Source organism: Galendromus occidentalis, unplaced genomic scaffold (genome assembly GCF_000255335.2).
Source record: "Galendromus occidentalis unplaced genomic scaffold, Mocc_1.1 scf7180000076694, whole genome shotgun sequence".
NCBI lineage: Eukaryota > Metazoa > Arthropoda > Arachnida > Mesostigmata > Phytoseiidae > Galendromus > Galendromus occidentalis.
The window spans coordinates 448,106-512,019 of record NW_003804683.1 but is presented as its reverse complement, the minus strand read 5'-3'; the positions used below and the strand labels follow the sequence as shown (position 1 = coordinate 512,019).

Below are 63,914 nucleotides of genomic sequence, written 5' to 3'. Positions count from 1 at the left end.
TGTACTTTGACTGAGGTCAGCCGACCCGGCTGACGCCCTCCTGTTTCTGCCAGCGGCTAGACTCTCCCTTGTAATGACAAAACTTCTTTCCTTTCTCTTCTCCGATCCCCCGTCGTTTACTACTTCATCCAGGACCTTGATCTCGACTTGAGGAGAATTGAAGAGAAATCATTAGCATAAACCTGAATAATCACGATTCCCGCAACTTGCAAGAGATCAGGATCGGGAGAGTCCTATCCCAAAATGAGCATGATCATCCGCGTGAACTCACTCGAATCGATCTCCCATTCGCTCCCAGCAGATTCAGGCGTCTGACTCAGGTGCACGAAGAAAGAAGCTGCAATTGATTCGATGGTGAGGATGACCACCAATTTCAGGAACCGGGATAGAGTCCCGTTCCGGAGGTTCTGATCGGGCCCCTTCGGGACCGTAGGTCGACTTACCGGGAAGCTGCCTGAATCGATCTGAAAAGAGAATGTGTGAAACGGAAACCTGATAGTGTGTCACCCCTGAGAGGAATGCGCATGCTTGTCGTTGTGTGAAATGAACTTTTCGGCTCACCGATCAATTTTCCCGCTTGTCCCGATTTCTTGCTTTTCCGAATTTGAACCCGGTGAGGACGATATTCGATCCAAGATCCCGTGCGACTTCCGCGGGACTCATCTTCTGAAACATTGAACGAGAGGGGTTGCCGTGCCTTCGAATGTCTAGTCCGTGTCCTCGAAAACATGTTCGCCACCTACGATTCTTCAGATCCTTCCAGGTGACGAACTTCCTCGCTTTCTTGACCGATGATCGCGAGTCCGCTGCGGAAGCTTTGAGGCTCACGGATCGAGGCCTGTCTGCGGGTGGAATCCCATAAAAAAATTACCTCAGCAGTATCCAACAGTTCTCTCGGCCCACTTGAATGCTCCACGTTTTCCCTTTGTGCGATCAGATGTCAAGCTCCCTCTTCCATAGGACCGAGATACGAGAGGAATATACGGTGTTCACCATGGAAAGCTCACGAAAATAAGCGATGGCAAGGATAATCTCTACAAGTCGGAAGAATCTCTAGGAATGGATGATGGGTGGACCTACCGCTGCCGCTCGAGTCCTCGTCATGACGACGTTTACGGTAAACTGGTCCCGAGCAAAAAGACATACCGGCGGTCTACGAATCTGACATGGGAGAGAGAAATCATCAGTTGAATCTTAATGCGGGATTGGCGAGCATCGGGAGAGATATCGGGTGGCCTGGTGATGTTCTGAAGGGGAGAAAAGGGAAGGATTCCTAACTTTTTTTGGGTAGCACAAGGGAGCGGCAAATCCGAGATCACGATTGAAAAGGACGCACAACGTTTTGCCCGATACGCGCGTGAATGTCAGCTCGATCGTAAATTGTCCGAACCTGCATCTGCGTACGAGTCGTCGGGGGAACATTCCCTACGGGAGATGGCCAACAGCTCAAGATCTCTTTCAATAATATTCCGAATGTCGAAGACCCTCTACGAGACCAAAGATTTTTTTCTTACGCGGAACTCTCTGCGAGGCGGGGGGATTCGATCCACTATCCTTAAGTGCTTCGAGAAGAATGAAATCGCTGCATTGCCGCGAGCAGGGGCCTGATGTTACAGAAGGAATATGAAGCATTCGAAAAACGCGTTCGTGTTCCCGGCATTCTGCAGCTCAAGTTCATCCGAAATCGCCTAATACAAGTATGCTGTGGATATCGTATCCTCTCATTTTTGAAGAGCAGTCTCTGATGGAGTAGTAGTGTGGCACGTTTTGGGGGCTTGTAATACATAAAGGTGCAGTCGCGAACTTACGAGCGGTCTCAAATAAATAGGCACCTCCTCGAGCCGGAACATTGGTATCCCTCTTCGGAACACTGATGAGAAAGATCCCCGAGGACGGTATCGATGGACTATTCCGTCTGTTCGACGAATCCCGAGGCATGAGCATTCAGGAAAAAACTCGCTCTGTCCTCATCTTGGAGAGACAAAATCTAGAAAAGTAGTCTCGATCACACGAGCAGTCTCTAGCGAAGGGAAAACCTATAGGGACTCGAAAAATAGACGGGCCTGCTCATCAATTCTCAATATTCACGGTACTCATGATGATTCTCATGAGCAGAGCTGGGCTTTTGAGGCAAAATGCCTGAAATGCCCGAAAATGCCTTTCCTCTCCGAGATTCCTCCTTAGTGCCTATAATCAATTTTCGAAAGGCATTTTGCCCAAGTTGCTTCTTTCTCGTCTCATTGCCGTCCCTCCGATGGCCTCTGGGTGCAACCATATATGAAAAAAGCAGGAGACGGCTTGAAAGTTGAAAGCAATCTTTCAAAGAATGGTACATGTAACCTGTTTGGCACATGCCATACACCGAGTCTGTGAAGAGATGCGGGTCTCGTTCGCCGAGGTCGACTCTTTGATATTTAGCGTGAAAAAAGTTTTTTCAAAAGCTCCATCTCGAGTTGAAGTCTTTCGAGAAACAGCTCCAGCTTTAGCGCTTCCCCCTGCGCCAGTAATTACCCGTTGGGGCACATGACTGAGTGCAGCCATTTATTATTCGATCAATCTGAATAGTATCGTCAACGTGCTGGATGAGCTCGACAGCAGCGAAGCGGCTGCGATGCGGAAGGCAAAAGAAATCGCCGCCAACTCCGATGTCAGATCTAGCCTCGCATTCATTGCCTCAAACTTTCGTCAGCTCCCGGGGAGCATTACAAAACTAGAATGCACCACTCAGCGTCTTTCGTCAACCCTCGACATCATTTGAGATATCAGGCTGACTCTAGCATCAAGCGTCGGCCAGAAATGCTGAGCTTATAAGGTCCAAATCCGAGAAAGTTTTGGAAAAAAATACCGGATTGAGGACGATTTGTATGGTGCGACGAGCCATGGTCGGCGAAGGAGTCTGTCATGAAGTTTCCGATTTCGATGTCTCGGAAATCGCCGCGTTCACGTATGCTCCTCTCGATAGCGTTGGTGTCGAGAGATCGTTCTCTCAGCATAGGAATCTTCGATTTCCGCTACGAGTTCCGTTACGACGCTTCTATTATCGAATAAAACATGATACCAGAGAATTTCTTTGTGATTAACACATCTGTTCCATCACTGTTTCCAATAGGTTTTCGATGCTCGACGAGATGTAGCAATCCCATGCGCTCGCGCATTCCGGACTCAGCTCGGCGCTTCTCTAATTCCCCGCCTTGGTCGATATTGCCTATTTTACCGACTTCCAGTGCCTAATTTGCCACTTTTCAGTGCCAATTTGCCTGCCGATTAGGCGACTTTTTATTGCCTGAAACGCCTAGCTCTACATGAGGTATGTTTCCTGACGATTTCCGAGATCCTCCGACGCGCTACGCACCGGGACTCATGCTCGATGATCGAGATCATACCTGGAATGCCAGGGAAGTAGGCCCGGACGAGCTGCATGATCCGTCGGAAAAAGCTGTTCAAGATGAGACGGTAGCGCGAACGACGCCGCACTCGACCACTGCGAACGTCGATAGAAGCGTTCTCTTTGAAGCAACGGGGTCGAACTCTCGGTATAGGTCCTGCATTTCTCCCGAGAACTCCGTACCATGATGGGAATTCTCGGATTTCGCTGCTTCCAATTCCAAAGGATCGGCGCTGCGGTTGCACCAAGCTACGAACAGCTCCTCCACGAGTCTGCTGCATCCAGAGCTCCGTATGCGATGCTCTCAGGGTCAGGTGTCAAGATAAGCTTGCCTTCGACGAGAGCTCGGCTCGGCGGTAGAGTCGGCGCGATTAATTATTGTGACGATCTGACTTCAGTCGGTTAAGAGCTCGAGTGGAAGTTCTCGGAAACGTGATCCGGACCGGGGACTATCGATGCTAGCTCCAGATCATAGGGCTGGGAACCATCGATCCTAGGACATAGGATTAAGACTCTCGACTCCCGGCTGATCGGTCAGTCCACGATCTCTGTCGAAGGGGTGCCTCTGGGATGGAGCCTGTGTCAAAATGTGCGGTCTGATAGGGGTCGATGTTCCCGACTTTAAATCAGGTCAAAAGTTCTGACGCCGGACTCACCATCTGAAACGCGATAGTTCACCAATCTAACCTCACGCGAGCTCCGTCCGGCGGAATGAGTATTGGACTTTCACGGGCATTGTAGACTCCTCCGTCCGGAACTCTCTATCCCCCGGTCTCACAAGAATATCCCCTCGGATCGGAACGAGACAGCCGGGGCTGATCGGGGAGCGCCTATGCTGACGATGTTTTGCGGTACTCCGACAGTATCAGGAAATACACTCTCGAAAATTTCCATGGCTCATTGGACGTCAGGAAAACACTTGTGGCGATTTCAATTGCTTGTTATTCTAGCTCCGCGTAGCGATCCCTCCGTCAGAGCCGAACTAAAATCAGCGATCATCCGAGCTTAAGTATCCGGACAGGCCGAGCTTGCTTACGATGAGAGTCACATGCACAAGCGGCTCTGATTGACATCTGCTCGCCTTGCCGAGGTGAAGCATCCCTTTAGCCGATGATGGTATGATCGGATTCATGAGCGTATCTGCATCGGATCATCAGGTTTCTCTCGTGGACCGATCCGCGGAAGGGAATGAACACCGCGTTCTACAAGATCTCCGGGAGGATTGCATTGCTTGCGATTGACACATGTATCAGCTCAGATCTAGTGAAACGAAATACTCGAGACACACAGCACGAAACGTGTCCGTCAGTCCAACTAGATCGATAGAACGAGCCTTCGGTGTATCACCCGCAACGGACGGTATTTCGTGGGGCTCGGGATAAAATGAGAACGAAAAGCGTACCACATGTGATCCGCAATCGAACGCCTGAATGGTAAATTGGAAAAATCGTTTGCCCGAGTATGTAGTTCGAATCTCTCCAGCGTGGAAAGCGTGACGGACTCTCTCCAATGCGGCTTTGCGATGTTGATAGACTCTTTTCGTCGTGGCTGGAAGCGCGGAACGAGCGAGTGGCGACGGTCGTGCGACATGAATACCAAGAAAGCCCCCATATCGGTGGGCTTGATATTGACTATTTTGTGCGCTGGTTTACTCCTCCAGGGAGCCGGCGATTCGCACATGGCGTCGTTCCTCTCGGAACACGCGCAACGTGTCGGTATGTCCACGATGCAGTACGGAATAATTATGGGCACGAACAGTGTCGTTGCCATCACAGTGCTTCCGTTGATACCCAAATTCACGATGTTGAACATCATCAGCGACAAGTGTTTCCTCATCATCGGCTACCTCATTGACGCAACGGCGATGCTCGCGATCACATCAGTCGACTTCCTCGGTCTGACGGGATCGAGTTTTTTCTTCGCGCTCCTCGCTCTCCGGATCGTACAATCCGTCGGCGCCTCAATAGGTTTCACTCTCGTTTATTCCGTGAGCGGAGTCGAACTACCCGATCATTCGCATCTGACCGTCCCCTTCCTGGAAACAATGTACGGCACGGGCCTGACCTTGGGCCCCGCGATCTCGGGGGCGCTCTACGACCTCGGCGGTTTCCCGCTCCCGTTCACCTACCACAGCGCGATGCTGTTCGGTTTGGCTTTCGTCGCCGGCCGATTTCTCCCGCAACATGCGCCAGCGGATAGCGAAGAAGAGCGCGGGCTGTCATTGAAGAAAATGTTGCGTCCGACGATCTTGATCTGCATGCTCATGGTCGCCACGTCGAACATCGTGGACACTTTCAACGATTCGACGCTGGCGATGCTGCTCCATCGATTCTCGCTCCCCACTACCCTCGTCGGGCTGTCGTTTTTCCTGTCGGCGGGTTCCTACACCGCCTCCAGCCTGGTCTCGGGTCTCCTCTCGGATGGACCCCATAGACAGCTCGTGCTTCTGATCTGCCCGCTGATCACGATAATCTCGTTAATTTTCCTCGCGCCTCTAGTCCCAATGGCCGAGCACCCGTTGTGGCTCGTGTATATTTGTCAACTGCTCCTCGGACTGTCGGTCGGTCCGATGTATGTGTATTGTTATTTGCTGACAGTCGCTGACCTTACCTCGATCAGCGATAATAAGACCGCTCATACGGCGACCGCGGCGGTCACGAACTGGTCGGCTTTCGTAGGTTGTTTCATTGGTCCCGTCATGGGGAACTTCATCATCGAGAATCGGTCTTACCATGACGCAACCCTAGTCGTCACACTGATCACTGCCGGATCGACTCTAATATATTCCGTTTACTTAGCGCGAAGGTCATGCCTGCGGAAACCGGTTCAACAGATGGTCTGAGCTGACCGGTTCCGGCAGTGATTCGGAGCACAAGGAACCTGTTTCCAATATCAGTGGTAACCAATAATTATCGGAGCGCTCATGCGGTATCTTTGCTCCTTGAACGACAAGTTGAACGGTCATTGAACCCAGCGCTTTTTCGAGGACCTGTCTCTCTGTGAGATGGGTTTGAGCAGAGTGAGAAAGAATTTTCTGCTATATATTTATTAAGTTCGTTTGTGGCTAATTACGGGGAACGCACTCGATGTTTATTTTTCCGACTTCCATCGAGAGCGTCCTCTTGTAGATATTCTCAAACGGCACATTATGTGAAAATGTATCTATACGGAGGACTCGACAATCATGCTGATAGACATGATTGTTAAGACCTTCGAAGAAATCCCAAGATATGTGGGTCCAAAGTTGGATGTATTGTAAAGCATGGACGATTGCTGAGATGCATGTTAGAGAGATCGACTGGATGCGTGTCTGACCACGGAAATTACTGAGCTTTCCGTGAATAAAGTTGTTGCTCAGTTTCCGATCTGATATTTCTTTCTCAATGCTTATATGGAGTAGCTCTCCGTATTACGAACGGTGGGACCATTCTTTACAGTTTTGTTCGAGGAAGCGCGGGAGAATGTCTAGCATTGCGGTCGTATCATGCAAGTGTTGGTTTACTCTCCCTCCCTTCTCCAAACTAGGAGTTTCTTCCTCTAGAGAACGATTGCGATTAGCGATAAGATAATCAGCGCTTATTCTAAGGTGGATTTGTCGCTCTTATGGTCAACGCTGTCGTCTCTACAGCGCCGATGCGGGAGCACTCATTAAATGACCGATCAGCATATGGTGTGTGTGTTATGTCAGGGGTCATGACGGCAAGCTACATCTCTCTCACTCAAAGGCGCTTTCCCGAACACAAACGGATCTGCACACATCGATGTGACGTCATCTGGTGGAGTGGACGGCGAATCCGATGGCGAGCGACTCTGTTCCGACTCCTCGCGGTCTAGGTATCTCTCCGATCAGGCCCGGGATAGATGCGTCGGAGTTCCGTGATGCGCGTGGAGGCTGAGGTGAAACCGAATCTCATCGCCGCGATCGGAGCGTCTCCGCATCGAATGGGGAGCGGATTGTCACTTCGCAGAATGAATCCGATCCCGGTCCAATAAAGAGTATCTGTCGCTCCATATTGTGTAAATTCATATATTTATTCCCTCATTCGCCTTCCATATATTTCTTCGTGACACGAAATCATTTACACGATCTGCTCCATCTCACGGGCGTAATCAATCGTCTTCGATGCAAAAGTGTCAGCCGGTATAAAGGTTTCTTCTGTTTTACAGTCCTTCGGCGAGCTCAACACGAAGACGTTCCCTTGCAATTTCCAGCCCCGAACTGCCAGGTAATTGCCGGCGGATTTCACCGAATCAAAATATAACATCCGACTGATTTCGGGCAGCTGCAAGAAGAGAGATGACCACGTCAGTAGCCCGAAACTTTCTGCATGACATCCGCTGAGTCTCCGATTAGGCAATCGGAGCCCAGGAGCTACTCCGGTACAGGAGCTCCCTCCAAGGAAGTTCGTGAATTTCCTTGGATCCGGAACTCTTTCGATCGACTTCCACCGATTATTTAATCAAGACCTGCGATCGTCATTCCTTACCGAAATTCTCTCGTAGGTCTTCTCTGCACAGCTGCAAATCTCTCCACGGACGGTATCCAGAAGTATGTCCATGAAAAAAGTGTAACTCGCAGCGGGGACATTGTCTTTCGAGAGGAAGATCTTGTTATAGCTCCCCTCCATCAGGAACTGTTCCATTGAGACTGGATGGGAAATGTGGACATTGGTTTGAATTTCTTTCGGTGGAAGCAATTCCAGCTCTGTGTGAAACTCGGCCACCCGATTCTGCGCCAGGAGACACAACAAGTTCAAACCCAAGAGCTGGTATTTGTAGGAGGATTCCGGCAGATCGTTCCTGGAATCGAATCATCCTCAATTAGTTGGAGCGGGAACGACTCTATTTTTTCCTCAAGAACCGGCTCAGACCGCTTTGAGGAACCATTGGCTCTATCCATGACACCAGATCCCTCCCTCGCACACCCCATGACGGAGCATCAGTCAGCTTTTGGCTGAAGGGACCGACTCGATCTTCTCTATTGCGCAAAGCGCCACGACCCCGGGAAGCTCGTTCGATACTTTGGGGAATTTCAAGAGACGGCATGACTTCAATGAGATGCGAGGGCTTCTAGACAGATGAATAGAGAAACTGTTAACCAATCTTACTTGTAATCCATGTAGTACGTTTTTAGCATCGAAAGGTATCTCTCAAAAGAAGGTATATCTCGCGCGGCGCAGCTCCATTGTGCTCCAATTTCGAGGATATCGCGGGCCACCAAGAGTTCCTTCTTATTTTCGCATTCAGCCGTCGGAAGAAAGGCGCAGTGAGTTAATCCGACCTGAAATCTCAATCCTATCAGCCTCTCTGCGTAGATCTCGCACGCCTAGGTCCGAGCCTGCTACCGACTAGGAATCTGCCGTCGGAACAGGACCTCGCTAGTCTGTCAAGTACTCCGAGTCACCAAATCCATATATAACATACTGAGTGAGCAGAGACACAGAAGTAGTTTCGCAGCTAAGAATATATTCGAAACGAAAGAGCTCGTTGGGGAACTGCGGAGCTCCAGCTCCGGTAGATCTCTCCGCCGTCCAATCATGAGGATCAACGATCGGCTAGTCGCCAAGGAAGAATGTCGGGAAGTGCATCCTATTCAGGAGTCGGAATTAATCAGAGACCGGCGAACTTCGACGACATAGGTGGATGCAGGGGAAGCAAATGGATTTGTCTCATTCTCGCCTATTCATATCTTCGAATTCTCCGAATACATCAGGCACGCAGGAATTCCTCCAATTAGGGGAATCCAGAGTTTCGATCAATTCATACCGGCGAATCGTAGCACTGCGGGGGATGCAGAATCAGCCTGCAGACCACAGAAATGGGACGAGCATTCCCCTTCCCCCTATACTCATGGAGTTACAAGTTGAGGAAAACGCGGCAGGACGAGGACCAACCGACGAGCTCCCCGAAACTCGGACACACGGACCGCCAAGAGGAGGCTCGATGGTATACGATTACATCTGAGATGTCGGCACAGCGCTTGAAAATCTCACGATCCCTCATCTCTCGGACAGTGATGGTGATCTCTCAGAGAGAATGATCCAGACCAGGAGCTCACGCAGATTTTGACCCTTCCGTAAGATGAAAACACACAGATGATTCAAATCGACGGATTCTTTGGCGAATGAGTCCAAGTAGTTATCCTACCTTCAGTTTTGCGAGATGCTGTCCACATTTCTCGATGTAGTTCGGTCTCTTCGAATTCCATTCTTTCATGAGCTGCTGGTAACAAGACACCACCTGGTCAAGATCCATGTCAGAAGTCCGCAAGGTAACGCAATATAAACCTGATATCTCCCAACTTCAGCGCTTCTATTGGAATTTTCGCCGACTCAGTGTTTATTGCTAAGCCAAAGCCGTCCCTAATGTCATGTCGCGAAAGGCGCGAGAATTCAAAAAAGCTCCCTGCCAGGCCTCTCTTCCCTCTCACGGTCACGAATGGGGACGAGAAGAGGTGCGCTGCGTTCTTGGGAGCTCAGACGCTCTCTAAGGATGACCTTCTCTCTGGCGGCCGCCGATTTATCGGCCGAGCTGATCACCGGAGCAGTGTTTTCTGTGCTCTGACAGTTGTTCTAGGCGGCGCCAAATTTCGAATCCACGCGGGACGATTGAAGACCTCTTTCCGGAGAGCTGACCGCACTCGCCGCGTGAAGGGATCCGTCACCAGTTAATTCACTGAAGACGATTCGGCGAATTCTCTCATTGTTTCGAGTCTGAGTGGTCAAATTGAGAGGTTGGGAGCTTCTCTCGACATTCAAGCAATTGTTCTCCCACCCTGAATGGATGCTGACCACGACGGGTCAAAATATTATTTCTCCTATGGAGAAGGATTGCGACATGCCCGACTTTCGGAGCCGGGACAGGGACGAGTCCTGCATAGGTAAAAGGAGTGGTTTATTCCTTTCTCAGCGCCTTTCAGCCTCGTTGTGCCCGACGATGTGACTGGGCTCACCTTCATCCGGTGGCCCGCGAATCAGCTCATTCGAGTCGACTCACTTCTTTACACGGATCTTCTACATTTAGAGACGCGTAGCTTCAATCATTCCATAATTCACTCGATACCGGTATACGCAGATGTTGCAAGACTTATTCGTTGCGGTGATCACTCCAAGCGCTTCCCGGGGTTTTTCTTTACAACAATCGATTTTCCCCTATAGGCTTCCCTAAGATCAGCTTTCGCCGGAAGAAAATTCACGAAAGACTGTATGTACAAGGTTGACATTTGAAAATAAGCTTATTTTACACTGCTTGGTTTGATGCAGCTTGCGGTTGACCCTCAACGATTCCATGAGCCATGCGCTCGATGTCGTCCAGATTTAAGGACTGTAGTCCACCTTCGAGATCCTGCGGAGCAGAAAAATCATGGGATTCCCGGACTTCGCCATGTTTCATGCAGCCCTTTCCAATTTTCGATAGCATAAAAGATCACCGCAACTCACCGCTCGGTACTCCTTGATAATTTTTTCCACGTCTTCTGGAGCGAAATGCTTAGACAGAAGTTCATTAAGGATCGCCCAGAATTCCGGCTCGTGAGTTGTGCTTGATGCATTATTACTAGATGCCGAAGACGATCCGGCGACTGGTGCCTTACTGACAACCAGATGAACCTTCGCTCCTGAAAAACGAAATCATCTCCAGGAACCGGAATACCGAAGGACGGAAAACGATGCCTTTCCTGCCTCTCCAATAGCCATGGCACAGCAATCGCTCCCTTGAAGCATACCTGGTATGAGCCTGGTCCATGACATCTCAAGAACTATGGATTACGAAGCGAGCTCACAAAGAAAGAACTTACCCTCTTCAAGAGTGTGTTCCCCCACTTTGGAAGCGTCCAGCATCGTTTTTCCTTTGAATACGAGCTTCTGACTCTCCACCGGTATATTCATTCGCACCGAAAGTTCTTTCTTCAAATCCGTTATCAGCATGGATGATGTCACCTGAATCGTCGGATGGATATCCGGATCAGATATCGCGAATGAAACAATGTCTCGAGTTCGATGACACAAGCGAGGCGAGCAAAATTCTAGAACATTCTATTCCCGCGAGGGCATGACGCTCGAGAATGGCTCAACCAACCGTAGCCATCGCAAAACGATGGACAGTGGGTCAGTCGGCAGGAGAACTGAGGCTCATGACTCGAACTGAGAAATTTACAACGCTGACCACGGATCCGAAATCAATCGTAAAACTCACCTCCAGAGAACATTCCTGACCACCGAGGATTTTCACAGTGATCTGCATGGCTTCGAGCGCTAGTACAGACTCACTCCACGCGACTTATGCCCACATTCGGGTCTCTCTCGAACTTCTCGAAGCCAATGTGTCTCCGCCTGTGTGAAACTGTTGGCTGCAGGAGCAGCAATGTTGCTCTGTGTTCTGTGTCTAGCCGTGACGGCTTAATAGACATGAAATTCGGTCTGTACGGTTCTACGCTTTGTACGGCGTACCTTCGTACGGTTGTACGTATGCTTAAGATCGCGTACAATTGTACGTACGTTAAGTCTATAGGAAAAGCGTACAAAAAGAACGGGGGGTAAAGTTGCACCGATTTGGTATATCTGACGATGGGAGAGTGCAGAGGATGATGATGATGATCTCGAACAGAATTTCGGGCATAATCGGGCGGCTGCCTCGGCACTTTTTCTATGCTGATTTTTTGATCATATGGATCACACCGGAATCACGGAGGATTACACCGAGATGACGGAGGGCCACACCGGGATCATGGGGGACCACACCGGGATCACGGGGGACCACACCGCTCTCCCTCTTCATCGCACTGACTCGATGGAATTGCGTAGCGGCGAACGCTTATCCTCTAAAATTAAGTCTTGGATGTTTTCTTCAGTGCGAGGCGAAAGAGACCCGTCTCGCCGGATGACGATTCTTTGTTGACAAACCAAAAAGTTTCCAGAAAAAGGAGGTACCGTCCGATTTGTGCGGTGGTGAAGCCGTCAATCCGGAAAACGATGGAGATTCGAGTGATAATGCTCCCGCGGCTCCTGTCTACTCTTTTTCCTTTCCTAACTAGAAAAAACATGCTTCTATTCGGGACTTGGATGGGATGCGGCGGACTCCTTCGAGTGTGAGGAATGTAATCTATATATTCACTGAGCTCACAAACAATTTTCATATAAGAAGCTTCGTTCGAACAAGGAAGCCTTCGGATATACCCCGAAGCGTTCAAACGAGTTGCATTTCTCGTGAGCTTCCCGGTGCTCTCCGGTTCATTCGATCCAGCTTTCATCGCTGGAGAGAGAAACCTCAGAGCTGGAAGATGACGAAGATGGGTTTCGGAGCATTGGACCTGTCGAACCCTGAATGTCCGGTGCCCGACTCGAACCGGGAACCTGTCCGCGGCTCCCGCAGAGAAGCTTCACGGCTCCCGAGGGAGCCGGGGAACCGTCCTTTGGAGTCGCTGGCATAAAACATTGAGGCCTACGATTTCGCTCATGGAACTTCCCTCCGTATCTCCGGTCGCTCTTGAGATAATCGGGGATGACATCCTCGAACGAGATTCCTTCGAATACGAGCTCTATTTGAGCTCTGAGACTCTTCTTTACCTCTCTCCAACTGGCTATCATTGAGCAGAACCATCAAAATGATAATCGACATCGGTATGCGGGAAATCGAAATGAGATTGCGGAGGAGGAGGGTTTTAGACTTTACCACGACTTGATGTCTCTCGAGACCGTACGATAAATTTCGTATGGGCGACTCATTAACAGACTGAAATATTTTTCTCCGAGCTCGTAATACACGAAGATTACTGATTTCGGCCTGTGGATCCCAAACGATCCGCAAGAACACACATTCAGATCTCCGATGGGTTCGTCAACCTTAGACTTATTCGCTACGAACCTCTCCAGAGAGGAGGTTTCCTACAAAAGAAGTAGGAACAGCCTCTGGGAAGGCGGCCTGCTCACGAATCATGTGCCAGTGAGCATAGGGATCCGTCTAACTCATCCTATACGAATAGAACCAAGGAAGCACCCGCGCTCTCGCCGACTGAACACCGCAAAGCTCCTCGCGGTGGCGGCTACCGTGGCTCCGATAGGTACCCACGAGAACGTGTCCATCTACACCGACCGGCTCACTGATATGGTCAGAGAGTGCGCCGAGCCCCCACCCCCGCCGAAGACCACCTCGCCCGTGGTGGAGCCCACTCTGCTCGGAGATGAATAATAAACTGATACAAATATCGATATTGACTGCAGAGAAGCCGTATATGAGATCTCTCCTGGGAAAGTCGAGGTCGGCTTACCGATCGGACCTGAGGTCAGCGAAGGCAGACTACAGGTCACGGGAGGAGCTGAGGCTCATCCAGCTTGCCGAAAAACGCCCATACGTGTGGCTCCAGGGGTCGAGAACTCCAAGGACGGCGTGTCCCGTCAATCAAGAGACTCTCCCGACCCACTTCCTAAAGATCCTCGCCGACTCGAACACGATCCCGACAAGCATGCCGGTGGTCAGCGCAGTGTGGCAGGATTGGATACTCAATTGGAGAACGGAGCTCGAAGCCTAGTTCTCGACGGCTGAGGTCTACGAGGCTGCCACCAGACTCCCTCGGGGCAAGGCATGTGGAATGGACGAGATCTACAATGAGTTCATCAGCAGGGCGATAGAGCTCATCCCCCTCTGGACTGGCCTGTTCAACGAATGTCTCAGAAGAGGAGTGATTCCGGAAAAGTGGCGGAACGCCCTCCTAGTCCTCATCCGAAAGGGCAAGGGGTGCCCTACCGACCCTAAATCCTGGCGCGGAATAGCTAAGAAGTCATGCGTCTACAAACTTCTGTCAACTCTCTTGACTCGCCGTCTCACGCCGTTCCTCGAGGCCTGCGGCGCGATTCCCACCGAACAGCACGGTTTCAGAGCAGGGAGATCCACGCTGACGGCCTGTAAGATCCTCAAGGATAAGATCGAGAAGCGACTTGGATGCCCGCGGCGACCGCTCTACACGCTGTTCGTTGATTCCAGGAGCGCCTTCGATGCAGGCTCGAGATCGACTGTGATCGAAAAGCTGGCCATGAGCGGCGTCCCGACGAAGATCCTCTACCTCATCAGCGCAATACTGCAGAGGAACCTGCTCCTGATCGATGACCGAGTTGCTGTAAGAGAACCAATCGATCTGCCATCGTCAATCTCCACGAGGCATCCGCTCGTCGAGACTTTGATGTACGCTGACGATGTCTGCGCGTTCAGCCCCAGATATTTTTCTCGGATTTTGATGGAAATGTTTTTTTTCCCAGGTCCCGAAGCCCGGAAAGACCCATTCCCACTGATATCCGAGCAAAATATCCCGGACTTCGATGAAAATAGTGTTTTTTTCCGGATTTCGGAGCCTGCAGAGAAGGGGTAGGGAATGCAGGACAGCAGAGAAAAACGACTCGGGGTTGCTCCGGGGCTCGGAAACTTTCAGAAAAGCATGTCAAACCAGGTGATTGTCATTTTCAAAAAAGAATGCTTACTTGTGAGTGGGATACTCTCCTGTCAGCGGAGGTTGTGACCCGCCCCGGTGCTTCCTGTGGCCTCAACAAAGATCATGATCCCCCACTTGTAGTATTTATATCCATCGTTTTCTGTCTGCTCCTCAGTTTCAGAAATCGCGCTCCTTTAGAACGGGTTTCCTGTCAGACTGTCCAGTGACACCTGGAATTCGTTCGAGGTGTCTCCGTCACAGTTCTCGCGAACTTCAATTTAGGTGGGTGCTGAAGAAATGTATCGGGAGGAGTCTGATGGACTCACGTAGTTGAATCGCAACCCCCGCGGATCCCATCAGGAAATCCCATTCAAACGTCGTTACCGGAGCGAGCCCCCGAGTTTTTTCTCTAAACTCCTCCTGTCACGGGAATCGGTGCGGGGGACGGATTGCAGTGCGCGGCCAGGTCACGTTCTAACCATTTCGAAGTCAATCACGCGTAGGAGCAGTGATCCGCGAGGGAGTGAGGGAGTGTCGATTGGGTTCCGTGTATGCGACCAGTCGCCTGGGCGCGAAGTGCCTGGTTTCCTGCGTTCGACGTTTTCGAACGTACTCCGTGCATCTTCTGACTTTGCTCTTACAGGACGATGCTCGAGTGTTGACCGACTGAACATGGATAACGGAGACTCGTCGTTGACAGATGTCGGCATGGACACTGAAAGGGTGAGTTGTTTGATCATTACCCAATGCGCGGTATCCGACCGGGCCGCTTGGCGCACAAGCGATCTGGGCCTCAGTGTTCATACCTAGGTGATCACTCAGTCATGCCATTCGGGCTCGGGGTTCCCAAGCTCAATTGGGATGGGTTATCCGGGAAGTTAGAATGCCTCCGATCGATCTGACCAGCTGGACCAGCCCCAGCGAACTCCTCGATGAGTACGTGGTCGAAATGACCGTGGGCTGGAAAGTGACAATTCCGTGCGCAAACTTGCTGACACGGGCTCAATTAGACTGTTTTCGGGGGAACCGCGGTGTCTATTGAATATTGTGAATCCATCGGGAGGGTCCGACGTGAAGTCCTGTCTACAGCTGGCAGTCTCCACGTCCGTCAGTTTCCGAGATCCTACGTTCTCGCTCAGTCGAGTATGGCCCATGCGGGGCAACAATTAGCCGGAAGAAAATCTCATGAGCGACCTTTGGCTTCCAGTCGACGCCGGAGATGCCTCTCTGGGACCGAATAGAAACGGATTTCTCCCAAGAGACCCAGAAGTTTTCAGTGCAAGGACTTCACCGAGCCGAAACTCTCTTCTCCGTTCATCCTTCGGCCACTGCACCTCATGTGCCAGACGTTAGTATCACAGATGCATTTATTTATTTCTGGATTGAGGGATCCGAGCTTGGATATCAGAGACGTTCGTTCACTCGATCATTCTCTTTGGTTTCTAGATCGAAGCTGCTCATCACGGGAATCTGATCGCCTTGAGCATCGACAAATTGCTTCACATCTTCCGAGATGGCGAACATTGCGCCGCAGTGGAACTCGATTCGACGCCGGATTGCATATCAATCACGGATATGGATTTCCGACTGATCCTTGTCGCCAAACGAGACGGCGAGCTCGAAGTATTGGACGTCGAGGGAAATTCTTTGTTCAGCCAACGCCTCCTTCAGCCTGGGACGGAAAGCGGAGAGTCATTCTTGTTTCTCGAATGTTCCTCCAAGACAGTCTGTCTGCTGACCTGTGACTTGAAAGTCCACTGGTTCCGAAAAAACGAGAAACCCAATGGACGACAGGCAGCTGAAGTCGGGGACGATTCAATCGAGGAGGATGTCAACGGCCTTCAGGAGGACCAAGCGGACACCGAAAATGCCTTGCAAAACTTTCTCGACATATCGTCGATTGATCTCTCGGAAAACGACATAAGCGACGTATCCAGCATAGCCCTCGTCGACGACGTCCTCATCTTTTCGTGCGGTGCAGAAGGATCTCTGTATCGACTTGACGGTCAAAACCTGATCAGAGTCTGGACCGCTTTCCCAGGAGGCAGGATCCGGAAGCTTCTGGTCGGAGGGGGGAAACGATATCTTATCGCCTTGAGCGAGGAAGGATGCGTGGCGACAATCTGCTTGAGGTCATTCATTCTGATTGACTACATCATGAATTTCACCTTCGATGATATATCCCTTTCCCAAACAACGGAAAACGATCAAGTCCTGAAAGTTCAACTGATCGGACTTCACGAGTCCGACTCCAGGAAAAGCATATCCGTCTATAGTTTGCCTTCGATGAAGCTCGAATATTCCGTCGATGTTGAGGGACAGACTCAATTGGCGAAACACACGAAATCCGCGGAGGAGGTCGTCCTCGTGATTTTGAACGAGGAGCTGAACGCCATCACTGTGAAATCTGTGAACGAGAGCTCACCGGAGAATAAGCTGGAAATCCTACTGCTGAAGAAACGCTTCCAAGAAGCCGAAGATCTCGCCATAATGTTCAAGTTACCGGTTCAGGATGTGTACCTCGAAGAGCTCTATGAAGTTCTCAACAAGCTCGGTCCCAACGTAGATACCACCGACAACGAGCGTCAGATCAAATCTGTCGAAGCCGCTTTCGAACGATTGTTGGAGCTCTACGTGAAAATCGCCTCTCCCATGGATGTTTATCAAGCGGTGATCAGATCGCTCCCGGCCAAGCTGGAGCAAACGGCCCGTATCCTCGATCTTCTTGCGAGGGATCTGAGTCGCATCCACAACGGTAATGGGAACAGCAGCCAATTGGCAGACGTCGTTCTCTCGCAGTACAAATTGGCAACGTTCAAGGTCATCAAAGAACACGATAGTTTCGAGACTTGGAGACGCTTCCTGAAGACCCCAACTCTGACCCTGATCACAGAATACCTCAATAACGAACAGGCATCTTCAGCCCTGACGATTTGGCTCCGACACAGGGATATGATCAGCGGAGCGGCGTCTTCGGTGTCCGTTGTGGAATTCCTCGGCTCACTCCCGTCCACGATCGACAACCTGAAGAAGTGGCTCGTCGACGGAAAACTCTTCACGTTCGTCATCAGAGATTTCCCCGAGTGTCTCGACGATCTCGTCCTGAAGATCGTCGATGCGACAACGTTGGCCGAAACGCGAGATCCCGCTACGTTCCCGCAAGCTCCGCTGGCACTACTAGGTGTCCTGCAGCGAGAATTCGATTCTGCATTGAGCCTGGACTCCGAAGAAACTGCTTCTCTGCCGATCGTCATCAACGCCATGAAAATGTTCCAGGGTCTCAAGAATGAAGGATCTCCCGTGTACAGAATGGCTGCGCTTCGACGGGACTTGGAATTCATCCAGACCTTGATTCAGAAGTATCACGTCCACCTTTCCTTAGCTGAGCTCTCGAGTATGCCCGAAAAAGAACTCATGTTCTACATCATGAATCGACTTGAGAGCGAGGTGGAGTTGCGCAACTTCATCCACGGGACCTTGAAGGACACCTGCATCAGGATCAAGATCGACCTGAACGACATGCTCTTGGAGTACATCGACTATTTGAGGACTCGATCCGATGCGGCGGAAGGGGGCGATTGGGAACCGAAGGCTTGTAAACTCTTCAAACTTCTGTCGAATCCTGATTTCATGTCGAAAGCCGCTCTGTCGATGATTGAAGCCGCCTCGATACCGTGGAAGCAGTGCGTCAACGAAGTTTTCGACATCGCCATCGGTATGGACTTTGTTCATAAAGAGAAGCTCGAATCCGTAAAGCGAGACATTCCCCTGAAAATGATGCTGAAGAAACACGCGGTACCGTACGCCGATCTCGACGAAGAGGACACGATCGCGTTATTGATCGGCGCTGGGGAAACTCTGGATGAGCTGTTGGGCATGGCTTCGAAAGTCGGCTGGTCGAGAGCGGAAATCCTCGTGGAATTCCTCGTGAAACAGTGCGAGGATGGTGACTCCGAAAAAGTCGAGGAGATCCTCCGTGATTATCAGGAAGAACTCTCAGACACGACCGTATGGTCACGTCTGCAATGCGTATTCGACAACGGGTCCCTGAAAGGATTACCCGCCGCTCTGATCAAACATTGCTTGGTGTCTTGTTCGCGAGGCGAGTTCGCACCGTTGCGTAGTCCTTTGGAGCCAATGGCGGAAATCTTGGGCAACATCAGAGGCGACTCGGACGAAGAGGTTTTCTGCGAGCTCTATCTGTACAGCAAGGAGCGTGGATGTTTCATACAGGACATCCTCTACGACATTCTCGTTCACGCTGTGCAGAGCTCAAGTCCCAGAGTCCCGCAAATTGCGTCCTGTTTCCTCCGACAGGACGTTCACCAACGCGAATGCCTTCTAGCCGTTCAGTATCTTCTAGCTAATTACACGGCGGTCCAGATGAGTGATATATTGTCAACTATGATCGCAAGATGCAATCTCCACGACTCCAGGTACAGTCTCTGCTTGATGTGGACGACGATTTTGAGCCACTTCAATCGAACGTCCAGCGTCGATCCTTTCGTCTGCTGGAAGTTCTCCTCCGATTATTCGGCTCGTAGGTTCCTGATGCCAGCTACGGTCGTCTCGAGCGTGAACAAGCTGGTGAATATCGCGTTCGATGACAGCACTCGAGAGATGTCAACAGAAGTGTGGTTGGAAAAGATCCTGGGGGCCAGCAAGCAGTGCTCCGACGAGCTGCAACGGATCTCCGCCGTCGACCTCACGTGTGAACTCCTGGAGTGCGTGAGAGTAGTCTTGAGTCACTACGAGATCGACGAACCACCTCAGATCACGAAAATGATCACCGACTGTACCAGAACATTCATCAGAGAACACATATCCTCAAAATACACGGATCTCTTTCTGACGGCGCACGTTTTAGCTTCGCTGGGATCGGAGTTGCTGGTTCCGTACTTCCAGTCGATACTCGCTCAGTCGTTATCCAGCACCGTCATGGTCAACAAGCTCGCATCGGTCGGACTCTTGGTCAGCGACATGCTGCAGCTGCCCGGGAAAGCTCATCTCGCTGCGACGTTGAAAGCTAGCGAATGGTGTCTGAAGGTGTCTGAGTACGGGGTCGATGCGAAGAGAATTTTGAAGGAGGGCTTCAACAAGAAGAACGCCGACGACGTCGCTGAAAAACTCACCCAGAGCCACGTGATGAACATCGATCTACTGCGCCAGTTCGCGCAGGAATTCTCGCTTGGGTCTCTGAATGCGCACGCGTCGAAACTCTTCCAAAGCCTCGTCGTTTCAGCGGCCGAGCGCGTACACAACGGGAAAGTTCAGCAGGTCTATTTGGAAGTGCTCCCGAAAGCCGACAGCATTTTATCCCTGCTGACGGCAGACGAGACGCGGGACACCCTGCAGGAAACATTGACTCAGGTCGACGACTACTGTTACGAGGTCCTGCAGTACCTCTACGAGAAACTCGTGGCCTTGAATTCGAATCATCAGCGGGAGCTGCATCTCCTGCTTTTCCTAAAGGGTTACAACCGTAAGGGTAAGATCTCCGCGAAAGAAAACCGTCAGTGGACACTCCTGCATCCAGACCTTTGTCTCATGCCTGACGTGGCTTCCCGACGGATCCCGCTCAGGGTCATCATGAATAAACCTCAATTGGTTCTCGAAAGCGAGCTCGGTGGGAACAATATCGACGATTGGGTTCCGGTGTCTCATTTGATAAATCTCGCACCCGACGACATGCGGATCCTCGCCCTCTCGAATCTCGTGAAGAAATATCAGCAGCGAGCTAGTTTCTTTACGTGCGACGATAGTTTCGTGAAATTGTTCATGAAGCTCGTCGATGACATGACCGACGAGAAAAAAGCTCTAAGCAGTGCCTTGCACATGTTCAATGAATTACCCCGCGGGAAGACCAAGGTCCAAATTGCCCATGCGCTCTGGCGGTATGCCGAGGATTGTAACGGCGTTTCGAAACTCGCGCAAACGTTCCAGTCCCAATTCCGAGCTCTAGGGTGTGAACTCGTACTGAGGGAGAACAGTTTCGAAGATAATTCCTATCTAAGACGATGCACAGATCCGAACGACTTGGTGAACACGATCCTCGAGCAGAAGCTCAACACCGCGCTCAGCCTCGAGGCAGCGAGGGTTCTTCCTGTCATCGAACAAACGGCGAGCCTCTCGAACGTGAAGACCAAGGAGCTCCTGGCCCGATTTCTGCACAAATGGATCATGAAAGCGCGTTTGCCAGATCACCATGCTGAAGTAACGGCGACCTTCAACTTCAATCAGATCATGAACGGAGCTTCGAAAGCGAGTATCATGGACTTCGAAGAAGTCATCAAGATCATCCGTCTACTGGTCGTTCTGCCTGACGACACCGGAGTCCAGTTGATGAATCAATTTCTAGCCTTCCAAAATACGACCTCGTATGGCGTTGATCAGCAGCTCCGATCTACTCTGGCGGTGCTATGCGCCTTCGACGAGCCCACGGCGGGTTCGCTGCTGGGTGATTCGCCCAAATCGCTTTCGCTTCAATGTAATCAGCTGTTGTATACGATGAAAGTCCGAAAGCAAGGTCTCAATCTTAACTCCTTCCTCACGTCCGAGGAATTGGTCTGCCAAGTGATCGAGCATCTTCTTCAGAGAAAACAAAGAGATTCTCTTATCCTGGCATTCCAGCTTTGTAGGGATTTCTGTCTCCAAGACGAGGCCACTCTCTGCGCGTTAGTGGAAGCTATAGCGGGACGACCAGACATTCTCGAGGATGCGGTCCTATATCTCCAGAGATTCAAATCAGTTTTCGGTCTTCCTGATTATGTTCAATGTTGGCATCGCGTTAAATCGCTATGAGCTGTACGTTCTCTGGCCCTGGTCTGAACATATATATATTTTCTCCTCGGAATGCGACAGTGCGATATATTCTTCTGAATGATTCATCGTCTGAATGTATGTAGTGAGATGACAAGCTTGAAGTCATACCGACTCCGCCTTGCCCTTTGTCAGTCGAACATTCCTGTCGACGAGTTCCGATTCCCTAAACCTCAAGGTATCCCCCAACGGGTGACTGTACATTCATGTATATTGATTCTGGAGTATGATAAATGGACATGGTGAAGAAGAGAGCAACGGCACATTCATTGTTTTTCTTGTTTCGTATCCATCGCAATTTGAAGCAGGATATGCGTGGAAAAGTGTTCCCGGGGGACTTCCTCAGTCAGCCTCAAGCGAGAATCCGTGATCGAATTTCATGGTAATTCCGGGAATGACCGCCTCCGAATTGAAGAGAAGGGACGTAAATTACGTCCAGTCGTTTATTACTGTTCACATCCCGATATTCCACGCGTAACATTTGCTGTATGGAAGGGGGAGGTGCGTGTTCCAGATTCTCGGAGCAGAGTAGAATTGTCATGTATTGTGCCGGTATATTAGCTATATTCCGGTGAGGGATTTAAGAGAGTATATATACAAAGATGAATCGGCGAGGAAATCCTGCACGGAGGCGCGAGCACCCTCGGCGCCGCTGGTCATTGTTGCGATATATTTTTACAATAGGTCGTCTCCTACTACCAATTCGGTGGGGGAAGCTCTCTGACGCCAGCTCGACCATGCTGATAACGCCTCATATTGTTCATTTGTTGCTATTGAGCTGCTGGGTTGTTCGAAATGGTGGCAAGTCCTATTCCACACAGTGTGTTGCTATAAATGTGCATCATGCTCGTTGTCACGTTCGAGTGCCCCTGTCGCTCGGCTTCATCGGGACGAAGAAATCATGTCGATGAGCTTCCAGGTCCTGGACGCCTAAGAAACCCACGAAGGATTTCCGTGTTCGCGAATCCGGAGAAGTTGAAGATGAGATGGATCTATTTTCCACGTTCGGCTCAAACTTCGCAATGATTGACAAGAAAATGGTAGAGGAATACAGATCTCATACGCTCCTTGCTGGGGGTCATCTGACCGTCCTGAGGAGGACGTATCATTACGGCGCTAAAGATCGTGGCTGAAACGAAAACAATGGCATTCTGATTAGCCGAGGCAGCTCAAAGCCGCACCGCCAGCAAGGCGAGCAATCCGCTCACCGAAGGAATGCAAAATCGTCCTTCGTCGACTCACCGAGAATGTTAACTTCCAGTCTTTTAGACTTTTGCAACAGCTCTTGTAGAAATAGCACCAAGTAACGGAATGTATCTCGGTGGACTTTCGGTAGTTCTTGGATCACACTCTTCGCTTGAGTGTAGGTCACCGATGAATCTAAACATTTTTTGAAGAAACAGTAGGGAATAACTGGTTCCCGTAGGGCGCTCAGGAACAGGAGGAGACATTCGGCAACCGCATGGACGCTCACTGCAACGATACCAGTGTCAGTCAACGGGTCGACCGTCATTTGGGGCAATTTTCTCGCCTACCGCGTGATGCTTTTCTTAGAGCGAGAAATACCAAATTCATCTCGAGACAATTACCATCGAGCTGTCCATCGGGCCTCTTTGTGTCCAGGGCCTCGCGAACAGTCTGAATCTCGACTTGACTTCCAGATTTCCCGAAGATATTCCCACCACTGAGACCTTTCCGTTGAAGTGCATCCATGATAATCCAGAGCTCAGTCGGGGTTTCGAACGGTACACCAAGCTCGGCGTTCTTCACAGGGTCCGTTTCCTACAATGACGGTTGAGGAGTGATAACGCCTCATCTCTGCTTCCCGCTCTAGCTCAGGCATTGGTTCCACGCTTCTTTTGGGAACGGTTGATTCCAGGTCTGATCTGTCATGCTCGCACGCATCCATTATCCGCTTCTGTTCGTCGTTCAGTCACCATCGAGAATCTTGGAGTACTCACGAGAGCTATCAAAGTTTCTTGCGGCAGCAGTCCTATGGGTGTCATGTGGCGAACGAGTGCTTCCAGGGAACAGCCGAAACAGCTGTGTTGATATTCCATGTCGACCGATATAAATATGTCTTTGCCATCGACCAGATGAAGAACCAAAACTTCACTCATTTTCTCCTCGCCCATATTGAGTTTCGAAGCCGACGCTGGGTCGACTAGGATTTCCAGGGTGATGTCACACTGCGGAAACGGAATTGAGAATTTTTGGAATTGTCCGCTTCGGAATCTAGGCACCCGGGAGACAGGTGACGAATGCCATTCCACGGAGGAGCGCGAGACATTTGAACTGTGCTCTTTTTTCATGCTCACCGATTCGCCTTTCTTCAGTGTGCCGTTGTGAGGATCCGCTTTGAGCCAATCTTTAGCGTAGCGCCTACCCTTGGGTTGTTCTTTGAATAAGAATCTCACGATTACTGGACCGGTATTTGTTATTTTAAACGACCTCTGAACCCGTTCGTAGAAATGCACTCGTCCGAAGTTGAGGTAGTGTTCGTCGACAGTGACTTGAGGCATGAAATCGTTCTCCTCCTTATCCAGTTGTTTCATAAGCTCCTGGTAGATTTCTTTGCGCTTGACTGCGTCGACGACTCGGATCCCTACGGGCAAGGTTCGGTGAACAATTCTCCTAAACAGATCCTTCCGACCGAGAACATGCGGAAGACTCTCAATAATTCCCTACGATGTATTCGAATAGCGTAACGCCTTCGATTTCCTCCATACGATCTATTCTCTTGACTGACCTGAACTGAATTCGGCAAGAACGGGCTTATGGTCGGAGATCACGAAATTATCATGACTCTTGTAGCAGAGTTGCCGAATGTTGTTCCCGCGCCAGAGAACTCTATCGCAGTAGGCAGGTACGCGAGCTTTCTCACTTGTGTCCCATTGGTTCGTTCCCACGTCGTATTTGTACGTTGGCTTGAAGTTGAGCGGGCCTTCCTCGAAACCGATGAAGATGATTCGTTTCGCTTGCTGGTCTCGCAGCTGATCCCTTTCCCAGAGACTGCTGAAGTCGTTGTTGGCGCAAGCTTGCTCGACGTGCTGTTTCGTCGTGTCTTGCAAGCGGTAGTTCATATCCCCCATCCAATAGATTTGGTCGTGCTCGCTGACAGACTTCGCGGGACGCATCTGATTGAACGAGAGTTTGTTCCGGATATCGTTGAAATCCTGGTTTCGTCGTTCGCGCTCCTCCGCATGAGCTGCCAGGTGGCAATTCACGAAGCAGATCGACGTCGAATGCAGGTCTAGCCGTACACCCACGCCACCTTTGTTGCCCATCATGCCTAAGATTCCAGTGCCCAGAGAATTGCAGTCGACGTTGGCAACGAACGGTGCGTGCTTCTCTTCCACGAATACCGACAGCATCATTCCGATGAGTCGTACTGTTTTGATTTCTTTATAGCGACCTTTCGGATGCAAGCTCTCCTTCACTTTGAGCAGCCACTCTTTTTCCCGGGGCGAGTCCGCGAAAACAAATGCTTCTTTCGACAGGTCCAGCTCTTGGAAACCGATCGCGTAAACGTCCGGTGGCTCGTTCGGCGCGGAACTCGCGAGCCATTCCGATAGGGACTCCGGAGGCGCCATTCCGTTGACGTTCCAGGTCCCAGTGAAAATCCTGAAATGATCCGAATGGAGAAAAATTGTATTAATGGTTTGGTCATCGACGAAGGAACGCGGGACGTGGTGAACGATCGCAGAGCCTCACTTTCGACCGCGGGGCTCTTCCGCAATCCGAGTGACGCATCAAACTAAAATGTATCACACATGCTTCGAATTCGGTGGAAGCCTGGTCATCGCTCTCACCTAAATTCGTTAAGCACAGTGAACTCATCCTCTCGTTCCTGCATGAGACACTTGACCATGCATTCCCTGGAGGCCTTGTTCTCCTCGCCGAGATCGTCCTCGTCCTCGGGATTGACGTCGAGGAAAAATCTGGAAATAGCTCCGTGGTGAATTTGTTCGATTCTCTGTTCCTACAACGATCCTTCTCGAGCGTCACTCATGAATGCTACTGCGGCGGCACAAAAGCTACTGAATCACTCCGATTGAGTCAACTCACTTGCTGTTGTTCTTATAGACTTCCACCCAGAGGTAGTCCGAGGCCGGCGTATTTCTGTATTTCGAGTTCTCGAAAGCTTTGCTGATCTCTTTGACGAAACGGTCGGCGGTATCGTCGTAGTCGGCCTCGAAGATGAGTTTCTTCCGCTTATACGAAAGGTTCGCTGTGATGACTCGGGAACCTCCCACCGTGCTGACTGGTTCTAAAATAATGAAGAAAACGCGTCTCAGCCTCCGAAGGGGAACAATTCCAGAAGATTTGGCAGACAGGGATCTCAGACGCCGTTTTCCTCGCAACAGGAGAGAGAGAGGGATCTGTCTCCCATCCGGATTCGAGTACACGAATTTCTGACTCGACGATGAGAATTTAGTCGATGGGAGGAGATGAAGCGTCCAGCTACTCACCTATGTCAATTCTGAAATCTACGTTGATCGGAAAGCGCGAGTCCGACTTGAGGGTTGCGTTCGGGAGGGCTCCCTCTTCCGCGCATATCAGGACGCAATGCTCTTGCATATGTTCCACGAGCACGCAAACTTGCGGTGTCCGTTTCCGGCCCCTCGAGATCATGCATCGGACGCATCCAACGGCCCGATGATCCGGCGGCACGAGTCGTCGGAGAGCCGGGATGTATCTCGCGTCCATCTGAAAAAGATTCAAGCAGAATTAGACCTCACTTTCGGCGACGACAGAGGACCATTCTCTCAATCGGAGAGTGTAGCAGCAAAACACCACAACTATCATCAATTCCAAGAAAGCAGCATATTGACGACGACGTCGTCGTCGTCGACGAACGCGGCTTGCCCGTCCTCCCAGCCTGCTTGGCAGCGACGATCGAGTAGGCAGACAGTCTGGTAGCCGGGTAGGCAGGCAGCCAGTTGGGTAGGTGGGTAGGAAGAGACGTCCAGCGATATCTAGTGCAGCGACACGGCACGAGGTGTTGACAACTACCCAAGCGTCGAGCGACGGAGATCGAACATCGTAGGCGAATCCTCTTGGAGGAGTTCGGAGCATTTGTTGGTCCTCGACACCGGACGCGATCGTAATTGGCCGAGAAAGCTAGGCTAGCGCAAAAGGCAAGATATCGTCAGGTCGGTCTAATACGGCGGCAACAGAAATCGTGACCGCCACCCACTCGCCACACTCAGCTCAACCACCTTACCACAAGTCCACTACATCAATCGAGAACGCAACGATAAATTCTGGTTAGACGTCAGAGCTATACACGAGAATGACGTATGTTACGGAAGACAAGACTGACAAGCTATTCTATCGAAGTGGTCGCGCCGGGCTTTGTGCGGTGTACACCCGAGCACACGTACTCTCACGTCAAGAACCTCACATGCGGTGGCAATGGTGAGAGTGATAGTGCCGGCGGCCTCGGCGGCCGTTGGAGAAACTCATCGAGCAGCGACCCTCGTCCTTCGCATACGCAACAGAAGATTCACAACACCGCCGCCAGACTCTCAGGACGGAGCGCCAAGAACGTCACTTTGAAGTACAACGGGAAAGGGGAGCAGTGACGAAGACAACAGAACCATCGACAGCTCCGATGAGGTGAGTTGGAGTTCCGTTGCGACTCCGGAGTCACGGGGCCGACCGCGCTCAGTCGTCGACAGGTGAACTCGCTCAACGTCGACACTGGTTCTCCGATCGAGAGAAATTTGTGCACGGTGAACTCGGTGCCGACACTGAAACTCTCCTGACTCAGTCGTTGCTGTCGGTGGCGTCGTCCTCACCGCTTCTCTCGCTTCGGCAGGGTTCGCCAGCACGATCGTTGGTGTTTGAAGCGAGGAATAAACACTCAATACTCATCCCCACCGACATTCCATTCCAGACCCGGCCGCAGTCATGTCTGTGCTGGTTTCCCTCGCTGTCTAAACTGGAACTACTCGACGCCGACTCCATGGCTCGACTCCGCTGCTCAGCTGTCTCTCGACTGCGGATAGGTCTGTAGAGGCTTATTGCGGAGCAATGTTTAGATTGTGGGATGATTCGTTCTTTAATTCGATCGTATTCGTCGTCCGCTCGGTCGGTCAGTCAGTCTCAGCCTCGCCAGGCCGCTTGCTCGTTCTCTCCTGTGTCAAAGACGCCGCCGCCGCGCCGCCAACATCCCCATGGCCTGCCGGTGAATTCAGTGAATGCACTCATGGGACATTCGGGTTTTAATCCCACCGGTTCGACGGCTGACCTAATCCTTCAAGGAACTGTCAATCGGATGTCAGGTGACCGGGGACGAATGGCGGCTCGTGGAACCTTCCGCGGTCCAATTCGGTGCGCTAATCGTCACCTCCTTCTTGGGGCACTCGAGTGTCAAATGGTGTCACACCAACATTCTGGAGCCTCTCGTTGGCGTCGCTCGAGATTGTAGTGGAGGACCCTTCTTTATTTGCTGCTGCGGGAGCCACAGGAACGTTCCACGTGAGAGCGTCTTTATTCTTCCCACAATCACGCACAAGCAATCCGTGGTTTTCGCCTTCTATGTTCTCCTGATGGTCAACGACGATTACATGAGCGCCTCATTGCAGTACTCTCCATTCTCTCGACCCTATTTACCTGGACTGTTTCTCCGCGCTTGCAGAAGTTTCCCTCAGAGCTCCCCGATCCCCCTCGCCCCTCTTCCCCCGATTCTCGTCAGGGCTCTGCAAGTGATGCTCGAGTACTCGATTGGACTTTCTTTGTCCTTTGTAGCGCAGAGGCGTGATAACAACATTCGGCTTATCGGCGAAATAGAGGCACCTCATGCGAGGCTCCCTTCGACCATCTCTGATTTCAAACGGTTTCGAGCTCACTCCATTAGCCCCATGTACGAGATCCAGATTTCGGGGCGATAGGATAGCTTGCAAGACACATAAGTTCTAGACTCGAGACGAAGTGTTCCCGCAGTACTCGAGCCGTGAAAACTATCAACTTACTGCGCTAAGATCCGGATTCGAAAAGGCCACCGGACCGGTCAGGGGAGCAACTTGTTGCGAGAGAAGTTCATGGGTCACCTTGGACCTTGGAGCGCTTGGACTCTCGGAGTGGAGCAGCTGTCCAGACTCAGAAAATAGATGGAAAAACTTTCGCGATGTTTGGAACGCGGAGCCACTGTAATGGACAACAACACCAACATCGCTTATGACAGCGGAGCTGCCGATGCGGCTCGCGACAGGAGGAGCAGAGACTCAGAGTAGGAATATTCGTTCAAATCATGCTCATTCATAAGCGGCATGTCCCGCTGTGACCTTTGGAGATCTGATTTCGTCAGGTGGTTTGGTGAATCCCGAGAGAGGCTTTATGCTCAGTGTCCTGTGCAAACCTCACGGCACGCAAGCGTCCGCCTGAACAGGCCTAATCGAATTCGTGATCGTGAGATCAGGCAAACCGCGACTGTAGCGGAAATCACTCTCTGACCCTCAATCAATGGTTCCAAATAAAAGAAACTTGGAGCTTCAGAGCCGAACGAAGGAGTAGGTGGGGGACGACGGTTGCTGACCAAGGTCTCCGTTCACTTTTCTTTTGAGCGCATGTGCACTTGTTGGAATGCCTTTCCACCCCTAGGATTCCGATTTTCCGGAAGAATCGATCGCATCGGAGCTGCAGAAGATGATTCCACATAGCTCTCCTCGGAATATTCGCAGAGTATGGATGCGTTGCGGTCGAGTGAAGGACGTGGAGGAGGCACTATGAAGGCTTGCGATAGGAGGGGGCCCGATCAACGAAATTCGGAATGCTGTGGCGTGAGAGGAACTCGGTAGACGGATGGGAGATCCAGATTGGAGCGACATTATGTCGAGGCGCATAGAAGATAAATTCTGTCGCAATGAAAGACGCCAACTTCGCGCGCTTTATTCGTTTCATTGAGGATCAGTCCGAGGCCTCATGGAAATATAATTATTAAAAAACGTGCGGTACTTCAAAGTTCATCGTGCTCAGTCCCCGAAGCGGCGCCGCTGCCCTGCGGCGCGATCGGCATACCGGCGACGCAGGCCGCTGGGGTCGCGAATTCAAATTGGTATTCACAACGAGAAGGCTCCGTCGCTGAGACCAACTGGTTGCTCAGCCCGCACTGAAGGAGGACTACGGTGGAACGCGACGGACCATTCCAGCAGCCAGTTCCTGTTCAGGACGGAAACGAACGCAATTAAAGGACTGGAAACACGACGATGCGTGACGCCCTCGGAGGGAACTCGATTCTCGGATCAGTATTCTTGACTGCGCGACAAGGATGGAAATCGAACTCACCTCCTTCGAATTTCATCGCCGCGTATCTGTTCCCGTCGCGTTGCTCCCATCGTACCCATCGGCCCAAGCTTGTCTCGGAACCGCCATCTTTTGACCGCTGTGAACTCTTGTCGAAAGGACACATTTTGTAGATGTACTCCTTCTCCGCGAATTCGAAGCATTCGCCACGGAGGGGAACGAACTCCGACTCCTCTCCGAAATCTCCGCTGACAATTTGCTCGAATTTCTCGAGCTCCTGTTCGATTTCTTTATGCTTCCGTTCGGCATCGTGGTAAGCGAGTCGAGCCCTGTCCGCGGCTTCCACCGCGGCCTTCACCGCAGGATCCCGTTCAGCATCAGCTGAGGCTGCTGGCGATGGTGCTTCGGGCTCGTCGACTTCCTCGTAGTCTTCGTCCTGGGGGGGGTTTTCGCCGTCGTGGGTTTCGGTTTCTCCGTCGGCTTCTCCATCGGCTTCTGCTCCGGCTCCTCCCTCGGCTTCCGATGGGTCTTGGAAGGGAGCCGTTTTGTGCAACAGCCACGCGGGTTTGATCAGGGGCCAGGCTGTGCCGGAGAATTCTTCCGAATCCACTTCCTCTCGATAGGCCAAGAAGAACTGAAACAGTCCAGAGGAATCTCAGTTAGTCGAGCTCCGAAGAAAGTGTCCGCATTGCCTCTTATAAACTGTGATGATTATTCATTATCATTAATATCATTATTTAAAAATTATAAAATTGGATCCGTTAGGTTGGATCATTTTCTCCCCAGGGAGCTTAACAATCGAGATCAGCCCACGAACCTTTGCTTCGTCCTCGGAGACGGTGCCGTCTTTGTTCTGGTCGAACTGGAGGTAATTCATGACCTCGCTATAGGTTACGAGTCCATCTTCGTTTGTGTCGAGGTCGTGGAATGCTTCTTCCGCTTGGAGTTTGTCCTCTTCCACATATTTGTTCACTCGTTCTTTATCTTGAACCAGCGAAAATATCGGGATCAAATGACCATACTTCGCTTTTTTCTGGGACAGGTGATTTCCGGAATGCCAAGATAATTATTAACGCTCCGCACTCCTCGTCCGGATAGAATTCGGAAAGTCACCTTGTTCGTCCTGCGCTTTGTTCTGATCTTCGGCTTCTCGTCTGGATTTGGCTTCCTCGTCGAGCAGAACCCGTTCCTTTTCTTCGGCCTCTTTCCTGAGCGCGTCCCTTTCGTCCTTGGTTGCCTTTGCCTTCTCGACTTCGGTCTTCAGCTCGTCGATTTTTTGCTTCGCTTCGTTCACCTGCACGGGAGAAAACATTACCACGAGCGGCAAAATCACTCCGGCAAACCCTGTCTATATTTTGACGCAGCAATGAACCGGTGCAGTAAGTTGGGGAGGCACCTTCTGTTTTCCGTCGTCTACCAGGGCACGGCGGAGTTTTCCTCCTTGACTGATAAGTTCTTCCCTGCGCTTAGCTTCCTCGCGAGCTGCCCGTCCGAGTTCATCGCAGGTATTCGGACAAGAAACGCCGGAATCGTATTCGTCACTTCCGTCGCAGCAGTCTGTCCTCGGAAAACACGAATCAGTTATGGACTGCATTTCAACGTGGACTAGCCAGCACGGCCATTATATCGATCCAATCACTGGCTCTGACGATGAACGTACCGCAGAGTCCGTCATTAACTCTGGATGATGGGATGTCCAAGGGGGAATGCATCAAATTCACGCAATGGAATTTCCCTCTGGGACAAGCCGAAGTTCCTGGCTCATCAGAACCGTCAGGGCAGTCGCAATAGTCGTCGTTCACGTACGAGAAGGGCAACCTCATCGATCCATCGAGGCATTGGAAGTCTTTGAGAGGGTCGTAGAAGGCTTTCACTGTGGAAGAAACTCGACTCAACACGCGTCCGCCTTATTCTCATGCTACGTGATTCATGTCCGCGCGAGTCCTCAGAGTCGTCCCGGAGAGCTCCAAGCGAAGCGGAAGGTTATCTGACCGGGGCGAATTCGATCGGTGGCCCATCATTGGGGACTACTCACTCTGTAGAGATATACCCCTCACGCGAGAGATCTGCCGATGTTCATCGCTGCCCAGAGTTCCTCGAGACACAGTGCTCACAATGGCCACGAGGGCCAGAATTCCCTCCGAGGAAATCATTTACAGTTCGATTCTTCCCCGTGCCGGTCACACGTCAGCAGCACGCACTCAATGTTATAGTTGGACCTCTGTATCCTACCCCTCTATCAAACTTTTCTCCGAAAAAATTAACTCGCGCAGAGTAATATATAAATACGGCGTGCTCTAGGTACAAAACTTCTTGATTGCGCGAATTATTGCACACGTTCGAACCCCTAAAAGATTCCCCGAAAAAAATACCGGGGAACTGCTATGGATTCGATGCAAGGGAGAGTGTGGATATGATGGTGTCAATGATCTTTGCTGAAAGTGCGCGGATTCGGGGGCGTTGGAGAGCTCGATCATTCAAGCATCAGCACTTAAGCGGCGAACGTCATTCTAGAAAGAACATTCCGAATGTTTCACGCGCTGACCGGAGGCTCCGTCTACCGCCACCCTTTGAACTCGCGGTCTCACTGATGAACGATTGTCGGAGCTCATGCTGTACTTTGCTTTCCGGTTTGGCTCTCCTGTCCGAAGCCATCCAAATCGTCAGTCGCCTCTTGCTGGGGCCGTGTATCGGAAAACCTACCGTTATCGATCCGAGGTCGTATGTGCACCTCTTCTGTAGATTACTTAGATCGGGGTGACTTCACGTGCAACAGCCTGATTCCAATCGTTGAGCAGGCGAAAATCATCGACATCATTGTCTACGACTGCGCCGCACCTCTCTGCATGTGCTTAGTTAGATACTATCGGTTCCATTTCTACCGAATTCGAGTAATCATTCCCGTGGGAGCTCCTCCCGTGTTAGGTGAAGCCGTCAGTATTCAAGCTTCCGACCCGGATTTCACATTTGCTCAGACTCGGGAATATCCCTCAGGCCGGCAGGAGCTCCGGTATTTGTTGACAAAAAGAACGAGCACTTCCGGTGGCTCAATGTTTTCATGTTGGCGGATACCCGCGTCGTCGCTCGTGAAACAACAAACTTTCAACCTTGTCAGGTATCCATACACCGCTAGCTCAACAATTGTTCTGAATCTTTAGCCCGAATTTGTTCAGACAGAACACTTGTCGCTACCTTCCCTCGCTCTCCGTGCCCAGCATCTCCGTGACTTGACGCTCGTCGACGGCACTTGGGACGTGTCGGGAAACTTCGCCGCGGATAACACGCTGAGCTACTTGTAGAAAGCCTGTTGATAGGTCTCTGACAGCTTCGCCGAGCGGAATCGGCACCGGAGAGTGTAGGCGAAGGTGAGTTCGCCTCTTAAAATTGGAGATTAGCGGGGCCCGGAGAATTTTCCCCCGATAAACCTCCTCGATGTCCCTGCAAGCATTGGCCGGCTACGCTTCTTCCTCCGACGAGAGCGATGACGAGCGCAAAGAGGAACAGTCTTCGAATGAAGTCCCACAGCGACAAGAACCTGCGCGGGAGCAGGCGCAAGGGAATCTGGCGTCCGGGATAGATTCCATCGTAGACGACGATGATGACTTCGGCTTCCCCGAGGTGCCGAGCTCCACAGATAATGCGGGACCTGCTCTGTTTCTGTTTTCCTCACTGCCGGCTCCGAAGAGGGAAGACCCGGCTGAAATAATTCCTGAACTTGAGGATAAGGTCGAAACGGTTTCGAAGCCCTCGAAACGACAGATTTTCATCCCGAAGCTGTCAGAGCTCGACAAGGATGACGACGATGAGCCGTTGGCCAAGAAACGCGTCGTGAAAAGTTCCGCTGGTTCAAGTCTTTTGAAAATGTTGCCGCCCCCGTCTTCGGCACCGATCGCGAAGGGCTCGGTGACAAAGCTCACCCAATTGACACCTCATAGTCTGGGCAAGAAACCGCTTCCCCCAAAACCGAAGCCCAAACCGAAAGCTCCTCTGCAAGCTGCAGCGCCGGGCCCTGAAGTCGATGATGACGACGGCGACGCACCGTCGACTTTCTTCAGCTTCGAGGAACCAAAATTATCCGAAGAGCAACTGAAGAAGCTCATTACCGCGGAGGATATCAAACCTCGAGAGAAGCGACCCCCAAGTCCAGAAGTGGGCCCGGTGCTTCCAACCTATCTCGAACCGGCCGCCGAGCCCGAGCCCTTACCGGCTGTGAGCGCCTCCGGCTCGCAGGATATCCCCGAGGAAGCTCTGCAGAAACTTCGAGGACGAAGGCAGGAGAAGATTGAGATTTTCTCCATCGACGCTGCCGATTTCACCGCCGAAGCTCGGTCGAATCTTTCCAAAAATCTCACCGTGGAAGATTCTCGACCATCGCTCAAAGAGGGTCCCGAGCTGAGTCGATTACACAAATCAAAGCATCACATAACGCATCTGGCATTCCAAGCGAAAGCTCGAGAGAACGAGCTGAAAAATCAATGGGCCACAAATCGCATGACGAAGAGGGAGACGCAGAAAAAATACGGATTTTGAAAACTGTGGAGGATTCTGAGTGCGCTCCTCCTTGTCGACCTGTTATCACTGAATAAAAACCTGTAAATATAGGGGTTACATTCATCGCAGAAATATCGTTTTCACTGCGTATCGCGCTCCGGCGGTACGGAATTCGAGTCCGGAAATTCGAGATAGAGCTCAAAGGAACTGAGCGATCGTGGTGCACATTCTCATTTTTTCTTAAAACTGTTATTTTTTGCTTGGGATTCCCAGCGGAAATCGTTCTCGCTCGGGAACGTCCTTCTCGCACTGAAATCCTGAATTCATTTTGCAGGCGTTCATTGAGTTCGCTTATACACTCCCAGAAGTCGAGAAATATGGCCGGATCACCAAACGTAGTCTTCGTTCTTGGTCCTCCGGGATCTGGCAAGGGCACACAATGCGCCAACATTGTTAAGGTGCGGTACTCTCTCGATGAAAAAACCGACGAGGACGTCAAGAAACTCCTCTGTGATTCCCAGGGAATTCTTCCTAGAGGACGAAGATGTATATACTATTTTAGGTTGAGGAACGGGATCATGGTGCTTATTTTTAATAGTCTGGGAGTCTGGTTCAGTCTCGATTCTAATCGGAGGGTATCGTTTGAGCAGACTTTCGATTTCGTTCATCTGTCAGCCGGAGACCTGCTCCGCGCCGAGCGCTCAACACCCGGTTCCGAATACGGTGACTTGATCGAAGGTCACATAAGGAACGGAACCATCGTCCCGGTAGAAATTACCTGCTCGCTGATCGAGAAAGCAATGAAGGAGAGCGGGAAGAATCGATTTCTCATCGACGGCTTCCCAAGGAACCGAGACAATCTCGACGGGTGGCAAAAGCAAATGGGAGACAAAGTGAAAGAATGTTTACGTTCTCCTTCTCTCCTGCACAGAGGAGGTGAGTCATCTCTACTGGTTCCGCGGGCTCTCTGATCCGGGTCGAGCCCTTCACCGATATCGTCGATATGGTTGAATTGATTCTACTTCGCCCGTGAATTATTAGCTGTCTCATGGAGTCATCCGTCGTCCTCCTGCGATTGTTACGCTCAGCTTGACCCGCTATGATTACAGGTCGCAACCGAGCGTTGTTTGAAGCGAGGCCAGGCCGGTAGCGGTCGTTCCGACGATAACCTCGAATCGTTGAAAAAACGTTTCCAGACCTACCAAAAAGACACGATGCCCATCATCAAGTATTACGAAGCCAAAGACATGGTCAGAAGCATCGACGCAAACTGCAACGATAAGGACGCAATTTTCAGTGAGATCTGTAAACTTTTCGATGAATGGAAATCCTAAGCTCACTGACCCGCGAACGGAACATGACACAATATTGTCAAATCGCACTAGAACAAAACGTTCAATCCCTGTTCAAGTCATTATCTTTTTCCCTCGATCATCATCGAGAAACGTACCCAAATGACCATATATATCTCTAATCGTCTTCTGTCAGAGAGTTTGGAGCAAAACAGTTCCTGTTCGGTTTTTTTCACGCATTCGGACATTTCATTTGCTCATCGGAGACTCAGCGAGTTGTTGGAGGATCAGCGTCCCGAGAGTGAAGGAATCGATTTCCATCGTGGGGAGCAACGGCTTTTCAACCTCTGAACCGTCATTCCTCGTTCCGGCAAAAAGTTTGCTTGCCGCCATGAACAATAAATATCTTACAAGTTTACAAAATCAAGCATCCTCGCGTTTTCCATCCCGTTATCGAGCAGATCATGCGCGAGGCCCGCCAGTACCAACCGAGATCGCTACAAGGCGAAACGAGCCCGCAGAATACCGAGGCTGCGCCGCGGCCTCGAATCCTGCTCACATAGGAGGGACGGTAGACGGTATCACGGCTCAGCTCCCAATCGAATCGAGTGAGAGCAAGTTGCATGTCAACTGTAGTTTTGGTTCTTGAGGGATCGACTCGATGTAGAATCCGCGAATCGAACCAAGAAGTTCGGGATTCCCCCGGGAAGGCATGGACAAGTTTACCTAAAGCTGCGACATCGGAACACATCGGAGCCGCTCTTTGAAATTTTCCCAGATCAGATCATCAATTACGGTGGGTAGTGGCTGTCTACGAAAATCATTTTTGGCGACCGGTGATATCGTTCCGCGCAGAACCGATGTGACTTTTCCTTCGTTCAGATGTCAGCGATTCACGCTCCACGAGTCATGCGCCGCTAACCCGCGTTACGCGTGACAATGGCACCCAGGGGAAATGCACGGTGATCACGCGGAGGGGTTCGTTGCCACCGAAGTGGACTTTCGGACTGAATAGGATGAAGCGCTTTTACAGGCATCCGGAAACCTGGCTCCGTTCTCCTACCCTCTCCCGCAAGGTTCGGTATTCGGGACGCCGGCGTGTTTCTGCTCACAAATGTCGAAAATCAAGCGAAATATGGTCAATTGGCGGAGTTCGGTGAGCATCTGGATTTTGCAGAAACTTCGAAATCTCCAGGATTGCTTTCCGGGTTCTCGCCCCGTTGTTCACTTCTAAACATCCCAGCATTCGCCCTCCGACAAGGGAAGCGATGCGTGACTCACGACTCTGGCACTCGCGAGTGAAAAATCTAGGATGAAAAGAATCGAATTTATTCGACAGAGAATCACGGAGCAGGAGCAGTTCTCTCTCTCCATTGGAACCCTCGCTAAGCGCTGAGCGGATCGACTAGCGCCAATAGACGAGATCTCCGAACTTAACGTCAGCGCAGTGGTTTCATTGCTTCCATTCCGGAACCTTCCCGAGCGAAAACGGATTCAAGCTCTGGTTTACCGACATACGGGAAGAAACTCTCAGTCGAGGCTCTCGTCGGCCTCCAGGAAATCCAATGAGATCACCAATTCCGAGATTTCGAGGATCTACTTCGCGCCGAGAAATGCGCGAACCGCACGCTCTCCGTTTCTCCGGACTGTGTGTGTTTCCCACTCGCTCGTCCCCCTCTCACTACTGCTGTAGTTTCATCGGATGTGTATTGTCAGCTGAGTTGTCAAAGAGCTAACGGTGAGTTTCTTTCGACGTTAGCCGTTTCCTCGCCATCTCCCCGTTGACTTACGTGCGCTTTTCGGGAATTAGTTTTAGAGCGTCGCATGCTTCGATACGAAACTTGGTCACGATGAGTATTGCACGAAACGCCCATTCCTCTTCTCCGCCCTTGTTGTGACTCCTGACCCAGAGAGACACGGATTCTCGAGTCCAAGCCCTTTTCGCGGATTGTTTCCCGTTCGAGGCGCCAGCGAAAGGCTTCGGCTATTCTGGAAGTCATCGCCCTCTGGAACATCGAAGTACGTCTCAGCTTGGCCGAGCCTGCTTCCAGCAGCGCTTGGGCCATATTTGTGCTGTCGATGAGTCTCGATGAAAGAATTCATGAGGTTTCTATCCATATCGATACTGGCGATGTAGATGGAACGATTTTCGAGAGTTCAGCGGATTGATCCATTGAGCTTATCCGTGATAGCGGACCAGCTTCCGGGAGCCCGCAATCGCTCAGCGCATATTGGAGTTGATGATGATTATTATCGCTATTGTTATAATAATCGTGCGATAATCATTGTCGCTACAGCAGTGCAATCATTTTTGAATCAGGATACGTAGATAAGAACCGCACGCCGTGAATCGTCGTCCCCTTGGGTATTCTGTTTCGATCGATCCCGAGGACTTCGATGCTCTAGAGCCGTTCTTTTGTTTTCCTGGTGCTGAAGCCCCACTTCCCGAGAAAGCTTCGTTCGAACTTATTGATTCGACTGAGTTCATTCTTCCTTCCTTTTTAGTTGGTTGGTCGGTTGGTCAATCGGTCGTTGTCGTATTTAGACAGCCCTTGCCCGCAACCCAATGGGAGAAGAGTCGAACGAACCCAGTTGTCTGAATTGCAGATGCCTGCCGACGCCGAGCAGAAAGCTATGCAGCTGTTGGCCGACGCGGATAAAAAACTCAAGTCGGCCCAGGGATTTTTCGGCTCGATGTTCAATGCCGAATCGAAGATCATCGACGCGTGCGAGCTCTACTCGAAAGCAGCCAACAGCTTCAAACTCTCAAAAAAATGGTCGGCGGGCGGTTCTGCGTACTCGAAAAGCGCAGAGCTCCACTTCAAGGTTGGCAACAAACACGAAGCCGCGACTCTCTACACAGAAGCCTCCCACTGTTACAAGCGGACCGAGCCCCACAAAGCGATCGAGTGTCTTCGAAAAGGCAACGAGATCTATACCGACATGGGACGGTTCACCATGGCCGCTAAGAATCATCAAGCGATCGCAGAGATCTACGAGGAGACGATCCAGGACTTCGAAAAGTCGATCTACCACTACGAGCAGGCTGCCGACTTCTACAAAGGCGAAGAGGCGCACAGTACGGCAAACAAGTGCCTTCTGCAAGTCGCCAAACACAGCGCGATGTTGGAGAAGTACGAAAAATCCATTTTCATCTACGAAGAGGTTGGCAGGGCCGCTGTCGACAACGCTTTGCTCAAGTCGAGCGCGAAGGATTACTTTTTCAAGGCCGCCATATGTCATCTCTGTATCGACAGTTTGAACGCCACTCAGGCGATCACCAAATACTGTGAAATGTACCCAGCGTTCCAGGACTCGCGGGAATACAAGCTCGTCAAGACACTCGCCAACAAACTCGAGGATCAGGACCTCGAAGGTTTCCAGAACGCGGTTGCCGACTACGAGAGCGTCACGCGCTTCGACAAATGGAATACGGAAATCCTCTCGAGAATCCGAGCCCAGCTGCAGGAGTCCGGTGACCTGTGCTAGAGCTCAGAGCTGCGATCTCGACTAATTCATCGATCTGGACGGCGGGATCGAGGGTGGTCGTTGGGAGGGAACGGAAGCAGCGGGACGCTGGGCGTTCAGACCGAAGAACGGTGTGGGAGGAGGAATCATCGAAAAGGTTGAAAAAGAGTCCCGCGCTCCCTCTCGATGGAAGAAATGGCTGGGCAAGGGTGTCAAGGAGGGCGGGGGGGGGAGAAAGATCATGGTGGGGGCGGGCTCGTGAGCGTTGAGGGGAAGGTACGTCGACAGCCGAAACGGAAACGCAGAGACTGATCGACGAAGTCCACGTTAACTCAATCACATCATCTCTAGGAATCTCAGACTGATCTCTAACCCATTCCAGTATGACCTGAGCGTAGCTGATACAGAAGCAAACCAGATTGCGAGAGAGAAAAGCAGACATGAAACGCTTTTAGTTCAACTTTTCTCCATGCCAGTGACAATATCTGTAGTCAGCTAGTCAGCTAGGTAGATCCTCTCTGCGACTGGAAAGTCTGCTTGGAACTTGGAGGAGGAATTTCTACTGTTTGCTAGATTTAGTTACGTTTGAGGCAAAGTTTCTGTTGAGGAATAACGTTAAGTAACTACAATGAGAACGATCCATGATATGACGGCAGTTGCATACGATCACAACTGCGGCGGTGGTTGGCTTTAAATAACTGTTTACCGAGCTCGTTCACGTAACTCTCGATCATTTCTACTGCTCGAAGGTTCGAGATTGATTAAATTCAGCTCAGTGGACCGCGGTTTTCTTTCGACAGCCCTCAACATTACTGTGGTCACTGTCGAGAAGTAGAGTCACAGGAGATGATCCCGAGCCGGCGGTGAAATCTTGGCATTGGAACCTTCATCCATCCGCGATTCTTACAGTAACGAGAGAAGAGATTACACAGGAGAGAATGAGACGGCCGATGCCTACTGTTGTATATTCTGTTGATTTACTTTCAGTATCTGTTAAAATAAAATTTCTCTCTGTGTAAATTACATCCACAGCTCTTTTTCCCTCGTGCCTACGCTGGTCCCGCCCGAGCGGCTGGGCCCCCATCGCTAGAGTCTGGGGATTCTCAAGAGCTAGATTCTCGAGAGGGTTGCGAAAGTTATTCTCAATCGATACGGGAGCGGGAAACGATTGGACACCTGGAATTATTCGATTTCATTTTCACAATCCGAGACGTCGTTCATAACCTGGTGATTCACGATTTTCAGCGCACAATGTCGATATCTTCGAGTTCGACACGCGAGGAGGACACGCTCTCGGTGGTTTCGTCGATCCGACATGACAACCTCGCGCAGGTCTTGGAGAATTTACCGAAGCAGCTGACCAAAGAAAGCTTGTTACGACTACACAGAGCTTGCCTCGAGTGCGACACCAAATATCTACCGCAATCTGTCGAAGTCGCTGATATGCTGCTGTCAGTGCTCCTCGACAAGCAGACACCCGCCGCTGAACAGCAGCTGGCTCTGACCGTCCTGCAGCATTTCATTTCCCAGCAGCAGCTCGAATGCGTTCTCCCATCGTTAAGCATACCCCAGATCGAATTGCTGCTCCCGTTACTGTTCGTTGCGATCAAAGACTTTTCAGCCGTCGACAGCAGACTCCTGGATGCTTTGAAGGACCCGAAAGTTAATTCGATCACAAAGCGTAGCATACTCTGCTTCTATACCCAATTGGCGCAGATTTCCCCCGACAGAGTGTCTCCTCAAGCCAAGGATACCATCATAGGAATCATTCCGCTCTGGCTCAACGATCCAAGCTTGAAGAATTTCACCGCTAGCAACCAAGTACGGTCGCACACTTCTGATCAGTTTCTGAATGTTGCAACGTTTTCTCTCCTCCCGGTCTGGCTGGGGGTCAGTCATTCGGAGAACCACCCTAAGAAAAGCGCCCTCTTCGAAGCCACCATGGAGTACTCTGCGGCTGTGGTCGAGCTCGCCATGCAAATAAACGCCACGGAAAACGCGACTGTTCTCTGCCAAGCCGTCCAGTGCCTCAACGAGCTGTGCACGTACGACGAATCTCAGCAGAGCTGGGCGATTAAAGTCGTCAACAAGATAAAAAGCGTCGATTTTCTCCTGTGTCTACAAGTCGAGTCCTTCTGCTGCAAATTCTCGCAAGACCCTCAGAGGAGCGTGGCGCTGGCTAATGTGAGCGTATCGTCGATCATCTCCGCCGCGCTATCCAACACCAGTAATGCCCACACTGTCGTGGAGTTCCTGAGGAGCAACTTACAGAACATAGCCCGCCACGTGCAGTACAACTTCCCCGGCTACTTGAAGATATTCGCTCGTTTCCCCAAACACATCGACCTCACTGAAGTTCTGGCAGCGAGCATCACCGAGGAGAACTTTGAGCACGTATTCCGGAAGTTGCTCCTCTGTCCGGCCGTTACAGCCGCTCTGATCGCCCCACATGACAAATTAAGGCAGGATGTCGTCGATGCGATAAAACCCACTCTGGATATGCTCCTGGGGGAGACATTCTCCTCTGACGCGAGGGGAGACCTATATCTCGAGCGGATGGTCTCCTCGCTTGCGAGCATGAAACACTACAGACGGGTGGCTCTGGCAGCCTCAACGGTCGCGAACTCGTTGCTGCACACCTACTTCGAGACTCTCGAATCCAAGTACCCTCAACGGTACTTCGAACTCTTGTCGAGACTTCTCTGCAAATTCCCTAAACGACTAGTCCTGCCCGTCGAAGGCTACCTGGAAGAGATCCAACACATGATAATCGAATTATTCTGCGAGAACGTCTCTTTCATCCCGAATGTCGCAGAAACTCTGCGACAGAGCGAACACGCGGCTGTCGTGATCGTTAAACTCCTGGGCGATGCCGAGGAGGATACATGTGAGGATTACCTGTCGGTTCTCATGGAACACTTGCAGAAATACTCGAGGGGATCTCGAATAATTCGCGTCGTCAACGCCGCGGCTCTGGTCGCGCAGAAAGTCTCCCCGGAACAGAGGAGTCTCCTGTTGGAAACTTTGTCGCAAATGAACATAAAACCCTCGGAGGCTGAACTGAATGAGAGAATCAATCAGGTTTCGGCGGAAATCCAGCAAAACGAAACCTTGATCTATACGAACTCCGTTCTATTCAACATCATCGACAATTTATACCGAAGCTGAGACTGTGATAATATAATCTCCGGACATTCACCCCGAACACTCTGTAAATAAAATTTGTTCCTGATGGTCTTTGAAAGACTCCTTTTCATCGCCCTCCCGCCCCGCTCCTTATCCCGTCCCACGGACGATGAGCTAGCCGATCAGAGTTCAGGGAGCGCTTGAACAGTAAAAAACATTTTATTGCATAAGACAATGCCGCTACTCATTGTCAGTCCATCGGTAAAAATTGAGTCTGTAAAACTTCAGTCCTTTGCACAAAGATGAAAAGACTCATAGTTCCAAAGAAGCTCTTCCCAAGTCTTTGGGATGATTATGGTCAATGGATAAAGCCTTCTAACGACGAGTGTCAATACTTGAGAGATTTCCTGACGGCGTCCAGAAGCTTCCACTTCGTGGGGAGGTAAAACGGCTCGAAGACGTGCGGGAACGGGGTGTCATAACCGGTGACCCGCTTCACGGGAGATTCCAGATACAGGAAGCATTCTTCCTGTATCGATGCGGCGATTTCCGCGCCGAAGCCGGCGGTGAGCGAGGCTTCGTGAGTGACGATCAGCCGTCCGGTTCTCTTGACGGACTGAAATCGGGTAAAAATGCTTTCGAAAGAAATGGAGGCGCGTTTTCTCTGCGCTGAGGCTTCTCGAGCGATATGCAGCAGTGAAATTGGCGTATGGTCATGATCGAAATGAGTAAGTGAATGAGATACCCGCTCGTCCGTTACCTCGGCGACGGTTTTTTTATCCCAGGGCAGAATGGTCTGTAGATCGATGAGTTCGCATTCGATCCCCTCCTTCTCCGCCAGATCGCAAACCTCGTTGGCCACGTGAACTTGCGTACCCCACGAGACGATTGTGATATCCTTGCCTGTGGTAGTTTAGAACGGGAAATTCACATCCGTGTCAATGCCTCATCTAATTCTCGGGTCTTCAGCCTCACTCACCGGGTCGAACGACTTCCGCCTGGGATAACGGTATGGAAAAGTCGTCCACGGGAACTTCTTCTTGCGACAATCGATAGAGAATTTTCGGTTCGAAAAATATACAAGGGTTGGGATCCCTTATGCATGAGAGTAGAAGACCCTTGGCCTGGGTCGGACCTCTCGGGATGACTAGCTGCAGGAGAAATATTACATGGAAGTGAATTGACCGGTGACGCATTGGGATATCGAGACCTGACTGTACCGAATGCCGGACCGGGCCAGCAGAACCATCGAGAACACGGCTCACCTTCAGACCCGGACAATGAGCGAAATACCCCTCGGTCATCTGGGAATGGTACAGAGCGCCATGACCAACGGCCCCGCACGGAGTTCGGATCGTCAAGGAGCCGACGTCAAACTGATTGCCGGTACGATATCGAAACTTGGCCGCTTCATTAACAATCTGTAGAAATAATCTATGTGATCGGTGGGACATCGACAAAGGAAACTTATATCCAAAGGAGAATACTTCCATCACACGAAGCGGGGAGGGAACACGCGATGTCCTCCATGCCAGGACGCGGTCCCCGTGACATTAAACCTCGGGAGGAGGAATCTATCTTTGGCCCGGTCTCACCTGGTCGAAAGCGGGAAAAATGTAATCAGCGAATTGCATTTCGGCGATAGCCGTTGAACCGCTGACCGCGACGCCGATTGCGAAGCCGGCGATTCCCTGCTCGCACAGAGGAGTGTTGAAAACTCTGTCGGACCCATATTTTTCCTGAAGGCCCACAGTGCAGCGGAATACTCCCCCGAACGCCACATCTTCTCCGAAAATCACTGCAATGATTAGAAAACGCTCATGACATCTGATACCGTCGATCTAGTACATCGAGGCTGTCTCGGTTCGGCTCCATAGCGAAACTTTTCCCTGGAGCGTTCTCACTCCTGGAACGTGTATTCGTCTGGAGCAAGCCTCTCTCATTTCTCTCCATCCCCGTCGAGGGCATCGGATCCGACGCGGGAAAACAATCGAACTCTCTCCTACCTGCCGTCGGGTCTTTACTCAGCGCGATGTCCAGGGCACTAGTTATACTCTGATACATGTTGAGCTTCTCCGAGTTCCCTGCCGAACACATTGATTCGATTAGGTATTCACATCCCATACCCGGAACCCAATCAGTCTTTCCGTCTTTTCCACAATCGAGACTGACGGATACACCGCGAACGGACCGGTCGCCGGGTCACGGGGGTCCCAGTCGGAGCCGTCCCTGTGACGGATGGAGAAGCCCTCTACCGACCTTGCACCGGAGGCTGAGTCTGGTTCGGTGTGAAGGTGAAATGAGCAGCTGTCCGACGAGTCTCCATTCGCCGCGGCCATTGTGCGCCGAGAGCCGCTACGGTCCGCCGAAACATTTGCGGAATGCTGTTTTACCCGCGTCAGAGAGATCCGACGATCACCTGTGGACACCCCAGTGCTGCTGCTGCTGATAGTGTAAACAAAATGCGGCCACCGGCTGTACGGCTTCGAGTACGTCTCACCAGACGGCGCTGTTCTTGATAAGCGATCGACGGAGCGATAGCTAAAGATGGAGAAGATAGGCAGCGAAGGGGAAAACTCGAATCGTGAGTGGATATCGCCTATTGCGAGGAAACGTTTCCGTCCTCTAATTTTTCTGCATTCGACATCCTCGTCCCGCCGACCGGGGACGGCGCGAGCGATTCTCAGAATCTGCTCGACCTCGCAAGATTCCCCCGTTCCCCACCGAATCCCCTCGCGGATTCCACAAAAGGCTCGACTCTCGGAGAGGGAACGAGTCAGAGCTCGCTCCTTCAGCCAAATATTCGGAACGAATAAAATACTCATTCATGGAGTCAGTCAGTAGCCAACTGTCATTGTATAGGAATTCTTTTTATTTACTTTGTCAGGATAATAAAGTAGGTCGCATGATTTCGGACGCATTAGCTAAGAGACATCTGCCGGCATTCCCATCGGCCAGTTTGAACGGGCTACTGCATGAGAGAGGTTCTTCCTCGAGGTTTCGATGACGACGTATGTCCATGATGATACGGTATTACGGCCAGCTTAATCACTAGAAGTTTCGTCTCGACGAGCCTTCTTCAAGGACTTCAGAGCTCTCTCTCTGAGGATTCTTTCTTTTCGCTCGGGATCCTCATCTGAGTCTGAGTCGTCATCGCTCTGCAAAAAAATTCAAACGTGCGAATCGGATGAGCCAATACGAACGAGATGCTGCTCATGAGGTGGGGACGGCGTCGCTTACCTCTTTGGCTCTCTTCTCTTTCTTGGACTTCTTGGACTTCTTTTTCTCTTTCTTGTGCTTCTTCTTCTTTTTCTTCTTCTTGTCTCGCTTCGACTCTCCATGAGAATCTTCTTCGGATTCCGATCCTTTGTCCTTGGACTTACGCTTGGCTTGCTCTTCGTCGCTCTCTGCCGGCTGAACACTGGCCTTCGTGGAGGGGGGCAAAGGCGCAACGTCTTTACGTCTCGGGGCTACGGCCGGTACTTCTGGTGAGCTTGATCGTCTTGAGACGCCTGGCGGCTCACACGGGCTGCTGTCTGCGAGAGTTGAGGGAACGAAAAAAATCATAAGTTTTGGGAATTCCGATTCATCAATTCGGTCGATGTCTGAGAGTCCAAGGGGAGAATTCTCATGCCCTCGGCGATGTGTAGAAGGCCTACCTTGTTGCTTCGCGACGCCGCCTGACGGATGCTCGTCATCCGAAAACGACGCGGCTCTTCGTCTTTTGGGTTCTGGGGCGAATTTTTCAGGCGCACCTCGTGGACTCTTCTTCTGAGACACAGGGGAACGGCTCCGCTTAGCTGGAGGTGGGCTTCGGCTCCGTCTTGCTGGAGGCGGTGGGGGAATCGGAGAGCGACTTCGCCTCCTAGGAGGAGGGGACCGACTTCTGTTTCTGACGGGAGGGGGAGAGCGACTCCTCCTGCTGATCGGAGGAGGCGGTGGCGGCGGCGATCGACTCCTTCTGCTCACGGGTAGCGGCGATCGACTCCTCCTGTTTACTGGGGGCGGAGATCGACTCCTTCTGCTCACTGGGGGCGGAGATCGACTCCTCCTGCTCACTGGGGGCGGAGATCGACTCCTCCTGCTCACTGGGGGCGGAGATCGACTCCTTCTGCTCACTGGGGGCGGAGATCGACTCCTTCTGCTCACGGCTGGCGGCGATCGGCTTCTTCTGCTCACGGGGGGCGGCGATCGGCTCCTTCTGCTCGCAAGTGGAGGCGATCGGCTCCTTCTGCTCAGTGGCGGTGGAGAACGGCTCCTCCTATTCAGCGGGGGCGGGGAGCGACTTCGTCTATTCAGAGGTTGTGGGGAGCGGCTCCTCCGCGACTCGAGTTTCCGGTCAGGGGACCTCCGTCGAACAGGCGAAGGTGACTGCCTTCTGATAGGCGATCTTCGGGACTGGATTGGTGATCTCCTCCGAGGACTCGCCATCCTAGATTAAGAAGAGCTTATGTGTGACGGATTCACACGCTCGACGTTAGACTTGTCTCGTCATCAGTAGGAGCGAAGGACAGTTCTAACCATTCCCTCAGAGTTTCCTGAGATTGATGCAAGAAGGACACAGGAAATGTTTTATCTGTAGATAGCCTACCTCCTTCGAGGAGAGTCTCGTCTCGGTGACCTCCTTCGGGGGGAACCCCTCCTGATCGGACTTCGTCTATCTCTCTTGTCCCGGGATCGTGATGTTGACCGTCTGTCATCCTGAAGCATCGAGAAAAAACGGAAATGTTCGTCATTCGAAAATATTCGGGTTCCCGGGGCGAAATCACTTCAGAGCTCCGGGGCGTTCTTACCCTGCGGCGTCGATCCCGTCTGGGACTGTCGCGGCGTGGGCTCCGACGATCGCTCCGTCTCGGTGATCCTGAATTGTCTCGGTTGCTCCTGTAGCTCCGTTTGTTCTGAACAGAATCAGCTGGTCTCTGATGAGGGCTCACCCTGCGATCGCGACCATTGCGATAAGATCCCGAGCGTGACCTGCCATGGGAATATTTTAGTTTCGGAAATCATGGATTCGGATTCTGGGATTTCGAGCAGTAGTCCTAGTCTGAGATCTGATGATCGAGATAATGACTCGGGCTCGGTGAAAAAATAGTAAGCGAAGAGGTTCCTTCTTGCTACAATAGGGAAAAACTGAGCAATAAGCTCGATTCTTCTCACCTCCTACGATCTCTATTACGCTCTAGGCGGTCGCGGCTCCGGCTTCTCTTGCGGCTTGGTGATGACCTATCGAACGGAGAACGTTGTAGCTTCTGAAGCACCAGAGTCGGCCACTGGCAAATTGGTTCAAAGTTTAGACTTGATTCTATTCTCGAATACTTTTTGCAGGAAGCAAACCTCGTTCAATTGAAACCGAACGACGATCTATCGGACGACACCACACTGACTTCTCGCGGTTCTATCCGAGATATGAATTCTTTCAGCATGCATTCAAGGGGACGAGAAGGGCCAGGACGACCCCAAGGAGAATTCATCGGAACCCGGGATACTCGAAGGGATCGACGTGGAAAACCGCTGCCGAATATACTGCCGCCTCAGAGGTACGACGCGACGGTAATTTCCGGACACAGGAAACTGCACAGAGTATGAGCGAGATAGAGTGGGGAGAAACCACCCTCGCAATCGCCATGCAAAGCGTCGCCCTATGAAGCGAGATCTCGCCAGAGTAGGGCGAATACGATCTATGAGATACCTATAAGCATTCGAATCTCTGATTCTCTCAATAATCGGGAGAACAGGGATCGATAGTCAGATGCCCGGAGGCAGCACCACTAATCGAAGCACATCCCGTGGAAACAGATACCTATAATCTAGTACTCACTCTCTTCCATGGCTCTCGGTGGTCGTGCGCTGCTCGTCCTGGGATTTCAAATTCGAGAAGCGTTAGAAATACATATACATTGCATTTTGATCTGCTCCGGAGAGGATCTCGTCAAAACTGGTGTAGGTCAAACGTGTAGGGAATCCCCACCCGTCGGTGAGTTCGGAAAAGCGGAGGGGAAGCACTGTACGCGCCGAGACATTGTACACTAAGAATTTCGCACTAACCAGTATCTTTCTGATCTCTTCTTTTTTCTTCTCGAGCAATTCCGGGGGGACTCCGCCCTTAGAATTCTGAGCCGAGGCCAGTCTGCTCCAGAGCTCTCCCATGAAAATCCTCGCGTCCTTGCCATTGAGGAATCCCGTGAGGTTGATTTGCATGAGCTTGGGATCTGGATACTAAAGGGAGGGGAGGGCTCGCTTAGCGAGTCGATTCTCGAAAGACACGATTCCGAGAACACTCCTCTTTTTCTTTCCGAAATGCCGGGATAATGAAAAAAAGATCGGATCGCCTGGGTGAAATTGCTGTCCGGAAACTCACGCGTGTGTCTTCGAGTTGATTGCTGACGAAGTCAACGACTAGCTCATCGTCGAGACCCAGGAACTGTGTGATTTTCTGAGAGATCCAGGGCTTCAGCGAGTCCAGCTGCACTTTTTGCATGTCTACTTTCGTGGAGAGGCTATCGTCGAACTTGAGCGACTTCAGAAGCTTCTTCTGTTTGTCTGCGAAGCGGTTGTCTTGCTCCGCACTGGTACCCTACACGAAAAGGATTGAGTTTTGTTACAGATTCGCATCCAACACAGCCAGGGCTGTGCGGTGAGCCGGGGGGTTCAGCGATCGACGATCGGGCTTCCGAAAGGTCTTATGATGTCGTCTCCGTAAATCATTCATTTCGGCAGAATCCTCGTTCTCGAGTCCATCGAGGATGCTGACGCTCCGTCGAGCGCCAGCCATGAGTGGATTGATAAATTTTACTTCGACTGAAGTGTCTCCCAACAGCGGCGTGGGTGAAATCATCCACCTAAAAGCCGAGACTGATTTCTGATCGATATTCGCCGCTCGGATTCTCGCCATTACTTACCCTGAAGAAACCAGCGTCCGTCATCTTGGACGCTTGATCGGTTGTCTGATGATGTCCTCACACTCTGAAGCTCTTGTATTTCGGAAACAGACGCGTGCCGAAATACAGCAACAATCTCCTTCTTCCTCTCCTATATCAACAGCACAACGGTTAGGAGGCGCGTCACAATATCAACCCGCCGGCAACAAGTTCCCCTTCGGGCTTCGTCTGGCCCAAACAATGCGAGAGCGCGCTCGATTTGAAAACCATCCATGCATCCGGCAGTTCTCGGGACAGTTCCCTCCTGGGTCCGAGTCTGATCGTGAGAAACTCTGCGGTCAGATACCAGGGCTCGGATCTGTCTGGAACCTGCATGGAGTGGGTCCAAGCCGAGCGGTAGGCAATTGAAGAATCCCCGCGCATTCAGGCTGTGGAGCTTCCTTCACAATAGAATATTGCAGCTGTGGTCTCCAGGGCCATAATTTCCGCGGCTTCTTCGCGACAGCTGGCCCTCAGCCACTGGCCAAAAGGAGTCTGCGAAGACCCTCAATGCTCCACGGGCCCTTGAAGTCGATTCCTCACAGATTCATCTTATGCCTGGAGCTTCCTGATCATTGATCATCCTTGGTGACAGCTGATGCTTAATGAGCGGCACCGCGTTTTCCGAAGTCTCCTATGAGAGTTCCAAATGCAGAGAATGGGAGGCGAATTTCGAAAACAGAATCCAACGCGACTGGATTCAGCACTCAAGAGGCAATTAATCTCCATTCTCGATATATTTGAATGAAATTCATGCTGATTCGCGCAGGGTTCGCTCTCATTCCCTCTGCTTCTCGGCCGCAGCATTCACTGAGCTTGAGCCCATCTCTTCAATAAGCGGACTGGCGCTCTGTCTTTCGATACATTGTATCGGAATCCCCGAGGAAGTGAGTCCGCGCGAATGAAGCGCCGTTCTCGCTCCCCCCGGTAGTTTTAACCCTGACTCCCGCAGGCCCTGTGGCTCTTGGCCATGAGATGAGCCAGATATCCATAGGCGTGCTTTAAGCGGCGAATGTGGATCCGACAAATAATACCGGTTGTCTAGTACGGGAATCCTGGACAACTCATTCCGCTCTCTTCTCCTCTTGGCAAGCGCGATGTTGGGAGAAGAGACTTGGCCTCAACTATGGACGTCGCAGTATCACTCCGCTGGATCAGTCGGGTCGTCGGTATCTACCGCCTCCCGACAGCGTTGGATTGTACCATCGTGTTCTGTCATCATTTCACGAAAGCGTTCTTGAACAAGATTTTACTGACCCTAGAGATTCTCGAGTGCTGCGTGCTTCCGGATCGCTCGAAAATCGAAGTGGAGGTTCTTCTGTTGTCAGTGCGGGGTAGACAAAGAAGGCCGTTCGCTACTCCGAATCCACCAACAGCTTCCACGTCGTAACAGTATGGGTATGTCTGCAGCGATGTTCTAAATGTTCCATGGCTGGAATTCGCGGTCGACCGGTCGCGGTAGATGAACCGTCACGACAGGAGATCACAGTGCGGATATCATTGACGCTTTCAGGCGGTTTGGTGAGCTACTTCAAGAGTCTCTTGGGGAGCCGCGAACTGAGAATACTGATTTTGGGACTCGACGGCGCCGGGAAGACAACCATTCTCTATAGGTTTGTGAAAGCTCTATCATAGAGTCGATAGCGATTCTGGAGTAACACCATGGCGCGCCCCGCTCGTGGAGTGGAGCGTGTATTTCGAACATTCAGAGCCTGCGTATGCTGGTGCGCCCGTTGGGATGGCGGGTCCCGTCGGAATGCTCATCAGTGATATACAGTTTTCTGAGGAGGCCTCACGGAAAATGACTCACTTCATCCTCGTATTTTCAGGTTACAAGTGGGCGAGGTCGTCACGACGATCCCGACTATCGGCTTCAATGTCGAACAAGTGAGTTCGATTCTTCTTATTGAAAATAATTCCGCTCCTATGCGCATTGTAATCATTTGTCGGGTGGTAATTCGAAGAGGAGGCTAGAGGCATCATTAGCCTTCGTTCAAGTCATGGGTGATTAAACGGTGCCTGCGATGAAGGGGCATCGACTCTCTTCCTCATTGTCATCGACTTTGAATCGGAGAGAGGAGAGCGGGAATTCGAGCGCGTCAATTTTCTCCTCGTCGCTTCTCTCGGGCTCGAATCCTTCCCATTGAGGGATGTCGATTGATAACACATCGTAGACGCGATCGAAGAATCTCCATCTGCTTCGTTGGGGGAGTTTGTGACTCAGCACTCTGTTCTGCGACTTTTCAGGTGACATACAAAAACCTCAAGTTTCAAGTTTGGGATCTCGGGGGCCAGACGAGCATTCGTCCATATTGGAGATGTTATTTCAGCAACACCGATGCTATCATTTACGTCGTCGATAGCGCCGACCGGGACAGAATCGGCATTTCGAAAGAGGAACTCGTCAGCATGCTAGAGGTAATTGAACCGACCATATCATCTGTCGTATTCTGATAATACGATGTTGTTGTCTCGTCCGCTCGAGCGCTTTCACTCAATCCCCCATGCGTCCCCATCCAGGAGGAAGAGCTGAAGAAGGCGATTTTAGTAGTCTTAGCGAACAAACAGGACATGGCCGGCGCAATGACAGTTTCTGAGATGCACACAGCTTTAGGACTAGACGCTCTAAGGGATCGAACGTTCCAAATTTTCAAAACGTCCGCGGTCAAGGGCGATGGTCTGGATGAAGCAATGGAATGGTGAGTTCCCTCCACTTCCCCGGAAGAGAGGCTTAGGACGTGGATCATGCCAAGACTCTTCCTGTGGCGATCCGATCCTGGTTTCGAGGGAACCCAGCAGGCCGCTATACGGCTGGAGGAATAATTTTCCTTATTCTATCCCAGGTTATCGAATGCCCTCACGAATGGAGGGAAGTGAGCTCGTGACGGGTATACGACTGATCGTGCATGCTTTAGAACTTGGTGTTGTACATGGTGAGGAAAGATTTCCAGATGTCCAAAGGTTTTATGGGGACGACCGAAACACGAGCGCTTCCGGCCAGTGTGCAGTCGGCTCGGAGCCTTGGCGAAGATAATGAATGTGATGTATATAGACCATGAACGATGAGGATATCACCGCACGATAGGAAACAGCCTGAGTGAGCGACGCATGGTGCGAAAATCGACTAGATGAGAGGATGATAATAATAATAATAATAGATGATAATTATATGAATCTATATAGATGAAAATATGAATATGTTCGTATAATGTGAGCAGGAATGATTGCTAGTGAATCACAACGAGGCAAAGAGACTTCAGAGCCACGATCGTCGCAGTCTATTTTCATGTTACGGCCCGGTAAAGGAATCGGAGAAAAAAGCGAAGCGAGCAGGGAAAAAAGGCTCGTGGAGCACCTCCAGGAGCAGTCAGGGGCGGAAGGCTGTAGTGCCAGGTGGTTCCAAACTACGCTCTTTCATAAGAATAAATGATATCTTTTCCATCCGAGAGGAAAATATTATTTTCCTTCGGTTCACGTATTTTCCTTCGATTAACAAGCTTTCGACCTTGGTGGCGAGCGATCCCTCCACATCCGATAAGCTTTCTTCGACAGATTGAACAAGTATCTATTTCTCTGAATTTCGTCGCGGAGCGTAATTACAGTGAGCTGAATCAGCTTCCGATCTCGAAATGTGCCGCGGCTAATCTTCTCATTCATCGCGGTGGTGGATGCGGAGGAGTTGTTTCCCGCGTTGCCTTGCAACTCGTAATTATTTGATAATATTCGTGCGATCCGAACCCGTTGTCTCCGCCGCGATGTGTGACCGTCTGTGTGGCCGAGCGACTTTTGGAAATGATGAGTCGATAGTGGAGGTGGTCGTGGCAGAGTGAGCTCGCCGCCGCCGCCGCGCCGGTGTCCCTCGCTGCTGTAATGACGAATCCAAAATAATCCATGCACAGACACACACTCATTTGCAGAATGTTCTGCTCGTCCCGCTATCTGCGGCTGCCTATGCTCCCGCTGATAGAGGAAGGAATAAGCGGCATAGCAATATCTCTCTGAGGGTGAAGAATTTTGTTGGGAGAAACACGATGACGGAAGAGGGAGAGAGACACCGGACGCGATAATGATCACCGACTTGGCAACGATGCCTCGCCGAACGCTAATGAGCCAATGATTGAAGTCAGATTGATGGAAGGATGCCGGGACGGAGGGACTTGGGCAATGGGTGGGGGGAGGTTGTTCCGTTTCGGAACCTAAATCGAAACGCAATGGTTCCACTGAAAACGGGCCGCCCATTCCTGGCAGAGTCCGGGGCTCATGCAGTATTTGGGCAGCTGAGGCAAGATAGTTACTTCGTCGCCGGTAGTTGTAGATTAATTGGGCTTTATTTCGCAGCTTTGGCAGCACGCACCATCGCTCACGCGGATTATCGACCACCGACGGACAACAAACTGATAAAAGTACAAAAAATTAAGTGACCCCCAGTCTAGACTGATTCCGTGATGTTTCTATCTCCTCACGTTCTCCCTGTGTCTTTCCGAACTTCGTGGGTGTTCACCCCCGTCGACACGTGCACAAAATCAGCCTTGGAAACTGGTCACTTCCTTCAGAGTCGGTGTTAGAGCGGTCTTACTATAATGATCTTCAGCCGCTCATCACAACTATGGCATTGTGCCCGATGAAACTTCTGTTGCTGCCGTACTCGTTTTGAATATCCTGTCCGAGAACTCGAATCGAACTCATGCCATAATGCGGTTCTGGCCGCCGCGTCGTCTACCCTGAGTGTGTCTCATGGAAGACCGCCGCCATTTCTCCCTGCGAATATGAGAGACTCCGAACGTGACCTTGTTGGCTTCGAACTCGTCTTTCCGGGTGCGTTTCGGAGCATCTGCAGTCGACGTCGTCAGATTATCGAAGAAGGAACGTCCCTTGTTGTAGTAGTCCTTGTCCTGCTCGGTTTCGGTCGCCTCGCCTTCGCTCGCGGGTTTCTTGTCGCTCATGTTGAGGCTCTCAAAGTCTTCGAGAGCCTTCTGGAAATCGAAGTCGTCCTCGAACTCTAGCTTGGCGGTTTTCGACGCGACGAACTGTCCCGGGAACAGACGCGGGTCCTTGCGCGAGCTCGGCTTCGAGTCGCGTTTCTTGGCGTTCGTGAAGCGGAGTACCATGCTCCGAGGGATCACCGGGACGTGCGTGTAGGACGATGAACGTTGTCTAGATCCACGCACGTTTTCGAGAGCTGCGTCCTTGAAGCTGACCCGGCGGCCGTCCTGGAGAAAACCCATGGGTCTCACTCATCACGCGATTGAGCGCTCATATTCATTTTGAAAAGACTAGGACTTGTGTAAGGGGCATGACAGAGCAAATATTCGTCTTTATTCGGCACACGGTGCACACGTGAGACACCTACCTTGTTTCTGTTCTGATGATCATGGTGGGGTCCGCGTCGATTATTGGGATGCGGGCGACGATCGTTGTGTCCCTTCAGCATTTGCTGGATATCGATGTTGCGCACGCGGCCTTGTCGACTGATCTCGGGAGCTGCCGGGCGCTCGAGCATGTTCATGACACCCTGGGAGGACCGATTTGGCCTTTCACCGACGCAGGAAACTATTGCGGGATCTTCCGCATCGCCTGGAAGATCGAGCAGAAATTTATACGGACTCGGCTCTCCCTGGTCCGGGACGTACGAGGCTCGCGGCTTCGAAGGTCTCCCTTCTCGAGAAAAATCACTGACACGGGGAAATTCCTGCGTTGATGAGCGCCAGATCATCGAAAATGTCAATCAAGCGCACTCAACGTCAGTGATCGTCGGAACACCGGTCAAGGTCGAACCGAGGTCAAATACGAATTCGGACTTCTTGAAGGGTAGATTTGCTGAAGACTCGAGTTCATTGTCTCAGAGAAATCGTAGTACTTACGTGGAGTAACTCTGAAATCTTTTAGATGCTCAGCATGGAAGACAATGAAGTCAAACACTTTGGCTGAAGGGAACATCCTCATCGCTGAGACGCGGTCCTCAGTGCCCATGTTGTGTACTGCGAAAGAATGAAATTTTTTGAAAATGCTTGGAAAATATTCCGCCTCGCGGCGGAGGCCCTCGCACCCGCAAGCCCGGGAGCCTCCTGAGCCTGAGACCCACGAGTGGAAAAAGAGGTTGAGCACATGCGATGCGTCGAGCCGAGTCTCACCTTTTCTAAGAGTGATTGTCCGATTTTCCTTATCAAAAGAGGCAAGTTCCCCTTGATAACGAATCTCCCGAGTCGTTATCACCGAAACATCCTGGTTAAGGTAAGATTCAAGACGGGATGCCATGATGAGTTTTCTTGTTCACAGTGTTTTACGAGGAACCGCTCCGCACGCTGGTCGACGCTGAAAGAGACTCTTGGCTTGAAGGGATGACTCTTGCACGGCAACCCTCACATCACGTGTGCCGACGCAAACGTGCGTGTAGACAGATGTGCCTGCCGAGGACACGTCCCCACGAAAGTCCCGCTGTGTACTTCGAGGGGCTTCGGGCTTACGGAAGTCTATTGATACCTTACTCTGATTTCGTTGTTTCGTTGGCGGCGAAAATAAATTATTCCATAAGGGAGAGGCGAGGCGGTCGTCAGCAAGCGCCGGGGAGTTCTCCGGAGCGTTCTAGATCTTACTTGGGAGTCGAGTAAACTGATCGGGCTGTGAAAAGGATCCCTCTTGAGCAGATCTCGGAGCATACGTCTCGGATCGATCGAGTCCGGTAAGTGACTCGGCATTCCGCTTTCTAGCGCTGAGAGAACTCCTCGAAGGACTTTGGCTCGGCAACCGATCTGCGATAGAATCTTCCCCGAGGGCTCGGGACGCATCCCTATCACATCGAGTATCAAGTTGAGCCGACACGTATTCATTGGGCCTCAGCCGAAATCCATACGATCCTTCTTGAGGACTCGTCCGCAGTGATCAGCGGTCACCGAGCCCGACCCAGCTTAACGACATGAGGCTTCCCTTTTCAATCGAACAAGATCTAAGCCCCTCCTTGTATCGGCCTTTATCGTTACGTCGATAGGGAGGTGATAGAGGTTCGCCGGACGAGCGACTTAGTATTCGAGCAGAAGTTCGTCGCTAAGCGATCATGTTCCAGCTTTCCGAACGCACCGCGACGGCTCAAAGATCTCGCTTGAATCAGAGTTGGGTCCCCTTTTCTAACAGATTTCCGGCGCAGGATCGACTCTATAATATAGATGCCGTGAATATCGAATACTAACTTCCAATGAAGTGTGCGAGCGGTACGAGGATCATCGGAGCGAATCAGGAACGACCCAGACTGCGCGAACAGGAGAGCCGAGACTGTGGAAATCAGACCGGAATTCCTGGCTTGCTCCGGGACGCACGCCCCGCAGCTGGAACCTGCACCGCTTACACGCTTACATTCAATTTGGGCCAGCTGAAGTCAATCGGGGAAATTACCCGGATGGAGAGACATCGGGCTTAGGATGAACGAAATAAGAAAAGGGCTCAGGGCGAACGACCGAAGTCATGGAGAACAAAAGAGACCTATGTAGGGCAATGCGCTGTGGCGGATAGAGGGGAGGGGGGAGCTTCGAGTCGGGCGCGAGCGTCCGAGGGAGCCTGGAAAGGATCCTGGCAGAGCTCGGAGACGCAGGGAGATGTAAAAAGCGGGAGGGGGACGCGCAGTGTACGTAGAAGAAGGACGAGGAAGACCGGGAGGACGAAGGAGACGAGGAATAAGAGAGGAGGAACACAGAAAGAAACCAGGAACAAGATGAAGACGAAGTCGGCGGCGGAGAAGAAAAAGGAAAAGAAGCTCCTACCCCTTGTCAATCCGCATTTCCTGTTGCCTGCTCCGACGAACGCGCAGCTTCCGTGGCGTCTTCCCCCGAGCCGAATTCCCATCTTCTTCTCGACGTCGAGCCAGCGAGCGACAAGCGAGCGGAGCCGACCTACCAACCAACAGATACATGGACGGACAGCTTGGGTGGGTATTGGGATGGTGGGCCGACTTGGGACAAAAGCCTGCTCTCCCCAGTGGTGCGACTCGCTCGTTCGTCGCTGCTTTCGCCCTTTCGTTCGCGATTCCGCTTACTCGCTCTACAAGTCTCAAACGCACGGACCAATGAACGTCGAACCTCGAGCGGGTAGGCGGCGCGTGGGCGGGTCAGGCTTGCCGAGATCAATGCCATCCATGTATTCCGTGCAGCTGCAGGACCGCTCGCTCGTTCCGCCGTCAACGTGCGTACACCCAAAATGAGAATTTCTCAGCGACAATAAACGCGGAGACGACAACGAGGATAATACAAAAATGGCAATTGCACTCCTGGAAAGTCGCCAGAGGCTCGTTTAAGGCATCGGGAGGATTCCACAGTCGAAAGTCGAAATCTAGACCGTCTGTTCAGCTCACGTCATGAATTCATCGGTCCCTTCCGACCGCGGAAATATGTCCCAGCGGATTCATCGACCCAACGACTGACTAGTTTGGGGAATATAAGTCGCCGTCTCGAATCCTCGAGAGCGTGGGTATTTGGCAGATGGATCGATATGAAGCAAGACTCCGGATCAGATACTTGTAGGGTAGGCCAGGATTTCGTCCGCACGAGCTATATGATTCAGCCACTTGAGGTTCATTCCTCGATGGGAATGTTCTTATCCCTCATTCGATCTCTATCTTCAGCAATGTTGGGGCCGAAGCCTAGGCGGGAACGAGACGATCTTACTCAGGAAGTCAAAAGCTCGATGAGGAAGACCACGGCATCCGATTCCCCTGACATTTCCGAGCAAAGCCACCGTACCATAAAAGGCTTAAGTGAAACATGATCGCTACCGCGCTTACAAACGTTTTGTTTCGAATGTTGCGCTTACGAGGATTTTCAAGGATGTAGCGATCAGAAGCGAATATTCTGCATGGATATTACTCGTCAACATGTCATGTACCACTATCCATGAGCCTCTCCCTATCGGGATTATAAACGTGAAAGGAAACTTGATAAAGATTCAGTCTCAGTCTCAGACTCGGCCCTGCAGTCACGCGCTGCAGATGATTCAATCAGCCTAACGTCTTTTTTTCTTCTTCCAACCAACATCTGTGCGAGTGTGCCCTCAGTGATAGCCAGCTTCCATCTAGGCCCCGGGACAACTTCGATTGTCCACCACGTCGCTGAGGACATAAGTGGCAACGAGGAACTCTGAATCTACGTGTCCATCTACTACGACTAGCAACATCGATCGGTGAGCTACAATGGCATTCTCCGCGGAACAAGTCCAAGGAATCGTCGCGAGTGCGGTCAAGGAAGCACTCAAAAGTGCAACGACACCCAAGAGCTCAACGAGAGCTCACGAGATCATGGACTATCCCAACTCGAGAATCCCTCGCTTCACACACAGCACGGAGAACAGCAACACCTTCGAAAAACGTTACAACCATCATATGCCCATACTAAATTCAGAGGGCATAGCGCTTGCCAAAGCCGATCTCGTAAGATTAATTGTGAGTAAGCTCAACACAAATGGATACTATACATTTGCGAATTACGTCAAACCCGCTAAAGTGACGGAGCTTGAACCGGAAGAAACAATTGAACTTCTGATGAAGCTGATCTCAACCTGCACGTCCCTCTTCAAAAGACGAATCAAATCCCTCACTCAAAACACGCTGCGCCAGTGGTAATCGTCAAAAAGGACAACGGTACCATCAGACTGTGCGCTGACTATTCAACAGGCCTGAATCAGTCTCTTGAAGAGAACAACTATCCTCTTCCAAGGGCTGACGATATTTTTGCGAAACTAAATTGCGGAGAATATTTCTCCCAACTGGATCTTGCTGAAGCTTATCTTCAGATTCCGGTAGAAGATAACTAACAAGAACTCCTCACCATCAGCACGGTGAAAGGATTGTTCAAAATGGAACGACTCCCTTTCGGTGGGAGAACCCTTCCAAGTGTCTTTCAACGGATAATGGATAGGGTCACCAGCGATCTACCACGTACAAGCGCATACCTCGATGACATCTTGGTGACAGGGAGCACCGCGGCGGAACACAAGGCGAGACTCGACGAAATCTTCACCAGGCTCCAACAGCATGGATTGAAGATACGAGAGGACAAGTGTTCACTACTAAAAAGAGAGGTGAAATTCCTCGGATTCATCCCCGATATGAAAACGCTGAAGAAACCACTAAACAATCTCCTGAAGAAGGTCGTGAGATCCGAATGGACCGATCGATGTCAAGTAAACTTCGAAAAATTGAAGGATTATCTCTGCTCGGATGTTATACTGACGCATTTCGATCCTAAGCTTCCAATCATCATAAGCGCGGATGCCAGCCAAAGCGGCATCGGAGCTGTTCTGATGCATGAATTTCCCGACAAAACAAAAAGGCAGTGATGCTCATTTCCAGATCACTCTCCGGATCTGAGAGAAGATACAGTCAAATCGAGAAAGAAGCCTCGTTAATGCGGTCAGAAAACTCCACAAGTTCGTCCACGGTAGAAAGTTCATCCTGAACACAGATCACAAACCTTTATTGACGATTTTTGGTTCGAAGAACGGAATTTCAGCGCTTTCCGCTAACCGACTGCAGCGTAGGGCAGTGATCCATTCGGACTACCGATTCATCATCGATTACAAGAGCACCACAAATTCACCTTGTGGCGGAGCTGACGCGCTCTCCCGTCTGATCGCCGAGCAGCAGCACGATGACGTCACGGAAAACTAGACAAAATGATCGCCACCGTTGAACTCGACTATGAAAACACTCTGAACGAAACTGTTTCAAACCTACCCGCCTCACGGGAGGACATTCGATCAGCTATACAACGCGATCTGATACTCTCACGGGCAAGCGAGTTCATCAATAACGCCTGGCCTCAAACGTCCCGTGATGACCCGATTTTCACGCTGTACTCGAGACGTACTGAACTCAGCATCACGAACGACATCATCATGTCCAGGGATGTAGTCGTGCCGAGCGAGCTGCGAAAACGAATAGTGGACACTCTCCACGAAGGACATCCGGGCGAGAACAGAATGAAAGCTCTCGCTAGATCCATCGTCTACTGGCCAAATATTGACAGCCACATCCAGGAATTCGTCAGAAGATGTGAAGACTGCAATACTTGCAAGTTACCGAAAAAAATCAGCGCGAATGATCCGGTCTACGTTAGGACACAGAAACAAAATAAACGATTCTGGGTCCCCGGACGAGTTCAGAGCAGCAACAACGTCATGTACGAGGTCGAAGTGGATGATAGAATCACTTCTCGGGATGCCAACCAACTGCGTCGGCGATACACGTCGCCACAACGGATTCTTCCTGGCATTCGACATGCCTCTCCCACCTAAACGCAACGCCTCAACCAGTGCATCCAATTCACGATATCCGCCAATCATCCCCAAACCCGAACATCACTTTTCCCCGAAAAGGGAGGGGGGGTCGTGCCTCGCGAAGACGCTCAAAACGCCCTATTGGAACTATACAAGCGAGAGCATTCAATATAGTCTCAGTGTCAGACTCGGCCCTGCAGTCACGCGCTGCAGACGATTCTTCCAACCAACATCTGTACGAGAGTGCCTTCAGTGATAGCCAGCTTCCATCTAGGCCCCTGGACAACTTCGATTTTCCACCACATCGCTGAGGACACAACAAGATGAGATGAGCTCGAGGGAAGAGTCCGGAATGCCATGAAGTGCCTTCAACTCGGTCTCCCCCGCGAAGAAGAGCGATCAAGCAGCTATTTCACTCAATCAACACAGATCGTATCTAGAGCATGCAGTGTGATAGGAGAGGAAGCCAGATAAGCCTTTGGTTCGCTTCCCGGTCGCCTGCCGACCCACTCGCTCTGTGGTTGCGTTAATAAAGTCCCAGAGATTCGGCCCCCGAAACGCCCGAGAGGAAACGATGGACGCGCGTAGCGGAATATTCCGAAAGAATTCCCAGGTTCGAGTTCGACTGACGGTGAAAGGAAACGGTGGATATACTTATTAGTAGAGCAATCGAGGGAGATGCATCAAAGCTCGCTTTGTGGCCTGGCCCAACAGAGCCCCGTTTGAGCGAAGGAATCAGAAGAGTAGGCGTAGATCTCACGGTCGACAGCGATTTCATTGAGTCCGGGAGAGCTTCCATTCGCTTGGGTGAATGGTGGACTCATCGAATTCACAGAGGATAGATCAGTAAGCGTCATAGCCTTTTTCTGGCGAGTTTCTCAAATATCGATGATTCGCATCATGGCGAGTTTCGCTATCGACGGATATTCCAAGGGTGCCTCAATACTTATGATTGCTGTCTAACGGCGAATGCGGCCCGGCTGGGCATGCGGATGCCCCGCCAACACATATTCCACTGTAATGAATGAGATGAAGCGTTCGGGCCTTCCCTCGGAATGTCGCTCCGAGAGAATGATCGGGATCCAGACTCGATCGCGAATTTGTATCCCGGGCATGCGACTATATCTCATACGACAGAATCAGGGATCACACCCATATGTATATATATAAGAATCCACTATCTCACTACTGTCTTATGTGACTCAAAGTCCACTAACAATTCGCATCAAATGATCTACTCGCACGCTGAGAGAAAGCAGCAAGCGGGCCTCTGCTAGTACTTATCCGCGATTTCTTCCTCAATCCCTCTTCGTGGTGCGTCATTCATGATGGCTGGTATGAGGGGCATCCGAAAGATGGAAACTCTTCCGTTCCATCTGACATAAAGAATGACCCTTATGTCAGCACTCTGAAATTATGTGTATCTCGTGTGGGAGCTCACCGAATAGCACCTGTATATCGTAGTCGCCGTGTGAACATTTTCCCGCTGTGCTATTCAGCTCTTGAACTACCCCCTAGAGCGCCGTTAAGACTCCTCTCAGGACAACCTGGAGTCAAATCGACCGGAGCGATGCGGTGCTTGCAGATTATGGCAAAATATACGACCAGCTCTCCGACCGGTCCACGTCTCCTGTCGGAGACATCCGACTCCATACGGATGTCTGGAGCGGTAATACATGAATATCACAACTCGAAACGATTAGGCCTCCACAGATTTGTGACTTGCAATGATTTGGAATGCACCATGATTCCGCTCCGAGAAGTCGATGGCCCATCTCGTCATCGACTAGAGCTGCTTCTGGAGTTCGACTGAGCTCCAGAAATTGCCTCGTCCCTGGGGCGAGGCCGAGGTGAGTCGTTGTGAGTGGAACAGTTTCCCACAATTGCGGCTGATTGCAAAAAGCGTTTGACACAATTGTCTTCTACTTAGGCAGCTCGGTTCCCAATGGATTGAGTTTCTAGTGTCAGCCGCCCTGTCGATTACCCTCTCTCCCTCTACTGCCATCCGTCCCTTCGGAGGGGTCGTAACAGAGAAACGCCGGGGGTCGCTGAGGGGAGATCGCGAGAAGAAGGAAATGGGGGATACCTGACGAACGCCCAGACCGACCGACTGACTGACTGAGCGAGCTTCCCGCGAGCGGGGGAGAACCATCATACCTGACTACTTACTCCCAGGCAACCCACTGTAGCGGAATTGACTCCGAGCGCGATCTGAAAAGCAGAGTGAGGGTATTCGATGCTCACTTGGGAACGTGGAGTTTGCTCGGAGCGAGTCAGGAATCTCGGCAAACGACTGAGTTAGTGAGAGGGTGAGCGAGACCCGCCGCAGGGGGAGTTATTCGCATTTTCAGAGGGGAGTGAAGTGGAGTGTTTAAACTAGGTTTCACTCGACACTCGACGAGAGGGATTATTAGCTCCTGATGAGCTGTATCTATTCGGGGATTATGAGAGTTTGGAGAGGACTTTTCGCAAGTTATTCATCCCGAGATATTCGAAAACAAAAGGCTCTCTGCCCTGAGTCGGGGGGAACGGAGCGAGAAAACCGGGACGACTGGTAAGATACAGTTCCTCGTCTGGAATTGATCGACTAATGCTTCCAGGATTCCACGAAGCATCACGCCAGCCGAAAATGGACAGCATGCGGAAGCCAAATATTTCCTTGAATTTTAGCGGAACTTGCAGGGACCCAACAACGGAGCCCCAGTTTTCATTGAGATGAATGAAATTTCGAGTGGGTAGGCCGAAACGCCAATCGAGATCCAGCGTTCGTTATCCCGACGATCATGACTCATGACCCATCGTATATGAGCCCACGATTCGCTTTGGATTCACCGCATAATTGTTGTATGTCCATCGTCATACAATAATGAATAAGGTCACCCGTATCGCTGTGCTACACGTCGAATGTCACTCACGAACGATGAGATAAAAGTCAAGAGCGCATTACATTTCCTAGGCAACGGAGTTTCGGCGGAGGGCTGTTCCATTCGGAACATAAGTTTGGCGAAAGTTGCTGAATGAACAATTTAATACTGCAGTAATGGAACTCTCGGCCATAATGAAGCTTGAACAGTATGGTTGCGATAAGTCCCGTGGCCAGTCGTTCATTACTTGCCTCTAACGATGTGTCTAAGTACGGCCCTCGTTGGGGCCGGCCAGCTTGCTCCGCTCCGCCGCATGCGGGAGTCCTCAACAGATTGTATTGAGCTTTCGCTCCGGGCAACAATCTTTCATATGCACCTCTTTTGATCTGACTCAAGAGCGTCGTCCATGCGGAGTCAATCATGAGGGTAGGCTCAGGCCGGGGCACCGAAGTGCAAAATACAAGATCTCTTCGAATACCGCGAGAGGTCAAAGGGTTCCCCTTTTGGCGGCTCTAGACGTACAGGTTGCGTTCAGCTCACTGCTCGCTAAGCTGGTCCACATTCTGCAGGATCCTCCAATCGATTAAAGGGTACAGCTGGGTAAGGGGGCGTTTTCGGCCACGACTC

General features: G+C 51.3%; 15 protein-coding genes across 15 annotated transcripts in view; 7 read left to right on the top strand and 8 right to left on the bottom strand.

Moving 5' to 3' along the window:
- LOC100904600 (uncharacterized) overlaps window positions 1-1,363 on the bottom strand; it is a 2,048-nt gene extending 685 nt beyond the window's left edge. Inside the window, exons 1-7 of the mRNA XM_003739993.1 lie at window positions 1,279-1,363; window positions 1,081-1,161; window positions 744-842; window positions 562-666; window positions 444-464; window positions 272-337; window positions 1-146 (exon numbers count right to left, since the gene is read on the bottom strand). The exon at window positions 1-146 is cut by the window's left edge and continues 163 nt beyond it. Coding sequence (XP_003740041.1) covers window positions 1-146; window positions 272-337; window positions 444-464; window positions 562-666; window positions 744-842; window positions 1,081-1,144 — 501 coding nt within the window. The 5' untranslated portion in view covers window positions 1,145-1,161; window positions 1,279-1,363. The remainder of the gene's footprint in view (window positions 147-271; window positions 338-443; window positions 465-561; window positions 667-743; window positions 843-1,080; window positions 1,162-1,278) is intronic.
- A 3,610-nt stretch (window positions 1,364-4,973) lies between these two features.
- Window positions 4,974-6,227, top strand: LOC100897239 (MFS-type transporter SLC18B1). Its single transcript, XM_003740026.1, has one exon. It carries the CDS (start codon window positions 4,974-4,976, stop codon window positions 6,225-6,227), a length of 1,254 nt encoding a protein of 417 aa, XP_003740074.1.
- A 1,169-nt stretch (window positions 6,228-7,396) lies between these two features.
- Window positions 7,397-9,752, bottom strand: LOC100904746 (26S proteasome non-ATPase regulatory subunit 8). Its single transcript, XM_003739994.2, has 4 exons — window positions 9,533-9,752; window positions 8,494-8,666; window positions 7,873-8,185; window positions 7,397-7,668 (listed from the first exon to the last, which is right to left on the bottom strand). The coding sequence occupies exons 1-4, from the start codon at window positions 9,638-9,640 to the stop codon at window positions 7,465-7,467; spliced, it is 798 nt and encodes a 265-aa protein (XP_003740042.1). The 5' UTR covers window positions 9,641-9,752; the 3' UTR covers window positions 7,397-7,464.
- Window positions 9,753-10,268: 516 nt separating this feature from the next.
- Window positions 10,269-11,941, bottom strand: LOC100904890 (ubiquitin-like protein 4A). Its single transcript, XM_003739995.2, has 4 exons — window positions 11,579-11,941; window positions 11,181-11,322; window positions 10,825-11,000; window positions 10,269-10,729 (listed from the first exon to the last, which is right to left on the bottom strand). The coding sequence occupies exons 1-4, from the start codon at window positions 11,624-11,626 to the stop codon at window positions 10,625-10,627; spliced, it is 471 nt and encodes a 156-aa protein (XP_003740043.1). The 5' UTR covers window positions 11,627-11,941; the 3' UTR covers window positions 10,269-10,624.
- Window positions 11,942-13,970: 2,029 nt separating this feature from the next.
- On the top strand, window positions 13,971-21,861 carry rod (kinetochore component rough deal). Its single transcript, XM_003740025.2, has 3 exons — window positions 13,971-14,495; window positions 16,012-16,152; window positions 16,251-21,861. The coding sequence occupies exons 1-3, from the start codon at window positions 13,971-13,973 to the stop codon at window positions 21,603-21,605; spliced, it is 6,021 nt and encodes a 2,006-aa protein (XP_003740073.1). The 3' UTR covers window positions 21,606-21,861.
- A 772-nt stretch (window positions 21,862-22,633) lies between these two features.
- Window positions 22,634-27,601, bottom strand: Ocrl (Oculocerebrorenal syndrome of Lowe). The gene is made up of 10 exons (XM_018638183.2): window positions 27,510-27,601; window positions 26,096-26,333; window positions 25,692-25,893; window positions 25,436-25,564; window positions 24,373-25,247; window positions 23,942-24,228; window positions 23,585-23,812; window positions 23,213-23,405; window positions 22,866-23,096; window positions 22,634-22,752 (listed from the first exon to the last, which is right to left on the bottom strand). The coding sequence occupies exons 1-10, from the start codon at window positions 27,594-27,596 to the stop codon at window positions 22,634-22,636; spliced, it is 2,589 nt and encodes an 862-aa protein (XP_018493699.2). The 5' UTR covers window positions 27,597-27,601.
- A 1,891-nt stretch (window positions 27,602-29,492) lies between these two features.
- LOC100909060 (glucosidase 2 subunit beta) lies at window positions 29,493-32,026 on the bottom strand. The gene is made up of 7 exons (XM_003740023.1): window positions 31,909-32,026; window positions 31,534-31,746; window positions 31,270-31,430; window positions 30,987-31,167; window positions 30,691-30,857; window positions 29,916-30,507; window positions 29,493-29,789 (listed from the first exon to the last, which is right to left on the bottom strand). The coding sequence occupies exons 1-7, from the start codon at window positions 32,024-32,026 to the stop codon at window positions 29,587-29,589; spliced, it is 1,635 nt and encodes a 544-aa protein (XP_003740071.1). The 3' UTR covers window positions 29,493-29,586.
- A 902-nt stretch (window positions 32,027-32,928) lies between these two features.
- Window positions 32,929-36,056, top strand: LOC100904454 (UMP-CMP kinase 2-like). Its single transcript, XM_018638190.2, is given in 5 exon segments — window positions 32,929-32,988; window positions 34,699-34,822; window positions 35,015-35,266; window positions 35,268-35,300; window positions 35,474-36,056. Coding segments are annotated over 4 exon segments (591 nt in total). The 5' UTR covers window positions 32,929-32,988; window positions 34,699-34,741; the 3' UTR covers window positions 35,699-36,056.
- On the top strand, window positions 33,306-34,403 carry LOC108863699 (proline-rich protein PRCC-like). The gene has a single exon (XM_018638182.1). The coding sequence runs from the start codon at window positions 33,306-33,308 to the stop codon at window positions 34,401-34,403; it is 1,098 nt and encodes a 365-aa protein (XP_018493698.1).
- A 2,207-nt stretch (window positions 36,057-38,263) lies between the features above and the next one.
- Window positions 38,264-39,145, top strand: LOC100904309 (alpha-soluble NSF attachment protein-like). The gene has a single exon (XM_003739992.1). It carries the CDS (start codon window positions 38,264-38,266, stop codon window positions 39,143-39,145), a length of 882 nt encoding a protein of 293 aa, XP_003740040.1.
- A 1,230-nt stretch (window positions 39,146-40,375) lies between these two features.
- Window positions 40,376-42,292, top strand: LOC100908914 (uncharacterized). The gene has a single exon (XM_003740022.1). The coding sequence runs from the start codon at window positions 40,376-40,378 to the stop codon at window positions 42,290-42,292; it is 1,917 nt and encodes a 638-aa protein (XP_003740070.1).
- Window positions 42,293-42,455: 163 nt separating this feature from the next.
- Window positions 42,456-44,705, bottom strand: BckdhB (Branched chain keto acid dehydrogenase E1 subunit beta). The gene is made up of 7 exons (XM_003739991.2): window positions 44,510-44,705; window positions 44,257-44,334; window positions 43,846-44,048; window positions 43,516-43,671; window positions 43,230-43,401; window positions 43,011-43,153; window positions 42,456-42,866 (listed from the first exon to the last, which is right to left on the bottom strand). The coding sequence occupies exons 1-7, from the start codon at window positions 44,622-44,624 to the stop codon at window positions 42,639-42,641; spliced, it is 1,095 nt and encodes a 364-aa protein (XP_003740039.1). The 5' UTR covers window positions 44,625-44,705; the 3' UTR covers window positions 42,456-42,638.
- A 589-nt stretch (window positions 44,706-45,294) lies between these two features.
- LOC100908773 (serine/arginine repetitive matrix protein 1) lies at window positions 45,295-49,173 on the bottom strand. The gene is made up of 11 exons (XM_018638181.1): window positions 49,150-49,173; window positions 48,609-48,824; window positions 48,296-48,466; window positions 48,069-48,106; window positions 47,408-47,473; window positions 47,044-47,224; window positions 46,842-46,951; window positions 46,610-46,682; window positions 46,220-46,511; window positions 45,491-45,786; window positions 45,295-45,408 (listed from the first exon to the last, which is right to left on the bottom strand). The coding sequence occupies exons 1-11, from the start codon at window positions 49,171-49,173 to the stop codon at window positions 45,295-45,297; spliced, it is 1,581 nt and encodes a 526-aa protein (XP_018493697.1).
- A 1,198-nt stretch (window positions 49,174-50,371) lies between these two features.
- Window positions 50,372-52,598, top strand: Arl1 (ADP ribosylation factor-like 1). The gene is made up of 6 exons (XM_003739989.2): window positions 50,372-50,565; window positions 50,681-50,780; window positions 50,997-51,054; window positions 51,415-51,585; window positions 51,688-51,866; window positions 52,011-52,598. The coding sequence occupies exons 1-6, from the start codon at window positions 50,562-50,564 to the stop codon at window positions 52,042-52,044; spliced, it is 546 nt and encodes a 181-aa protein (XP_003740037.1). The 5' UTR covers window positions 50,372-50,561; the 3' UTR covers window positions 52,045-52,598.
- Window positions 52,599-53,462: 864 nt separating this feature from the next.
- LOC100904024 (protein LSM14 homolog) lies at window positions 53,463-55,567 on the bottom strand. Its single transcript, XM_003739990.1, has 4 exons — window positions 55,299-55,567; window positions 55,029-55,145; window positions 54,518-54,741; window positions 53,463-54,377 (listed from the first exon to the last, which is right to left on the bottom strand). The coding sequence occupies exons 1-4, from the start codon at window positions 55,420-55,422 to the stop codon at window positions 53,850-53,852; spliced, it is 993 nt and encodes a 330-aa protein (XP_003740038.1). The 5' UTR covers window positions 55,423-55,567; the 3' UTR covers window positions 53,463-53,849.
- Window positions 55,568-63,914: the final 8,347 nt, after the last annotated feature.

Excerpts from the sequence above, each read along its gene's own strand:
- LOC100904024 (XM_003739990.1), bottom strand. The coding sequence starts at position 55,422 with ATGGCATCCCGTCTTGAATCTTACCTTAACCAGGATGTTTCGGTGATA. Across the intron at positions 55,146-55,298 it reads GACAATCACTCTTAGAAAAG|TACACAACATGGGCACTGAG; the intron begins GTGAGACTCGGC and ends ATTCTTTCGCAG. Across the intron at positions 54,742-55,028 it reads AGATTTCAGAGTTACTCCAC|GCGATGCGGAAGATCCCGCA; the intron begins GTAAGTACTACG and ends TCGATCTTCCAG.
- LOC100908773 (XM_018638181.1), bottom strand. The coding sequence starts at position 49,173 with ATGACGGACGCTGGTTTCTTCAGG. Across the intron at positions 46,683-46,841 it reads CGAGACTCTCCTCGAAGGAG|GATGGCGAGTCCTCGGAGGA; the intron begins GTAGGCTATCTA and ends TTCTTAATCTAG. Across the intron at positions 46,512-46,609 it reads GAAGGCAGTCACCTTCGCCT|GAGGAGCCGTTCTCCACCGC; the intron begins GTTCGACGGAGG and ends CCCGCTGAATAG.
- LOC100904890 (XM_003739995.2), bottom strand. The coding sequence starts at position 11,626 with ATGCAGATCACTGTGAAAATCCTCGGTGGTCAGGAATGTTCTCTGGAG. Across the intron at positions 11,001-11,180 it reads GGAACACACTCTTGAAGAGG|GAGCGAAGGTTCATCTGGTT; the intron begins GTAAGTTCTTTC and ends TTCGTTTTTCAG. Across the intron at positions 10,730-10,824 it reads TTATCAAGGAGTACCGAGCG|GATCTCGAAGGTGGACTACA; the intron begins GTGAGTTGCGGT and ends TCTGCTCCGCAG.
- LOC100904746 (XM_003739994.2), bottom strand. The coding sequence starts at position 9,640 with ATGGATCTTGACCAGGTGGTGTCTTGTTACCAGCAGCTCATGAAAGAA. Across the intron at positions 8,667-9,532 it reads AGCATCTCGCAAAACTGAAG|GTCGGATTAACTCACTGCGC; the intron begins GTAGGATAACTA and ends TTGAGATTTCAG. Across the intron at positions 7,669-7,872 it reads AGACCTACGAGAGAATTTCG|CTGCCCGAAATCAGTCGGAT; the intron begins GTAAGGAATGAC and ends CTCTTCTTGCAG.
- LOC100904309 (XM_003739992.1), top strand. The coding sequence starts at position 38,264 with ATGCCTGCCGACGCCGAGCAGAAAGCTATGCAGCTGTTGGCCGACGCG.
- Arl1 (XM_003739989.2), top strand. Across the intron at positions 51,055-51,414 it reads TCGGCTTCAATGTCGAACAA|GTGACATACAAAAACCTCAA; the intron begins GTGAGTTCGATT and ends GCGACTTTTCAG. Across the intron at positions 51,867-52,010 it reads CTGGATGAAGCAATGGAATG|GTTATCGAATGCCCTCACGA; the intron begins GTGAGTTCCCTC and ends ATTCTATCCCAG.
- LOC100908914 (XM_003740022.1), top strand. The coding sequence starts at position 40,376 with ATGTCGATATCTTCGAGTTCGACACGCGAGGAGGACACGCTCTCGGTG.
- LOC108863699 (XM_018638182.1), top strand. The coding sequence starts at position 33,306 with ATGTCCCTGCAAGCATTGGCCGGCTACGCTTCTTCCTCCGACGAGAGC.
- LOC100897239 (XM_003740026.1), top strand. The coding sequence starts at position 4,974 with ATGAATACCAAGAAAGCCCCCATATCGGTGGGCTTGATATTGACTATT.
- BckdhB (XM_003739991.2), bottom strand. The coding sequence starts at position 44,624 with ATGTTTCGGCGGACCGTAGCGGCTCTCGGCGCACAATGGCCGCGGCGA. Across the intron at positions 44,335-44,509 it reads GACTCAGCCTCCGGTGCAAG|GGAACTCGGAGAAGCTCAAC; the intron begins GTCGGTAGAGGG and ends TGTGTTCGGCAG. Across the intron at positions 43,672-43,845 it reads TTTTTCCCGCTTTCGACCAG|ATTGTTAATGAAGCGGCCAA; the intron begins GTGAGACCGGGC and ends TTATTTCTACAG.
- rod (XM_003740025.2), top strand. The coding sequence starts at position 13,971 with ATGGACGAGATCTACAATGAGTTCATCAGCAGGGCGATAGAGCTCATC. Across the intron at positions 14,496-16,011 it reads TGATCGATGACCGAGTTGCT|TCGACGCCGGAGATGCCTCT; the intron begins GTAAGAGAACCA and ends TTTGGCTTCCAG. Across the intron at positions 16,153-16,250 it reads CTGCACCTCATGTGCCAGAC|ATCGAAGCTGCTCATCACGG; the intron begins GTTAGTATCACA and ends TTTGGTTTCTAG.
- LOC100909060 (XM_003740023.1), bottom strand. The coding sequence starts at position 32,026 with ATGATTTCCTCGGAGGGAATTCTGGCCCTCGTGGCCATTGTGAGCACT. Across the intron at positions 31,747-31,908 it reads GAGGGGTATATCTCTACAGA|TGAAAGCCTTCTACGACCCT; the intron begins GTGAGTAGTCCC and ends TTTCTTCCACAG. Across the intron at positions 30,508-30,690 it reads TCTCCGAGGACGAAGCAAAG|TTCTTCTTGGCCTATCGAGA; the intron begins GTTCGTGGGCTG and ends GGACTGTTTCAG.
- Ocrl (XM_018638183.2), bottom strand. The coding sequence starts at position 27,596 with ATGGAGTCGGCGTCGAGTAGTTCCAGTTTAGACAGCGAGGGAAACCAG. Across the intron at positions 26,334-27,509 it reads GGGTCTGGAATGGAATGTCG|ATGGACGCGAGATACATCCC; the intron begins GTGGGGATGAGT and ends AATCTTTTTCAG. Across the intron at positions 23,406-23,584 it reads AAGAAACTTTGATAGCTCTC|GAAACGGACCCTGTGAAGAA; the intron begins GTGAGTACTCCA and ends CCGTCATTGTAG.